The sequence below is a fragment of the Zalophus californianus genome, chromosome 2 (assembly GCF_009762305.2).
Source record: "Zalophus californianus isolate mZalCal1 chromosome 2, mZalCal1.pri.v2, whole genome shotgun sequence".
NCBI lineage: Eukaryota > Metazoa > Chordata > Mammalia > Carnivora > Otariidae > Zalophus > Zalophus californianus.
In genome coordinates, this window is record NC_045596.1 from 42,943,762 (window position 1) to 43,015,850 (window position 72,089).

Consider the following 72,089-nt stretch of genomic DNA (forward strand, 5'->3'; position numbering starts at 1 on the left):
TGGCTTATTTCACATAGTGAAATGTCCTCAGGGTTCATCCATGTTGCTCTAAAAAGTAGGATTTCCTTCTTTTCTATGGCTGAATAATAAATATATCATAAGTTGTTTCCATATTTTGACTATTGTGAATATTGCTGCAGTAAATATGGGGATGCAGATATCTCTTCCATATTCTGTTTTCATTTCTTCTGGATATATATACGGAAGTGGAATTGCTGGATCATATTGTAGTTCTATTTTTAATGTTTTGAGGAACCCCTATACTATTTTCCATAATGGCCACATCAATTTACATTCCCATCAATGGTATACAAGAGCTCCCTTTTCTTTACAACCCTAGCAAACACTTAGTATCTCTTATCTTTTTAACATTAGCTATCCTAACAGGTGTGAGGTTACTCATTGTCACTTTGATTTGCATTTCCCTGATGGCTAGTGATGTTGAACATCTTTTCATGTACCTGTTGGCCATTTGTCTCTCTTCTTTGGGATGTCTTTTCAAAGTCCAGTTTTTTATTGGGTTGTTTTGCGGCTATTGAGTTGTATGAGTTCCTTATATATTTTGAATATTAACTCCTTGTCATATATATGACTTGCAAATATTTTCTTCCATTTGGTAGGTTGCCTTTTCACTGTGTTGCTTGTTTCCTTTGCTGTGCAGAAGCTTGTGAGTTTGATGTAATCCCACTAATTTATTTTTCCTTTTGTTGCTTCTGCTTTTAGCATCATATCCAACATATCCTTGGCAAGACTGGTCAAGAAGCTTTTTACCCATGTTTTATTTCAGAAGTTTTATGGTTTCATGTCTTAACATTCTAGTCTTTAACCAATTTTTAGTTAATCTTTGTGAGTGGTTTAAGATAAGGGTCGAGGGGTGCCTGGGTGGCTCAGTCGTTAAGTCTCTGCCTTCGGCTCAGGTCATGATCCCAGGGTCCTGGGATCGAGCCCCACATCGGGCTCCCTGCTCTGCGGGAAGCCTGCTTCCTCCTCTCCCACTCCCCCTGCTTGTGTTCCCTCTTTGGTTGTGTCTCTCTCTGTCAAATAAATAAATAAAATATTTTAAAAAAAATAAAAAAAAAAGATAAGGGTCGATTTCATTCTTTCGTATGTGGATATCCAGTTTTCCCAACACCATTCATTGAGGAGATGGTCCTTTCCACATTGTGTATTCTTAGTGTCTTTGTTGAGGATCAGTTGACATATATGTGTGGCTTTATTTACGGGCTCTCTATTCTATTTTATTGATCTGTGTGTCTGTTTTTATTCTAGTACCATACTGTTTGATTTTTATAGCTTTTAATAGTTTGAAATCAGAAAGTGTGATGCCTCCAGCTTTGTTCTTTTTCAAGATTGCTTTGGCTATTCATGATCTTTTGTGGTTCCCTAGGAATTTTAGATTTTTTTTCTATTTCTTTGAAAAATGCCATTGGAATTTTGATAGGGATTGCATTGACTCTGATGATTGTTCTGAGGAATATGGCATTTTAATAATTCTAATTCTTCCAATCATGAACACAGGATATCTTTGCATTTATTTCTGTCTTCTTCAATTTCTTTCATCAATGTGTTATAGTTTTCAGTGTACAGGTCTTTTACCTCCTTGGTTAAATTTATTCCGGACCATTTTATTCTTTTTGATGCTGTTGTAAACAGGATTCTTTTCTTGTTTCTCTCTCTCTCTCTCTTTTGAGAGTTTGTTGTTAGTGTATAGAAATGCAACTGATTTTTGTATATTGATTTTGTATCTTGCAATCTTACTGAATTTATTAGTTCTAACAACTTTATAGTGTAGCTGTCAGGGTTTTTATTTATAAGATCATGTCATCACCTGCAAACAGAAACAATTTAACTTCTTCCTTTATAATTTGGATGATTTTGATTTTGATTTTTGATTTTTTTGCCTAATCACCCTGGCTCAGACTTCAGTATTATGTTGAATAGAAGTGGTGAATGGGCACTCTTCATCTCAGAAGAAAATCTTTCAACTTTTCACTGTTGAGTATGATGTGGCAGTGGGCTTATCATATATAGCCTCTATTATGTTGAAGTACATTTCTTCTATGTCCAATTGTTGACAGTTTTTCACATAAGAGGATGTTGAATTCTGTCAAATACTTTTTCTGCATCTATTGAGATCATATGATCTATGATCATATTATTTTTAGCCTTCATTCTGGTAATGTGATATATCGCATATTTTGATTTTGTATGTAAAAACCACCCTTGCATTCCAGTGATAAATCCCACTTGACCATGATGTATGAATTTTTCAATGCGCTGCTGAATATACTTTGCAAGTATTTTGTTGAGGACTTTTGTGTCTATGTTCATCAGGGATATCAACCTATAATTTCTTTTCTTGTATGGTCCTTATCTGGATTTGGCATAAGGGCAATGACTGGTCTTGTAAATGAATTTGGAAATGTTCCCTCTCATCAACTTTTTGGAAGAGTTTGAGAAGATCTGGCATTAATTCTTCATTTAATGTTTGGTAGAATTCACCTGTGAAGCCATCTGGTCCTGGAGTTTTCATTGTTGGGAAGCTTTTGATTATTGATTCAATCTCCTTACTCATTATTGGTCATTTTAGATTTTCCATTTCTTTGTGATTAAGTCTTAGTAGGCTAGGACTTTATTTCTTCTAGTTTTATTAGCAGATAATTTTTCGTAGGAGTCTCTTATGATCCTTTGTATTTCTGAGGTACAGATTATAATGTCTCCTCTTTCATTTCTGATTTTATTTATTTCAGTCTTCTCTCTTTTCTTCTTAGTGTGGGTAAAGGTTTGTCACTTTTATTTATCTTTTTAAAAAACCAACCCCTAGTTTCATTGATCTTTTCTATTGTCTTTCCAGTCTTTATTTCATTTATTTATCCTCTAATCTTCGTTATTTCCTTCTGCTAACTTTGGGCTTAGTTTGTTCCTTTTCTAGTTCCTTGAGGCATAAAGTTAGATTGTTTATTTAAGATATTAGTTTTTTTTTAATGTAGGCATTTATCACTATAAAAGTCCCTCTTAGAGCTGCTTTTCCTGCATCCCATTTCATCTTCTACTAGGCTACCTAATTTTTTCATACTAAATTTTAGCATGTTGTATTTTCATTTTTGTTTATCCCAAGATACTTTTTGATTTCCCGTATGGTTTCTTTTTCCATCTGTTGGTGGCTCAGGAGTGTGTTGTTTAATTTCCACATATTTGTGATTTTTACATTTTCCTTCTGAGGTGCCTGGGTGGCTCAGTCAGTTAAGCCTCTGCCTTTGGCTCAGGTCATGTTCTCCAGGTCCTGGCATCAAGCCCCATGTCAGGCTCCCTACTCAGCAGGGAGTCTGCCTCTCCCTCTTTCTCTACACCCCCCCCCCACCATGTGCTCTCTCTGTCTCAAATAAATAAAGAAAATCTTTAAAAAATTTTTTCTTTCTGTTACTGATTTTGAATTTTATACCATTGTGGTCAGAGAAGATACTTGGTATGATTTCAATCTTCTTAAATTTGTTAAGACTTATTTTGTGGCCCAACATATGATCTATCCTGAAGAATGTTCTGTGTGTGCTTGAGAAGAATGTGTACTCTGCTGCTGTTGGATGAAATGTTTTACATATGTCTGTTAGGTTCATTTGATCTATAGTGTTATTCAAGTCCAGTGTTTCCTTATTTATTTTTGCTGGATGATCTATCCATTATTGAAAGTAGGGTATTGAAGTCCCCTACTATTATTGTACTACTGTCCTTTTCTCCCTTTATCTGTTAGTATTTGCTTTATATATTTACATGCTCCAATATTGGATGCATATATATTTATAATTGTTATAGTCTCTTGATGAATCGAGTCATTTATCATTACATAATCACCTTCTTTGTCTCTTGTTACAGATTTTGGCTTAAAGTCTATTTTGTCTGACATATATACAGCCATGCTGTTCTCTCTTGGTTACCATTTGCATGGAAAATCTTTTTCAACCCTTTAATTCCAGCTTTATTATGTGTCCTTAAAGTTATAGTGAATATCTTAAAGGCAACATATTGTTGGATTGTAATTTTTTTCTTATCCATTTAACCACTCTGTATCTTTTGATTGGAAAATTTAATCCATTTACATTTAAAGTAATTACTGATGGGTAAAGACCTGCTATGGATATTTTGTTAATTGTTTTCTTACTGTTTTTTAATTCCTCTGTTCCTTTCTTTCTTTTTGCTGTCTTCCTTTGTGGCTTATTGATTTTGTTATTGTTGTCATTTGTGTCGTTTTTATTTAAATTCTAGTTAGTTAACATATTGTGTAATACTGGTTTCAGGAGTAGTTTAGTGATTCATCACTTACATATAACACCGGTGCTCATCACAAGTGCCCTCCTTAATCTGCATCACCCATTTAGCCCATCTCCCACCCACCACCCCTCCATCAACCCTCAGTTTGTTCTCCATCATTAAGAGCCTCTTATGGTTTGCCTCCCTCTCTTTTTTTCCCCCTTCCCCTATGTTTATCTGTTTTGTTTCTTAAATTCCACATATGAGTGAAATCATATGGTAGTTGTCTTTCTCTGACTGACTTATTTTGCGTAGCATAATATACTCCAGCTTTATCCATGTCATTGCAAATGGCAAGATTTCATTCTTTTTGATAGCTGAGTAATATCCCATTGTGTATATATGTGTATATATAAATACCACATCTTCTTTATCTATTCATCAGTTGATGGACATGGACATTTGGGCTCTTTCCATAATTTGGCTATTGTTGAAAATGCTGTTATAGTCATCAGGTGCATGTGCCCCTTTGTATCAGTATTTTCATATCATTTGGGTAAATACATACCTAGTAGTGCAATTGTTGAGTTGTAGGGTAGTTCTATTTTTAACTTTTTGAGGAAACTCCATACTGTATTCCAGAGTGGTTGCACCAGTTTGCATTCCTCCCAACAGTGTAAGAGGGTTCCCCTTTCTCCACATCCTTGCCAACATCGATTGTTTCCTTTGTTAATTTTAGCCATTCTAATAGGTGTGAGGTGGTATCTCATCATAGTTTTGATTTGTATTTCTCTGATGATGAGTGCTGCTGAACATTTTTTCATGTGTCTGTTAACCATTTGCATGTCTTTGGAAAAATGTCCATTCATGTCTTCTACCCATTTCTTAACTGAATTATTTGTTTTGGGGGTGTTGAGTTTGATAAGTTCTTTATAGATTTTGGATACTAACCCTTTATCAGATATGTCATTTGCAAATAACTTCTTCCATTCTGTATTGCCTTTTAGTTGTATTGATTCACTTTGTTGATTACCTTCATTGTGCAGAAGCTTTTTATCTTGAAGTCCGAATAGTTCATTTTTGCTTCTGTTTTCCTTGCCTCTGGAGATGTGTCTAGTAAGAAGTTGCTATGGCCAATGTCAAAGAGGTTGCTGACTGTGTTCTCCTCTAGGATTTTGATGGTTTGATGGTTTCCTGTCTCACATTAAGGTCTTTCATCCATTTTTGAATTTATTTTTGTGTATGGTGTAAGAAGGTGGTCCAGTTTCATTCTTCTGCGTGTTGCTGTACAGTTTTCCCAACACCATTTGTTGAAGAGACTTTTTTCCATCAGATATTCTTTCCTACTTTGTCAAAGATTAGTTGACTATATAGTTGTGGATCCATTTCTGGGTTTTTCCGACCACAGTGCTATGAAACTAGAAGTCAACCACAAGAAAAAATTTGGTAAGACCACAGATACATGGTTAAAGAACATCCTACTAAAGAATGAATGGGTTAACCAGGAAATTAAAGAAGAAATAAAAAAATACATGGAAGCAAATGAAAATGAAAACCCACTGGTCCAAAATCTTTGGGATGCAGCAAGAGGGAAGGAAATGTATAGTAATACGGGCCTACCTCAAGAAGCAAGAAAAGTCTCAAATACGCAGTCTAACCTGTCACCTAAAGGAGCTAGAAAAGGAACAGCAAATGAAGCTTATTGATTTTTTTGTAGTGGTATGCTTTAATTCCTTTCTCTTTATCTTTTTGTATATGCTAGAGGTTTCTTCTCTGTGGTTTCCATGAGGTTTATATAAAATATAGTTATAACAGTCTATTTTAAACTAATACAAACTTAACTTCAGTCTCCTACAATGTACACTTTTACTCCTCCCCCACCACATTTTATGTTATTGATGTCACTTTTAGCATCTTTTTATATTGTGTATCAGTTAAGAAGTTATTATAATTATTTTTAATACTTTGTCTTTTAACTTTTATACTAAACTTTAAAGTGATTTATATACCACCCTTACAGAGTTAAAGTATTCTAAATTTGACAGATCTAAACTTGATAAAATATACTTACATTTACCAGTGAGTTTTATACTTTCATGTTTTCATGTTGTTAAATAGTATCCTTTCATTTTGACCTGAAGAACTCCATCTAGAATTTCCTGTAGGGCATGTCTAGTGGTGATGAACTTTCTCAGCTTTTGTTTGTCTAGGAATGTCTTTATCTCTTATTCGTTTTTGAGAATAGTATTCTTGGTTGTCGGTATTCCTTTAGCTGACTAATTTCGAATGACCTGTCTTTGAGTTTGCGGATTTTTACTTCTGTGTGATCGAGTCTGCTTTTAAAGCGCTCTATTGAATTTTTCAGGCTGTCTTTAGCTCTAAGATTTTGGTTTTGTTCTTTTTTATAGTTTCTTTTTTTTTTTATTAAACTTCTCAGTTTGTTCATGCATTGTTTTCCTGATTTTGTTTAGTTATCTATCTGTGTTCTCTTGTGTCTCATTGAAATTCTTTAAGATGATATTTTGTATTCTTTGTCAGGCAATTCATAGATTTCCATTCCTTTGGGGGTCAATATTGTAGCTTTATTAGTTTCCTTTGATAATGTTAGTTTGCCAGATTCTTCATTACCCATGTAGCCTTGCATCAGTGTCTATGCATTTAAAGGGGCAAACACCTCTTTCGGTCTCTATAGACAGGTGAAGACCTTCTCCCATTGGATCCCTGGGCAGATGGAATCACCTCTGGGATTGCAATTGAACAGAGTTGGAGCTCGATCATATGGCTGCTGCTGGGTCTGCAGTTGGTGAGTCTGTTACCAGGGGCTCAGGCAGGCATGGATTCTGTCTGGCATCTGGGTGGATGGGATTGCCTCAAGGACCTTGGGCAATTGCTGGGACAAGAGTCAGCTTCAGGGTCCGCAGACAGCAGGCCTGTTACCAGGTGTGCAAATGGGTATGTTTCCTGCTGGGTCCCTGGGAAAGCTCCCAACAGGTCACTAGGCAGGTCCCTGGGCAGGCAAGATCGGTCCCAGACCACAGCTGAGGGTCTGGGACTGATCACAGGGCTGCTTCAGGGTCCACAGTTGAGACAGAGGTCTACAGTCCTACCTCCAGAGCTACAGACAGGTGTGCCTCTGCCAGGTCCCTAGGTGGACAGGACCACTCCCAGACCACGGATGAGAGGGGCTGGAGCCGGGTTAGAGGGCTGTTTCAAGGTCTGCAGCTGGACTGAAATTGGCGAGTGTGCCTCCAGGGGCATAGACAAGAATGACTCCCTCTGGGTCCCTGGTTGGGAAGGCTATCCCTGCCTACAAGTGAGAGGAGTTGGAGCTGAGTTACAGGGCCTTTTCAGGGTCTTCAGACAGACTGAGGTCAGAGGGCCTGCTACAGGGGCACATGTGGACATGTCACTGACTGGTCTTTGGGTGGGAAGGATTGTTGCCAACCTGTAGGTAGGAGGGGCTGCATCCAAGTTACAGGGCTGTTTCAGGATCTGCATTCTGACCTGGATCCCAAACTCCCACAAATTCACTTGTGTCAAGTGATTGTTGCTGAGGGGGGTATGAACAGGGGACCTCCTGTTCTTCTGTCTTGCTGATGTCCAGGATTACTGTAGATTGGACGTCTTGCTGATGTCCAGGGGAAGATTACTCAAGGTAGTGACAGTGGGCTAAGAATGAAAGCAAGAAGGGTCTAGCCAGATACATTGTATGTTGTCCACTGTAAAGGAAGCAGATGTGGGAAGGAGACAAATGTTCCTTTAGTATAATAATGTCATGGTTATTTTCTCTTAATAAGTAGGGTCAAAATCATACAAGTAAAAAGAATATTCTTGCCTTGTGTGAGATCTGACTGTGATTTGTTTATAACAGTTAATATGTGCCGTTAAGGAACTGGGGAGGATTCAGGCCCCAGCCTTTGCTGGTGCAGAGAGGAGTGGAATGAGATCACCCATATCTTATCCCCCGTCACGGCACTAGAATCTGCTGCTCCCCTGTGGGAGCCAGCAGAAGTGTGGGCAGCTGAAGACCTCCATTAACATCTGGCGGCAGGCAGAGGCTGCAGAATTTGCAAGATAGAAGGCCCAGGACAACTTGTTCCTGAGGGAAGGGGAGGGACATCCCAAAGGAAGGTGAGAGGGAACCAAGGGGAGGACAGCACTACCAAAAAGAGAAAATGTTGGGCAGGCTGTCTACTAAAAGGAACGACTTAAACCTCCTCAAAACCATTGTGCTTCCACCTGGAGAAGATGGGAAGAGGAGGGGAGGGAAGTCATGTTTGGAGACCTGAGTGAGCGGGAGCTGGAGGGGGGGTTTGATGGGCACAACCTTCTGCCTCTACCAACCGGTGGAGTGACCTACACACGAGGACAGGAGACCCAGAGGGAAGCAGTGCATCCCTTGACTCATGCGAGGGGACGGGGAGAGTCCCCTGCGCCATACATATGCCCTTGCTCCCTGCTGCCTGAGCAGTTCTGGCCAGGGCTCAGGGGTCTGTGGTGAGTCTGTCACTCGGGGTTCCACACAGCAGGAAGGGGGCTGAGGGTGCTCAGAACCCTGGCTGTGCTCGACATGGCAAACCCAAATGTTGTCAAGAGGCCATGGAGTCCATGGTCACCCTCTTGGATCCAGACCCCCACTCTGCCATTACTTAGCTCTTGGTCTTTTGTAAAGTACTTCCTGAGCCTCAGGTTCCTTCAGTGTCACTAGGATGATGACAGCCCCTGCCCCCAGGGGTGCTGGGGGGGATTAAACAAGAAGGGACCTGTGAGATACCTAGCATAGAGCAGGTGCTCAACAGATGTTGCCTACTACCGCCTTTAGGAAGAGGGAATTCTTGTCATCTCCAAAACATCGACTTCATTTTCATTGCATTGTCGCTGATATCAATAGAGCTCCTGAGATTAAAATTGATGGATTGAATACAGGATAGCCAGTTAAATTTGAATTTCAAGTAAATGACGAATACTTTTTTAGTTTAAGTGTGTGCTGAATATTGCACAGGACATACGCTAAAAAATTATTTATCAAAAATTCAAATTTAATTAGGCATCCTGTATTTTTAGTTGCTAAATCTGGCCACTCTACCTGTGACACAATTCATTTCAGACAGGCTCTGGAACATGGTCTCCCAGCTGGATTCACTAACATTATTCTTCTGTGCGGGGTCGGGGGTGGGAGGGACTGAGTCTAGCGCTGCCCAGATAATTGAGCAGATTATCAATGTCCCCAGAAACCAAGAGGGCTGGACATTCCGTTCAGGCTTTTCCTGGACACATACCTTCTTCTAACCAGAACCTTCTTCATCACTATTATGCTTGCCAGTGGGCGGCCCTTGTCATGCTCTTGTAAGCAGATATTTCCCAAGTTCACTCCTCTTCCATCTTTCATTCTTTCCATCCATCCTTCCTTCCTTAACTATCCCACAACTGATTTCTCTGTTGTCTTCTGAAGTCACCAGTTACCTAGTAGTTTTTTCTCTACATCTGAATAACACATTTAACACTTTGTACTCACATTTCACCCCCTTGCCTGGAGCACACATTGCGGTCACACTGCTCAGAACCCACCTATCTAAAGCACATTGCTCTTTAGTAGATAGACATGACTGATTCTTCTAAATATGCTGTGGTTTCCTGGCAATGGTTAGTTGTTACCCTCTGTTGAGTTCTAAGGCTCAGGAGCTTTTAAGCAATGGGCGCACATTATCTCACCGAAACCTCACTGACCCATGAGGTGGGTACTCTCATTAGTCCCTTCTTTGCAGAGGGGGAAAATCGGGCTCACATAAGTTAAGGAACTGGCCCAAGAGGACACAACTAGTAAGAACTGCAGGTGGGGTTCAAACCCAGGCATTCAGACTGCCAAAGCCACGCTGTAACCTGTAACATCTGGATTATTCCAACCAGGCTCTGTGAGAACAATGGAGGAGCCAATTCTCATATTCTTGGATTTTTGCACTGTGGTATTTCTTCTTTTTTTTTTTTTTCATCAAGCCCCACATCAAGTTTTATTTCTATTACTTTTGTTAGCATTCTCTCTCAAATTGCTTTCATCTCTAAATCCTTATTATTACATTCCTTCCTCTTACAACTTGGCTTTTCTAAATATGCCTAATATCATGCCACGATTAAGGTCCTAACCCTAGCTCACGTGCCCAAATCCTGAAAGCATCAAAGCAAATTTGCCAGAGGCAGAAAGACAAAGAAATGAAAACTCAGTATTAGAATTTCAGCAATATATTTGGAGCCCCCACAAAGAAGAAGATGCCATGTGGTGCCTACAAAGATGTCACCCTGTTCTCTAGATGGGGTCTGCTGATGACCCAGCTTTTAAAAAAGGATGTTGTGTTCTCATCGTGAATTTATCTAGTGATCACTGCTATGAGATTATTGCTCTTGCAGATTGTTCTTGCCTGTGCGCATCTGTGGTGGGGCTGTCAGGAGGCACTTTAAGCTCAGAGGGAAGGTAGGTTTTTCTCCACAATACTGTAGATTTTCTCCCCATGACAGCTCTAAGTGTCCCCAGGAAAAGGTCACTGGTTATCATGGCTTCAGCAGGCAAGTCTATAGGAAAGAATAAGCCTGAAGTTCTTTCCAAAGGTCACTTAGCTCTGGACCTGGCTGACCCCCCCCAACAGCCGCAGGGCTTGGGCCAAGGACTCACAGAGCACTGGAAGCCATCTGCACTGCTCTCGTTAAAGAACTGGGTCTTGGCTCTTGCAGGAGGCCGCAGGAGGCCACCAGAGGGGGGTTGGGGAGGAGGTAGTTCCATGGGCACGATGACCCATGTTCCCTTGGAATGTAATGCCCAAGGATGTTTGCTAGTCACTTCAAACTGCTCAGCTTTCTCCGTGTAGTAGAAGCACAATTGCATTTAGGCCTGTCACCACGTTCATTCATTGTTCCTTCCTACCTTCCAGTAATTAATTTCATGTAACAAATATTTAATGACTGCTTACTCTAAAAAAGTGCTGTGCTCGGAATGTGAGATACGCGTGATGAATATGGTACTGTGTTTCCAGACCAAGCTGAGGGAGAAAAACAATAAACAAGTAAACATCTCAGTTGCTCATTATAATTAGAAGCATATTTACTAGGAAGTTAATGAAACGTAAGCTTCGGGGCTAGCTTCAGGGTCTCTGGTTTGCATAGATAGGCCCCTTCCAACTTCCTGAGGGGCTGTGTGTCCTGGGTGGCTAGAAATTAATGCATAAGCTCATGTGTTTTTGTAAACGTTGCAGAAGTAATATATTTGGGAATTCTCTTTCTTAAAGAAGATGCCCCAAATGTATAACCTTCAGCCTGATTACCATGTAAAGGGCTGTACATAGATTACCATCTACCCACCGAAGCAAAAAAAACTGCATTCTGGTCTGTTGTGGAAAAATAAATGTGAGACATGTCTGCAGTTGTAAACAAACCTGTTCTCATTTGCCTATTTGCTTTCACAATTGCTTCAGGTTTTCTTATATGCAAATAAAAGTTGATAACACTCAGCCTGGGGTGGCAGAGAAACTTCTCCATCATTCCAAAGTAGAATTTAAACGTAACCAGGAAAGCAGCCCATTGTGAACTGAACATTTGCCTGTTGATGAACAGAGAGGGAAACAGGGGAGAAGAGGGGCCGGCTGATCTGAAAGCAGCATGGAGGTGATTCTGAGGCCAGATGAATTAGGACCAGGGAAGCTCTTAAGTTGAAGGGCAACTGCGGGTAAATGCAAAGAAAGCCACGAATCGGGGCCTGTGAGGAGGCAGGACTGACTTCAGGTAGCGCACCGGTGGGAAATCCTGGAAGGTGACAGCAGGGCCACCAGGCTGGCCAGCAGTGAGCATCATGGCAAAGATGGAGACATTCTCACCAACTCCCCAGCACGGAAACTAGCTGTGATCTGGAAATCTGCGGTGGGAAGTTATGAACCCATTTTACGTAAAGACGTCAGAGAGAACCGAGGTGAGCGGCGTAGAGGTGCTTCCATGGTGAATGAAGAGTTGCTTTCTACTAGTATGCCACCATTTCTATAAACGAAGAAAATGGGACCACAACAGGCAATGAGCAGCTTTCTGGGCTGAGTTTTGTGCCCCCCAAGTTTATGTTTTAAAGTCTTAACCCCCAGTACCTGAGAATGTTGCTTGGAGATAGGGTCTTCAAAGAGGGAATTAAGGTTAAATAAGGTCATTATGGTGGGTCTACATCCAATATGACTGGTGTTGTAAGAAGAGTAATTGGGACACAGATAGGTACAGAGGGAAGACTATGTGAAGACAGGGAGGAGACAGCCAACTACAAGCCCAAGAGAGGGGCTTCAGAAAAAAACCAACCTGCCAACACATTGATCTTGACTTCTATCCTACGGAAAAGACATTTCTGTTACTTAAGCCACCCAGTCTGTGGTGCTTGGTTATGGAGATCCATCCTAGCAGACTCATATAAGCAGATACTGGCTTCAACGTTCACTCTGTCCATCAGGTGACACTGGAGCATCAGCTAGGAGCAGCCCAAAGGAAAAGAACCCTGGATGAGTCCAGAAAAGAGGATTGTTCTCACCACCTCTCCTGGTACCTCTGCTCTGTGTGCACACTGGACATTACCATTTTACTTTAAAATGTCAAAACCTCATAATGTACCAATATGACTTTTGCGAGAGTGAAACCATTCAGAGACAATGCTTCATTCCAAAAATATAGATTTCCTAGCTATGAAAAGAGTAATTTGAGGACCAGGAGTACCAAAAATTTGATTGATGGATGGATAGACAGAAAGATATGATATAGATGTATTTTCCCATTTTATTAATAATATGATTGATTGTAGGAAATTTAGAACACACAGGAAAAATAGCAAGAGAAGCAAATCATGCACAGTTCACCAACCACATGTAACTATAGTTATAGTCTGGTGTGGGTCCTTTGAGGGGGGGTAGGGAAAAAGAACATTCTCAATAGTCCCAATATCAAAAGAAAGTAATTTTAGCATTTTGTTATATTTCCTCCCAGCTTTTTCTCCTTGTGTTTGTTGGAGAAGGTTGTGATCATACAAAATACACTGATGTGACAGCAGAGTTAATATTCTGAACATTGAGAAAATGAGCCAAGCATTTATACTCCTCTTCCTATATAAACTGTATTTTAAGGTAAATGAATAGGATGGTGCACAGATGGAGTACATTGGGGTGACTGACAAAGTTCGATTTCCTGTTCTAGTTGGCAATTATGAGGGTGTTCACCTTTTAATAATTCTTAGTCTCTACATTTGTTCTGTGTAGTTTTCTGTGTCTGTCTTTTATTTTATAATAAAAGTTGAAAACAAGAGTGGACACCAAGATTAGTTGGGAACAAAGATCATCCAGGCAAGAGATGAGGCTGGCGTGGACTAGAGTGGTGGTAGAAGATTGGGTGAGAAATGGGCTGATTCCTGTTATGTTTTCTGGATAAGAGGATGCAGGGGAGCTAGGGGCCAAAATATCTGCCTTAGGGGTCAGGGGAGCAGGGGAAAGTGCAGATGAACCAGATCTGTCCTGAGCTGGGCATGAAGGCTGGTGATGGGAACCTGAGCATTCATTATGCTAGTCTGCCTCCTTTTTATATGCTTGCGATCTTCCATGTTAAAAAATAAAATGAGGGCAAGTGAGAGTAAGAAACTAAAATAAAGTTGCTTTATCATTATTTTCTCTAAGCTATGCCTATTTAATATTTCAGTTGTCACTTCTTATTTCAGCCCGTTTTTTCCATGTACTTTTCTAGTCTGGTTTTGGAGAGTTTCTTTGCATCCTGTTGAAGATGTTCATCAAATTTCTAAAATGTTTCTCTGGTTCTTGTAACTTATCTTCAAGGTTTGCTATTCCTCTGAGTCTTTAGGTATTTAAAACTCTTTCTTCTCTGGTAATTTTTTTATAGGCCTTATGTACACCCCCTTCCCCTTAAGGCTTCATCTTCAAATGCAGGGACACCTATTCAGACCCAGTGTTTTCAGAAAGAACCAGGTGTGAGGATGGTCATTGGCTCCACTCTCTGTTCGCCTGGATATTGAATCTCCTTGTCAGAGCTCCAGCTCAAGGGCATGATTACGTGATTGATTCCTAGGCCAGTCCTTGGTGTCTGTTGTTTTGGCCTTAGACCAGCCAAACTTGTATTCCAGCTAATACACTTGAGTCATTACATGCTTCGTAGTTCTTATTTTTGCATTTTAGGCCTGTAATCTCTGATAATCTGCACAGTTGTCCCCTGATATGTACTTGGAGACCCCACACAAAGAAATCTTTTTTTTTTCCTCCCTGGTGGTTTGCACACAATTGGGATCCGCTTTTAGCTTGTTTATTAGGGGCTGTCCCATTTCATCATGTTGCTGCAGGATTCTTTTTTTTTTTTTTAACATTCTTAGTTTATTGATCCTCTCATGAAAAATCTGCACGACCACCACAAATAAAGCCACTGCAGCATCTTTACTCCTTCTGTTGTCCAATCTCCAGCTCACTTCTTTTTGCCAGCACCATCGTTGGCTTTTGCAGTCCCCCTGACTTTCTTCATTCTGTTCTTGCGTTCCTTTTGCTGTTTTCTTGATGTCTTTTTCTTCTCATACAGGCCATGTCTTGCAAGTCTGTGTTTGGGTTCATTTTTCTTTGCATAATCCAAGGAATCATAAATCATGCCAAAGCCGGTTGTCTTGCCACCACCAAAATTGGTTCTGAATCCAAACACAAATATGACATCTGGTGTGGTCTTGTACATTTTGGCTAGTTTTTCCCGAATTTCTGTCTTAGGTACCGTTGCCTTTCCAGGGTGAAGAACATCAATGACCATCTGTTTCCGCTGAAGTAGTCGGTTAGTCATGAACTTCCCGGTCCGGATAGTTACTGTGTCGTTCATGATGGCGGCGAGGCTTCAAGCAGCCGGGGAGGAAAAGTTGCTGCAGGATTCTTAGGCTGCCTTTCTATGTGGCCTAAAAAAATGCATCTAGGATTAGGTAGCTCTAATACTATGCCTCCAGCATCCCCCACCTGGGCACCAATCACCCCTCATCAGACACTTTAAAACTTGCTTATAGACATTCTATCTCCTGAGTGCTTGCTTTTCCAGGGGTCTGGAGCCATGAGAATTTCCCCAGTCTGTTAGAAGGAGTTACACTGGTCCCAACACTCTAAGGATAGCAGAGGAAGATCCTGTGTGAAACAGGGTCTGCATCTTGCACAACCACTGGAAGCACCATTCACATTGGGCCACGTGGCCAAACACAGCAACCATGTTGTGGAAAACGTACAAACAATCCCTACCTCACCCTTAGCTCCCCATTGTGCCCATTTCAGAAACATATGTCCTCAGAAACATTCATATCCTCAGCAGGAAACTCCGTGGCTATGTCTCTTTTACTGGGATGCTGCTTTTGAGGCAGCCAGACCACCATCTTCCCCCTCTCCCCGCAACCCTTTACACCTCCTCCCTCGTCAGGGACCGCAATTCTGTAAAATCGAATGAGCAGAAAGCAGGGCTTGGAGGAGGGAGTGGAGGAAATAGACTGTGACAATTTTGTCCTTGGACATGTAAATTAAATTTTTAAAAATTAATTTTATTTTAGTTTAAAATAAAATTCTGTATGGGGAGGAGAAAAACATGCCCTGAAGCATACTAGGCATTATAATTTTTCATCTACTGCATCTCTTAAATCTCTCAGGAGAGTTAGGTAGTGAAAGTGAGAGAAAATCTCATTTCAGCCTTCCAGAAGCTGAAGAAACGAGAGCAGAAGTGACATTAAAAATATTTAACAACTGGGGGCACCTTGGTGGCTCAGTCAGTTAAGTGTCTGACTCTTGATCTCAGCTCAGGTGTTGATCTCAGGGTCATGAGTTTGAGCCCCATGTTGGGCCCCACACTGGGTGTGGAGCCTACTTAAAATATTTAACAACGGGTATGGCATGGACATGGACCATGCACAAGATATGCCATTACCCAATGCCACTTTGTGAGTGAGTGCTGCTTCAGTATAGTTTGGGTGAGAGCTTCTTAGACACTCAGAAATGGTGTCAGAACAATCTTCTGGTCAGAGTTCACAGCACTCTGATTGATGGGACCTCATCCAACTCACGTGAGTGCCTGTATTTCAGTCCTTGTTCTAGCCTGTTCTTTAGCTTACGACTCGTCCCGGTGATTCTCTTCCTTGATGTAAGAGAGACGGCTTGTCATCACATGATCCATTCTCCCTTCCTTCTGTGGTTTAGAAGTAATGGAAGTTGAGAATCAAGTCACCCAACTAAGGATTGCATTTCCCATCCTCCTTTGCAGCTATGGCCAGGTGACTAGACCGTACCTAATGAGAGGTGAGCCAAAGTCATGACTTTCGAAGGAGTGGAACATCCCCTCCTCTCATTTGTCCTACCATCCCACTGCCTTGAATGTAGGTGTGGCCTTGAGGGCCGAGACCATCATCTTGTCCATGGAAAGGAACCCAGGGAAGGAAACGCAGAGCAACCATAGAAGAAACTTTGTTCTGGGAAGATGGGAGGGCTACCATATCCCTACCTAGTGGTTTCTTCTGCCACCCAATATGCTACCATTGCTCGACCCTCCTCAAGTGCAAGAGGGAATCTCAGCATATATAAACATGATACGAGGAAGACACACCACACTCTATGTGGCAAAGATGAACTTCCGTGTGCATATGAATCACCAAAGGGTCTTATTAAAATGCAGACCCTGTTTCCATAGGTCTGGGCTGGGACCTGAAATAGAGCATTTCTCACAAGCTGTGACACAGATGATGTGGGTCCCCTCCCGCTCAGAAGTGAGGATCCAGAGCACTGAACCTGGCTTCTAAGAGGTCCTCACCAACACTCCTCTTTCAGTGTGTAGGTCACTCCAGGTCCTTGAACCAAGCACATCTGCCCCTCGTCCCCTCCACCTGTCAAAGACCATGGTCCTTTCTGGTGTGGTTCCTGGTCTCCTTCTGTCTAGCTTCTGCATGACACTGATGACTCCATGTCTATCTTGGTCTAAGGCCAGGCTCTCAGGCAGAGCAAAAGGTGTGTCCAGATGTGTGGCTCCAGATAGTCCAAGAATTGAGCAGGTCGTATCAGAGAAGTTACCCCCAGGCTAGAATCTTTATCCAAACACCATCTTCTCAGAGAGACCTTTCCAGGCCATTTTCTCTAGGAATTTTTTTTTTTTTTTTTTTTTTTTTTTAGATTTTATTTATTTGACACACAGAGAGAGCGAGAGAGAGAGAGAGAGAGCACGAGCAGGGGGAGCGGCAGGCAGAGGGAGAAGCAGGCTTCCTGCATGAGGAGGGAGCCCGATGTGGGGCTCGATCCCAGGACCCTGGGACCATGGCCTGAGCTGAAGGCAGCGGTTTAACCAACTGAGCCACCCAGGCGCCCCCCAGGCCATTTTCTCTAAATTTCAACCCTGCTGTGCCATTTCCCTGCTTCATTCCCTCACCCCTCACCCCATAAAGAACTTAGTACCATTTAACTATGTGCATTTTACGGGCTTATTTCATTTATTGTCTGTCTCCTCCCACTGAAATGTAAGCTACCATTTGTATTTATTGAGAGGAGGACTGACAGGCAGGTGACGCTCAGCAAACACAGATACGGGGGCTCTATGGGGATGCCCGCAGGGACAGAAGATGGAAATGCCGTCCCTGCGGGGTACCAACCAGGTGACCAAGGCAGGTCCTCGGACACCTCAGATAACACAGGGATCTTGTATGTAAGACCAGATCTCAAAAATTCCTGCCATTATCCTCCTACCACTGCTGTTACCCCTCATTTGTGGAAATCTTACTCGTGACAGCCATGATCCTCTCCCAAACTCTGGAGGGTAGGTATTATTACCCCTGTTTGATAGACAAAGATACTGAAGCTCAGAGGACGTAAATATTTACGTCCAAGAAGCAGAGGTGGGATCTAAATCCCATTCTACTTAAGTGCAAGGACACAAAGGTTTTGATGCAGGAGTCTCAGAGTGGAGCTGGGGCTGTAGATGGAGGCCGACCAGCCCCGGTTTCCAGAAAAGCAAGGCTGCAGATCAGGCAATGTGTGTATCTTCCCCGGTTCTCCACCTCAGGGATCCTCTTCCTCTCATCTTTTCTCTGACCACTTGGCCTTATGCCTCTCCGCCAAGCAACGCCTCCAGCACAGGGCTGGTCGCTCTTCCCTATGTGAAGCAGATTGTTCTAGTGATACGACCCCCCCGCCCCGCCCCCGAATCCACCTTCAGCTCCGCACAACTGTCTCCTGGCAACGCCAGGCCGCAGGGCCCACCTTGGACAACCTGGCCAGGGAGTGCGAGCAAAGAAGCGCAGGCGCAGAGGGCTCACACCTCACCACCCCTCACACTTCCCAGGACGGTAGGCGACGCCCCTTCATCCCCAATCGTTTCACGTGCCAGTAAACACTCGACACAGGCAAAAGCTATGGCTCGTCTCGCGAAGATAATTTCGTTAATAAGTCACTTCCGTTCAGTTCCGCGAGCATCCCCGAATGCCGGCCAGAGGGCCTGTTCGGGATTCCCACCTCTGGGGCTCGGGAGATGGAGGAGGGAGTCCTTAAAGCCGAGAGAAGGGGGCGCCGGCGCCTGGGTGGCTCAGTTGGTTAAGCGACTGCCTTCGGCTCAGGTCATGATCCTGGAGTCCCGGGATCGAGTCCCGCATGGGGCTCCCTGCTCAGCGGGGGTCTGCTGCTCCCTCTGACCTGTCTCTCGTGCTGTCTCTCATTCTCGCTCTCTCAAATAAATAAATAAATAAATATTAAAAAAAAAAAAAGCCGAGAGAAGGATTTCCAGGCTTCGCTCCCTGCCCCCAGGCTGTTAGTAACGCTTGCGCAGGTCATCCCCCAGAACCAGCGCCAGCAACCCGCACCTCCCGACCGGTGAGCGCTCGGCCTCCATTATGAAAGCGTCTCAGCCATTACCGGGGCAGGGGAGAGAGCCTGAGAGACGCGCCCTGGGCTCCCGGGCAGCCGCGTTCTCCCTCCTCCTGTGAGTGACACGGAATCATGCCCTGTCGTTACAGAGCACCCTTCTCGGGGGAACTCGAGTGGCCTTCTCGACATCATCTCATTCATTCAATCTCCCAAAGGCCTTATGTGGCCGACCGGAAACAGGTATCCTTTGTCAGTCCCGCCCGCCACACTTCCAGGGAGAGAACTGAGACCCAAAGAAATGAAAGTCCACGGGAGTCCGTGAGGAAGCTAGTCAGAAAACCTGAGGGCTGACCTCCCCACCCCCGCCCCGGCCTCCGCCCGGCTCCAGGGAGCTGCCCGGTCTCCCCCCTCCCGACAGCCTGTGCCCCAGAGGGGACTGGTGCATTCCTACCGCGCAAGGACTCAGGAAAAGGCTAGCTGTGGGAATCTGTGCTTCCTCTCAGAGTAGAACCGGTCAGCCAGCCTAAGTAAAAAGACAGACGGAGAATTCGGAGCTCCAGCTACACGAGAAGCACGGAGAAGGCTGAGCGGGAGCAGAAGGTGGCGCAGGAGCGGCTCCAGAGCGCTGAGGAGCTCAGATCTCAGCAGACAGCAGAGGCGTGTGCTCTACACTGGCCGCGAGACACAGGGAGCGAGGGTCCGCCACTTGGATGCAAGGACTGATGCCTTGTTTCCTCTTCATGGTTCACGGGTTTTGAAAATATTCAGAACACAGGCAGATGGCTGCGGGCGATGGCTCTGCTTCCCCAGATAGGGCTGCTCCAATGCCCAGGTTGCTGATCAATCAGGAAAAGGGCATGGCATCCAGGGGAAGAATGCTAATGACGAGAGCTACCGTTTATTGGCAGTTCTGGGAATTGACAGGCTCAGCGTGGCGACCTGGCTGAGTGGTTGAGTGGCTGCTGCTGAGCACCCTTCTCCCAGAAAGGCCTGGACCATAAAGGTGTAGAGCTGCGTTCTTCCACTTCTTGAGAGGGGAGAGTCAGAGCACAGGGGACCACAGATGCACCCCGGGGGAGCAGGGAGCAGCCTATTTCTAGGTCGACATGCTTTACTCTCTCTGGATTTCAAGGGTTCTTTTTGCTGTGGGTAGTTCCTGCGCCTTGTGGGGGTCCCAGCCTCCTTATCAGAGTCCACTGTGGCAAATCTTGACAAAGTTATGGGAATTTTCTAGGGGTTCAAAACAAACTGAGGTGTCAAAAAATACACATTTCCTAGACAAAATGTTTTTCTATTCAGCCCCCAAACCATATGGCACCTTTGTGAGGACAAGAAAAACTGCTTCTTCTGGAGCAGAGCAGTAAGTGGAGGTAAAACAGGCAAGTGAAAGGACACAGCCAGATACAGAAGTTCTGGCTTGGTGAGCAGAGCAAGGCCTGGCTTTCAGCACCCATTGCACTATTCAGTTGGTGCCCCTTGTGCAGTGAACATTAGATACAACCATACCAGGTAACCAATCTTTTTTCCTCTTCCCTTTTTTTCCTAATCTATTGTTTATTGAATACCTCCTCTATGTTCCCTGCTCCCTAGTTCTTCTGTCTACAGCCTTCTCACTCTGTAGGTAATGAAAATCTAAAAATAAATAAGATATTGTCCCTGATTGGAGAGGCTTACAATCTAGGAGAGAAGGTAGCCGTGTGAACAAATAAACCTCAGATTTTGATACTTAGGACTAAATGGTTTATAAATGTCTAAAGTCAGGGAATTAGGTTGATCCATACCAGGAATAAGAACCTAGGAACTTACCTCCTCAAAGACCAATGCATAGTCATGGCAAGTCTTAGAAGCAAAACTAGAAAGTATCTGTTGTCTAGATTCCTGACTTCTCTCTAAGAGACATGGACAGAGTTAACAGAGAAGAGAATTTTGCTCCATGAGTGCCTTGATGGGTTTGCGACAGTACATTTGGGAGAAGGCTGAATTGCTCTGCTATTGAGAGAGGGAAATTTGAAACAGGTTGGGGATGCTAAGGGTTAGAGGAGGAGACAGAATGACAGAACTCTCTGTGGAAGAAAGGCCAGAGGAAAACCCCCCCGGAGAATGAATTTTTCAGTTATATCTGCTCTAAGGGATGCTATTAAAATCTTTATAGCATGCCTCCCCCTTCCCCCGAAAAAAAAGCATTACAGTCCACTCATAATCCTGGACTGCCTGGGGTGAGGGGAGGAGAACAAGGAAGAATCTAGATCCTTTAAAGTTGTCATGAGTCAAAACCATAGGCGCTGGAGGCAAAGCAGACCATGGGAATATTAATCTCTGAGCATTCACACAGTTACTGGGAGAGTCTTAGCTTTCTCAGGCTAGGGGATTGGGGATTTAAGGCAATTCCAGGCATCTCTTGAGGCTCAGGGAGGCCCCCGCTGATATGTAGGTTGGAGTAATATCTAATAATAAAGTTGTCTGTTGGACGTTCAACTCAGGGTCCTGTTCAAAAGCATACAGCAGCCAGGCAGGTAAAGGAGTAAAGCAGACTCGATATGAGACAACAGGGAGCGGTGGGGACTACAGCAGGCAAGCCACAGAGCACAGGTTCCCTCGGAAGGGGACAACTGCCACCCAGCTCTGGCTGCATATTGCCTTGCAAGGATGTAAGCCCCAAGGTGTCAGTCCACATTTTAAGAGAACCCAGAAATGTAAATGTTTGAGGAGATCCTCCATTAAAAAAACAAAATGTTAACTAATTCAGAAAATGATTTTAAACAACAGGGGTCCGACCAAAGATGCCTGATGTTGTGTGTGGTTTCTAATTTGGAAGACAAAGAAGAAACACAGAGACAAGATCCATTTTCAGAGCAAGTACTGAAGAGCATGGCATTCGTAAGGGAGAAGTGGTAGGAAAGGCTCAGACCCATTAGTCCTAAATTCAGGGCTCTAGGCTCTGCTTTGCTATTAATTGTTCTTGTGGCCCCCAGAGAAGTAATTTATGACTCTGGGCCTTAGTCTCTTTGTCTGCAGAATAAAGGCATTAAATCCGACATTCCTTTGGAGTTGAAGTTCCCATTATCGAGGGGGCAGAAAGGAAGTTTAAGCAGTGAAAAAAATAAGGCCTGGGTGTGTTTCAAAAAGTATTGAATTCGTTGACATTTATTGCGTGTCTGAGAGGTGCACTGCATTGATCATGGAATTCTTGCTTACTCTGAAAAAGTAAACATACACTCAGAACGCACCTTAATTATTTTGCCTGCCCGAGAACAATGCTTTCAAAGAAGTGGAAGAAGAGCCCCACGCCGGGAGCTGTGTTTCTGACACTATCAGCAGGTGAGGTACAGAGTCTGTCAGTGATGATAAGAGCATTGGCATATTTCCTGTTCAGACTGACACCGCTCTGAGACAGGATCCTAACTGATGTTTGTTCAATAATACCGAGATATGTCACCGAATCTGGGAGGGGGTGTCCGGTATCTTTTGTCAGCTTCGAGTAAAACCCTGGGGAAAATATGTAGCAGACTGTTGCAGATGTTCTGAGATTAAAGGATGTTTCCCTGAAAATGTATGAGGCACGGTCCACTAGTTTGCCTCTTGGCAAACCGCCTTCTGCTGCCTCAAGACCCCTCTGCCCCCTCCCCCCCCCAGGTCCCTTGGAAGAAGCAATGTGACATCTAGGTCTTGGAGCTTTAGGCTGGAGCCCAGGACAGCCCCACCGTCTTCAGGGATTGGAGGATGGAAGCAGTCTGGTCTAAGGATTCCAAAACAATGGGATAGGGGAGCGGTGGGGGTGGCTGGGGGGGATGAGAAGCAGGAGCAAAGAATAAGTGGCAAGAGGGGAGACTCAGAGCGCTGAGATTGAGTAATTTTCGGAGGCAGTACTGTTTATGGAACATTTCATTCTTGATAGCTACTGTCACATTCTAGTCATTAGACTGCATTTACTCATGGGTTGTAGAAATTACTTCCCATGGGAAACGAAAGCAATCCCTTTTTCAAAGGATGCTTTGTTTTCTAGGAGAAGAAAGTAAAACAAATGATGGTGCAGCTGACGATAGCCTGCATTCCCTGCTAAGTCAACCCTGGTTCAAGTTCGCTACTTAGCATGAGCATGTGAATTAAGTAACCTATAACGGTGTTAATAGTACCTACCACTTGTTGAGCACCTTCTCCCTGCTGGAGCCCTGAGCTGAATGTCTACATATGTATTTCAGTCAATCCCTAAAGATACCCTGGGCTCTCTCAGCAGCCCCATTTTATAGACAAGAAAAGTGAGGCTCAGAGAAGCTAAATATATTTACTCAAGATAACATAGCTAGGGACTCAAACCTGATCTGTCTGGCTCTGAAGCCCATTCCTGTAAGTACCAATCCCTGAACATAGTCCATTTGGGCCGAGCTGGTCCTTTGTCATTCCTGAAATAAAAACACTCCAGCAAATAGTGTGGGGATAAGGAGTGAATGAAACAAACAGGAGGGCACAAAACAGACAGTGGGGTTTCCGAAACTAGAGCAGTCACGTAGATTTCAGCTCTAATCCATTACACCCATTAGTAGGCACCTGCTTCCCTTCTGCTCTCCAGGTGTCGGCATCCAGAGCTTTGCACATCTGCAAATTAAAGTGAGACCATGCTGCTGTCCGAGGAAATGAGCTGCAGCTCTGGCTCTCCCGCCGCAGCCACCGAAATCCCATTCTTGCCTTGTTAGCATTTATATAAGACCTCTAGCTGTAGCACCAATATATTGTCCTTTGCTGCTCTGGGGATTCTCGTTTTGATTAGTTACAGGGAAGCGGGAAACACTGCCTTCACTTCTTCCCTTCACACCTGATAGAATCCCAGCAGCTCCCTGGGCCCTTCCTGTGGTCTAGCATCAAGCCAGGATCCATCCCACCTGAGCGGTGATGATTAATCAAATTCTTCCGTTCCTCGTAGCCATTTTCCAGTTTGTGAAGAGCTTTCCCACACGTGAACTTGTTTGCCGTGACATCGTTGGTTGATGGGAGAGCAGTAAAAAAAAGTCAAATGTGACCTGTGCATAGCACCCCGAGAGTCCCTCTTGTTTCTCTGGCGAGCAGGCCACATGGGCTGGACTCTGAAAGGGTTTGATTTAGGGCTATGGTGCTAGGAGGAGGGAAGAAACTCCTCCCCAACTCGTTTGCTGTGTTCTCTTCTTAATTCACCGCTCCGCCCCCCCCCCCCCCATCACAAAGAGTGTGACACACTGTTTAGGAAAGGGTATTAATGAGGCTTTCGAGAAGGCAGCAGAAGCCAGAGCTGAGTTTGGAGATGGGGGCGTCCGGGGCTGAATTGCTCTGCAGAATGATTCCTGAAAAATGTTCTTGTGCTGCTGAGAGCTGAGAAGAGGGAGGGGGCGGGAGGCATGATTATAGAGGGAGGCAGATGCCCAAGTTGGCAGAATGGCAAGGTGGTTTGCAGAGACGAAAGTCCAATATTTAACTTTGAGTTGTTTGCAGTGCTGTGATGGGGAGTCCTTGCTTTCCTGAAGTCAGTGAAGTTTGACTTATTAACATATGCATGAAGTGAGCGGGTTTTATGCAAAAATCAAGGAAACCAAGGAGTTTCACAACCAGAAGCAGAGAAGAACAATCCCAGGAGAGAGATGTAAGGGGGACAGAGTTTTAATGAAGCCAAAATTTTCATGAAAACATAGTCCAAAAGGAGTTGCAGTCCTCTCCCCGGCGTGGGGTGGGGATGGGGTGTGAGGTAGCAGAGCGATGGTGACACTTGGGGGCTACTCATCAGCCCTATGAGGAAAACAGGGCATGTAGCAGTGTACGCTCATTTGACAGATGAGAAAACCAAGATCCAGATAGGATGGACTTGCCCAGTGCCACACACCCAGGAAATAGGGAAGTGCAAATCAGAATGCAAAACTATGTTCTATTCCTAACCAATATTTGACAGGTACCAACAATTATTTGCCAGCTAAGAGGCAACCAGAAAAAAAAAAAATCAAAGGTAAACGAGCACCTTCTGTATACTTCTATAAGTCATCACACCACCAGCCTTCTTCTAATGGGGTCACTTGGCTATAAACGTCTCTATCCATGAGGCTTGGGGCAGAAGGGAGGGAAGGATCATTTTGAGGTGAGGAACAGAAAAACTAGGTAGGACAGCACAGCAGCAAACACTGGGTGGCTAGGCAAAGGGTGGGAAACATAACGAAGCAGTCGGGTCATTGGCCTCAACCAGGCTTGAGCTAAGCCCAGTGGGCTCGGGAGGCCTTACACATCCTGTGCTGTACATGTGTTCAGGAGATGGGCAGAGAGATCCCTACCCTCTGCACTTGCTTCCTCTGTAGAAAATCTCCTAGGACTCTCCTGGTTCAGCACAACACTCCGTCTGACAACCTGCCTGGGAAATGAAACCGTCCTTCTGCCTTGTGACCTACTCCTCCATTGACCATTTCCTCCACCGAGGACCCGTGATTGGGGCTTGTTTGCTTAATCGCTCACCACCAGTACCGTTTCCTGGGCTGAGTTGTTTGTGGGCACTTGCTTCCTGGGTAATTGCGGCTTGATTCACTGATGTTTTCACCATAAAACTTGTGATTCTCATATGATTCTGAACAGGAACCAGGAGGAACCCTAGCTGTCTGTCATTTGCAGGTGGCCTTGTGCATTTCTTCCATCTGTGTGCTCCAATAATTAAGTATGGTGCTATCTCCTGATGGCTTCTGTCCCTGGAACTGTTTCTGATGGCTGCTGTCCGCTAATGACTTCATTCTCTGAGGCTGCCCCTGATTGCTTCTGTCCCTCATGTTACTCCCAGAACTTGGCCTGATGCTGAGAAAGGGAAGAAGAGTCAAGCCATAGATGTATAGGCTAGAGAAGCAAAGGCCCTCAGAGCTGGAATAGGACTCAGTGGTTGGGTGATCAGATATCTCCCTTTATCTGGGATGCTCCCTTTATCTGGGATGCTCCCACTTAGGTCTGTTGCCCCAGTGTAATTATTACGAGCATCTCTTTTCCAATCTCAAAATGTCCTGATGTGGATGATTAAATTTTGTATGATCACCCGACTTTAGTGATCACCTACAGTAGTTTTCAAGCTTTCACTTAGCCTGGAAGACCTTTCCTTCAGACACTTACCCCCTCTTCCTGATGTGTAAAACGGATAAAAGGGAAGCTCTTCTGGCTGAAGGAAGTAGAAGGGGCCGAACCTCCCACCCCCCAACATCACCTCCTTCACGACTGTCCCCACCTCCTGCTGTGGCAGCCCTCCCCCGCAAGAGCACAGTGCATCACCTGTGACACCCACACTTACAGATGAGGGAACTGGGGCCCATGGAGAAGTAGACAGATTATGGAAGATCATAACACTTGTTAATGGAAGAGCCCACGCTAGAAATCCATAGTGAGATCTCCACCATGCCAGGTTCCCTTCCAATTTGCCCAATGGGCTTAAAACCAAGTGGCTATAGACCCAACTTTGTGCTAGCTTTACACCCTATCTATCTATCTGTCTGTCTATCTATCTATCTATCTATCTATCTATCTATCTATCTACCTATCTATCATCTATCTATCTATGGGTGTATCTCCTATAAAATTTATGTTCAATTTCCATCATGGGGAAAATGGTCATGAGTTAAAACTCATTCAGTTCATACCTGGAAAGTCCACAGAACACAATAGGAATTGCTCTGTGCTGAGGTAACGTGGTGTGAATTGTGTGTGTATTATGAAAGTAAACAGTGCTTGGGGACAAATGCCCTTTCTAGAGACTGTATCCTTGAAAATATTTGGATGGAGTTCATTAATCCCAACAAGCAGCCCTCAAAAAGTCAAACAGGAAGCAAACCTCATGCTGTTGTAGAAAATAAACCCTTGTCCTTCACGGGGCCTCCTGAGCACAGAGTTCTGCCTTTGTCTCTGCTCTTCACTGGGAACAACAGTTGGCAAATCTAAACTGAAACAAAGCCCTATCTTGGAAGCACAGAGCTTCTCTAAGCCCCTCGTCATTTAAATAGCTGTCCACCTTCCCCTCGCCTCCCTGCTCCCACCTGCCCTCACCCGGCACCCAGCCAGGCCATTTGAACTTGAACCCTGTGTGGGAAAAAGCAGGTACTAAATGCAAATCAGAAAACGTTGCCACCATTTTATGTCCTAAGAAAGGCCAACAGGAGGCAAAGTCATGTGGAAGGCTGCCTACATCTAGCAGGTTCCCGGGTGCTGGGCAGGATTTTGGCTTTCTCTTTTAGCCTCGTTTTTAGTTTGATCCAAGCACTGTGTTTCTCAGGGGAACCAGAGCCTCTAACTCTGGCCCACATAAACCAATTTGTCCACAATCAGAAAGCAATTATTTCCCTCTCCTTGTGTAGAAGAGAAACAGCCTGCAAGGTGGGGCTAAGCACAGACTTGCCCTTGCCCTTCTCACCTGTTGAGTCAGAGTATTTGCATAGCCGGGATTCTGAGGAAACACCCAAGTCCATCAGGGCAAAAGTTCTGGGTAATCTATGCAAAGTAGATTCTCCTGTTTTGAGGCAGAGAGAACCAAGGGCTTATGTTAGACACAATTACAGTAGAAATAAATCTAGCCTTGATGGAGCCCTGACTCTGGGCTTCTTTAATTCCAGCCTGACCAAAACACTTGTAGATTGAAAGTATGACTCCCATTTCAGGAATGAGGAAACAGGGCTTGATAATGATGGTATAACTTCCCCAGTCGCTCCACAAGGAAGCAGTGGAATGAGGGTTTGAAACCTTGTCGTCGTCAGCTCTAGAGCCTGCCGCTTAACGACCAAACCCAGGAAAGAGCCAGACCTAGGCTGAGGCTTCCCAGACTTCGCTGCGTGTTCGCAAATCAGCGGGTGCTCCTGTCAAAATGCATGGTCTGATGCAGGAGCTCTGGAATGCACCAGAGACCCTGTATTTCTGAGAAGCTTCCCGGCAATGTCAATGCCGTGAAGGTTCCAGGGCAGGCCTCCCCAACTTTTTCTGTAAAGGGCCAGTAGGAAATATTTTAGGCTTTGTGGTCCATGTACAGTATGTGTTGCATATTCTTCGTTTACTTTTTTTTTAATAAAGATTTTATTTATTTATTTGACAGAGAGAAAGAGAGAAGGAACGCAAGCAGGGGGAGTGGGAGAGGGAGAAGCAGGCTTCCCGCTGAGCAGAGAGCCCGATGCGGGGCCCGATCCCAGGACCCTGGGATCATGACTTGAGCCGAAGGCAGACGCTTAACGACTGAGCCACCCAGGCATCCCATGTTCCTCGTTTTCTTCTCCTCCTCCCTCCTCCTCCTCCTTCTCTACAACCTTTAGAGGGTAACGTCATCCTCAGCTTTGGACTCATGGGCTACATTCGACCCGAGCAGCAGCACCCTGTTCCCTGACCAGAGCACTGTGAGTAGAGAAGTTGCCATGCCAGGCAGCCCAGGTCAGATTATCTCCAGTCAGAGTGTATTAGCTGAGTCTGGCTGTTCAATTAGGTATGGTCCTCAGGACAGTAAGATCCCAGACAGGCCATCTCCACAGCGACCAGTTTGAGTGAGAGATCAGAGGGAGACTGACCTACACTGGAAGGAATCCGTTGGGATGGTGAAGGGCCCGGACTCCCAGGCATGCAAGAGAGGGGTCTGCAGGATTGGGGAATGGAGGTGAGTGGGGATTGCCACGCATGCTACTGAGCTCTCTGCCTCTGCTGGAGCAGGCAGAAGGCTATCAAAGGGGCTCCAAGGATGGGTGCGAGGTCAACCCCAAGACTCCATCCAACTCTGAGTTTAAGGTCCTGTGATGCTAACGTGCGGAGCTAATCTAATGCTGTCATGAGATAATCTGCACACACATGATCTCTTAGAGTTTATCAGCAGCCACATCTCAGAGTGGCTGCTGAGTTGGCCCCACTATCTCTTGGCCCAGCCAGGGGACAGGCGGCTGTTCACTCCAGGAGGGTGAGCTCCCACTGCCCTGGGGGACCAGGGAACGAGACCTGAGCTCCAGGCTCAGAGTGGTAGCTGAGGGTCCTTTGCTCATGGGCCTTCTCCAGCCCCTGGGGAACCCTGATGCTTTTCCATCTTTCTCATAAGTTAAGGATGAAGTGAAATCATCTTACTTCCAGGAACTCATTCTACAAAAATAATTATGAATATGAATAAAGCTTTTCCCCCTCCGGTGCAAAGGCCCGAGTAATTCATATGCCTTTGCACCCTAGTGGTCCTTTGAGGCTTCTCCCCGGGTTCATTTTCCTTTTCTTCTCTCTCCTTTCTACCATTCCCCTTCCTTTGACATTGACCAACAAGCTGCTGTATCTCAAGTGCAGCTTTTGGGGTTTTTTGTACTCTTGCAGAATGCCTATTGCCTTGTCTGCACATATATTTTAATCTACTTCACCATATTGTGTACATAACCTATTCACTTTCTCACTTCCTTACCCACCACTGTGTTGTTAAGATCCAGCCAGTAGCTCTGTGTAACATACGTTTCTTCTAAATGCTGCCTGAACTCCACCTTTCCATTCTCCAGTAGATGTGCACCCAGTTACCTCCAATTTCTCGTCATCAAATATAATGCTGTCGTGAAAACCTCACACATGTTCCTTTAAGGACATGGGTAAACAAGTCCTTGTGATATGTCTCCAGGGGTGAAATTGCTGGGCTGGAGAGTACGTGCACATTTAATTCGACTTGATCTTGCCAGAAGACTCTCAGGGGAAGCTGTACCCATCCCCACCCTCACCCACCGTAATGCAGGGTCTTATCCTTACATATCTCCCAACACTTGACACTCATCACCTTCTGATTTTTCCAGTCTAATACATGTGAAGGGATACCTTGTCACTGTCACAGGTTTTATTTCCCTGATGACTCATGAGTTTGAGCATTTCTTTACATGCCTATCAACTGTTTGGGTTTTCTTTTTTGTTAACTGCCTGTTGCTACATTTATCTATTTTCCCAGTGCTGTTGCTGATTTTTTTTTTGGATTGGCAGGAGTTTCTGGAATATTCTAGAATCTTGATATTAGTCATCTGTGAGTTTTAAGCATTGCCAATATCATCTCCTTGTTGATTTGTGCCTTGTTCATGGTATCTTTTGTTGAACAGAAATCCTTAAAATAGATATAATCAAATATATCAATTTTGGGGAGGCACCTGGGTGGCTCAGTCAACTAAACATCTGACTCTTGGTTTGGCTCAGGTCATGATCTCAGGGTTGTGAGATGGAGCCCCACATCTGGCTCCGTGCTCAGCAGGGAGTCTGCTTCTCTCTCTCTCCCTCCTTCTCCCTCTGCATCTCCCCACTCACGCACGTGCTCTCTCTCTCTAAAATGAATAAATACATCCTTTAAAAAAAGATATATATATATTTATATCAATTTTTTACCTCATGGTTAATATTCTTTCTAGTTTTGCACACAAAGTCCGTCTACAGTCTCAAGTACAAGATATTCTGCTACATTTTATCTCATTGTGTGATTTTACATGTCATATTTAGGCCACTACATTATCACCTGGAGTTTATTCTTGAGCGTAGTTATAGAGAGATTCTAGTATATTTTTTCCCATTTTCTCAGTGCCATCAACCTAACAAATCTGCCTTTCCTTATTGATTTGTGGTGCCAAGTTGTCGTATATGAAGTTCCCATATATGCATAAGTCTTGTTTCTGAGCTGGTAGCAAAAATTTAGTGTCAGCGATATTCATTGTAACATTATAACATTATTTTTAATAAAAATGAAAACAACCCTGATGGGCAACGGTTGAGAACTGATTAAATCAACCATAGAACATTTATACAAGTGGATTGCCACGCAGGGATTAAAACTGATATAATAGAAGGATGCACAGCATCATGGATAGTTGTGTTTTATTGCTAAGCAAAACTAGCAGATTCCAAAATAGCATATAGTGAATGATCTTAAGTTTGTAATAAACCATGGGTATATATGTATATAATTGGTAGAGGAAACACTCATATAGTATCGGCCGCTCTTTATGGACAATAGGATTCTAATCACTGTCGATCAAGGAGGGGCCTGGTGAGAGAACATTAGAAAAACCTGGCTTACCAGGGGAACCACATGCTCAGCCGCCATCCTATGATGGTCTACCGTCGTCAGTGATAGGGTAAGCAGGCAGCAGGGCAGGGAGACCAGAACTTCTCCAACTTCAATGTGCATACCAATTACCAGGCAATCTTGTCAAATTTCAGGATGGATTCAGTGGGTGGGGAGGGACCTGAGATACTGCATTTCCAACGAGCTCCCAAGGGACATGGATGCCCCTGGGGCAGGACCTCACTTTGGGTGGTAAGACCCTACCTAGCCGATCCAGCTCTGCTTTTGCTTACCTCACAGGAGGAGATGCTGAGAAAAGAAGCCAACAGCCTTTAAAGGTTACTTGGACCAGATGACCAAGTGTGTGTATTTTGCTATCTTGAGATTACAAAGGGGCAGAGCATGGAGGTGTGTCTATAAGAACTGGAATATCAGAAGTGAGTATGGACTAGCAGACATCTTCTTGCTTTCTTCCTGTTCTCCTCCCTGAAGTTAGATGTGGCCACCCAATCTCCTCCCAGCAGTAAGGCCTGAGGTTGAAATAGGAAAGAGGGTAACAGCCATCTGGCGTCAGGCATGCAGCTGGTTTCATGGACAGGACTCATTTGGGTGAGATGAGGGGCACCTGCAACACCCCTCAGGAACACGTTCCCTGTTGGCAAGTTTGACTCACACCAGCTTCAAGGTTAAGGTCCCCGTTGTTGCCGAGAAAGGCTCAGTGACCTATACCCACCCCAGATAGTTAGAAAGCCTCTCTCCCTTCATTTTGCACTGGCACCTGTCAGCTCTGACTCCATCCTGCTACCACCCTCCAGCCTTGATGCCCTGTTTTCAATAAAGACAACCACAATTATATCTCCCTTACCAAACTGCTCGAAAATGCTAGTACAAACAGATTCTTCTTAACAGGCCTGGAGATTTTAACTGGCATCATGGACAAAGGGAGCTCACACAAGTATCTGTTGGCTGAGGGTCAGCTCACTGTGCAGACCCTACAAAGCCCCCTACAACATTCCCATTGTGTTCTTAGTGTGGGCATTTAAAACCTGGTCACCAGCATATACAAACTCCTGTTATCACTACTATTTAACCACTATCTATTTCACATTTCATATGCGCCCGGGACTAGGCTAGGTACTTTTACATTTGTTATATCACTGCATCCCTAAAACAATCCTGGAAGCCAGATATTACGATGAAAATACCAAGGTTCAGAGAGGTTAAGTAACTTGTCCAAAGTAACACTGGCTGTAAGGGAGACATCGCCAATGAGGAGAAGGAAGAAAAGAAGGTGACAGGGGATCATGGGGTTATACTGGAGATTTTGTCTTGAGTGGAGGCTTGGCTCAGAGTGAAGGAAAAGCTCTAAGAAGTTATGTGTTTTTATATTCCTAACTAGAATAGACCTCCAGTGATGTTTCTTAAGCTGTGAGACAGTGTTGGTTTCCTAGGTTATGGAGGAACTGTTATTGCCCACCTACTCGGGTTTTATTCAAGTGGCAATGCATATTGCCCCAGGGGATGGGCAGCATTGATCTAAGCCAGTTGTGGCAATCTCCTTCCTTTTTACCAGTGTTTGACTTAATTGTGGGCATCTGACCAGATATGAGATGAAAAAGATCTATGGGGAGTTCTGGGAAAGCCTTCCTCACTAATAAGAAAGAGATCCATAGAGAGAAGTTCCTTTCCCACAACCAAACTTCCTGCCCGCCTGCCTAGGCGGATGTAATATGAAGATGTGGTACTTTGTACGTAGACAGCCATCTCACCATGAGGAAAAGTGTAGCCTAGCACAATGAGGATGGCAGAACTAGAGATGGAAAGAGCCTTGGGTCCTTGATAATCTTGTTGAACAACCCGATAGCCTTGGAACCTCTACCTCTATTCTTCTTAAAATGTGACATAATTAAGCATCTTTATAATTTAGCCTACTGTTGGCTGGACATTTTGTTGTTTGCGGGCAAAAGCACCATACTGATACAAGGAGGGTTCACTCAACTCTTCTCCTGGCAAGAGGCTAAGCATTCCCACACGAATCCCTCTATCTTAGATTGATATCTTGGTCTGGAATTGTTCTTCATCTGGTCTTCTCAGTATCTTCTTCCTTGGGCTTCTTTGTGTCCACAGTCGGCTCAGCCCACGAGTGGCTGCTCCATCTGGCTCCGAGTCAAGGAAGTCTAGCTTATTCTACAGTGGACAGTCTACTCTTCTACATTTTTTTCATCTTTGTAAACCTCAGCCCACCCCCTCATGAAAGCCCTCTCTGAACTGATAGGACTTAGCTGTGGTAGACAGCATAGTGGCCTTCCAGAGATGTCCAGATCCTGATCCCTAGAACCTGTGAAAGTGTGACCTTACCATGGTGAAAAGGATTTTGCAGATGTGATTAAAGTTAAAGACTGAGACAGAGGGAGCAAGCTGGGTTATCTAGGTGGGCCCAATCAAATCACATGGGCCTTAAAAGTGGAAAACCTTTCCATATGGTGTCATTCAAAGACAGAGATGTGACAAGAGAAGGCCAAAGACATGTGACATTCCTGGCTTTGAAGATGGAATGTGGGAAGGTTCTGAAGCCTGGAAAAGGCAAAGAAACAGATTCTCCCCCCAGAACCTCCAGAAAGGACCTAACGTCGTGATTTTGGCATACTGAGGTCTATGTTGGATTTCTAACATAAGAAGTATAAAATAATACATTTGCATTGCGTAAGCCACTAAATTTGTGGCAATTTGCCACGGCAGCGATAGAAAACTAGTAACACTGGCCATGAGCGCATCTAGCACTCCATTTTCCTCTATGTCAGCACTTACCACGCCATGGTAGATGGTGTAGTGGGAAGGGTCTGGGTAGTGGATTTAGAAAGACCTGTGTGCAAACCCTGGTTCCATTTTCAAGTGGTCTTGGACAGGTAATTCTTAAATTCTCCTAGTCTCAGATTATCACCTAGAAAACAGAGATTAAGAAAAGTGCCTCTCTTGGGGCACCTGGGTGGCTCAGTTGCTTAGGCGTCTGTCTCCTTTTGGCTCAGGTCATGATCTCGGGGTCCTGTGATCCAGCCCCATGTGGGGCTCCCTGCTCAGCGGAGAGTCTGCTTCTCCCTCTCCCTCTGTCTCCCCCACCCCACCGCACTTATGCTCTCTCTCTCAAATAAATACATAAAATCTTTTAAAAAATGTCTCTCTCTTACAGGTTTGTTGTGATTTTTAAATGAGGCTATGTGCACTTAGTACAAGGCTGAGCAGTAAATGGTAGCCATTATAATATTTATCGGAGAGGGATCAAGGGCCTGAGAAACTCCTCTGTGGTGAGGAATGCCTTTATTTTTTTCCAGCTTCATGGAGATATAAGTGACATATAAAATTGTGTAAGCTCAAAATGTACAATGTGATGATTTAATACACATAAATATTGCAAATGTTACTACAATAAGATTGTAGTACACATCCTTCGCCTCACAAATTATCATTTTGTTGTTACAGTGAGAACATTTAAAATTCTACTCTCTTAGCAACTTTCAAGTGTACAATACAGTATTGTTAACTATTGTCACCATGCTGTTCATTACATCCCCAGAACTTATTGCTCCCATAACCAGAAGTTTGTACCCATTTACCTTTTACCAACAACTTCACCTTTCACCCACCCATAAGCCCCTGGCCACCACCGTTCTATTCTCTGTTTCTACGAGTTTGGCTTTTTGAGAATCCACATATAAGTGAGATCATACAATATTTGTCTTTTTCTGTCTGAGAAAATTATTTCGCTTAGTTTAATGCCCTCAAAGTCCATCCATGTTGTCACAAAAGGCAGGATTTTTTTTTTTTTTAATGGCTGAAAAATCTTCCATTGTACCTATATACCACATTGTCTTTATCTGTTCATCCTTCGATGGACACTTAGGCTGTTTCCATATTTTGGTTATTGTGAATATGGGAGTTCATGCAATGAACATGGGAGTGCAAATACCTCTTGGAGATAGGGATTTCATTTCCTTTGGACATATGCCTAGAGATGGGACTGCTATTTCTAATTTTTTGCAGAAACTCCATACTGTTTTCTGCGGTGGCTGCAGTTTGCATTCCCACCAACAGTGCACGAGGGTTCCCTTTTCTCCGTACCCCTGCCAACATATGTTATCTCTTGTCTTTTTGATAATAGCCACCTAAACAGATTTGGAGTGACATCTCATTGTGTTTTGATTTGCATTTCCCTGATAATTAGTGATGTCAAACATCTTTTCATGTACTTCTTGACCATTATGACCATTATGTCTTCTTTGGAAAAATTCTACTCAGGTTCTTTGCCCAGTTTTATTTTATTTTATTTTTTTTAAAGACTTTATTTATTTATTTGAGAGAGAGAGAATGAGAGATAGAGAGCACGAGAGGGAAGAGGGCCAGAGGGAGAAGCAGACTCCCTGCTGAGCAGGGAGCCCGATGTGGGACTCGATCCCGGGACTCCAGGATCATGACCTGAGCCAAAGGCTGTCACTTAACCAACTGAGCCACCCAGGTGCCCTCTTTGCCCAGTTTTAAATCAGAATATTTTTTGGCTATTGAGTTGTGGGAGTTCTTTATATGTTTTAGGTATTAACCCTTTATCAGATAAATGAATTACAAATATTCTGTCCCATTCCACAGGTTGCATTTTCATTTTGTTGATTGTTTCTTTTGCTGCGTAGGATCGTTTTAGCTTGATACTGATTTTTGCTTTTGTTTCTTATGCTTTTAGTGTGCTATCTAAAAAATCCTTGCCAAGACCAAGATCAAGGAGTTTTCCTCTAGAAGTTTTATGGTTTCAGGTCTTATGTTTAAGCCTTTAATCCATTTGGAGTTAATTTTTATGAGTAGTGTAAGATAAGACCAATTTCATTCTTTTGCATGTGGAAACCCAGTTTTCCTAGCACCATTTATTGAAGAGACTATCCTTTCCCCATTGTATATTCTTGTCACCTCTCTTAAAGATTAGTTGACCATATACGTGTGGGGTTTTTTCTGGGCTCTCTATTCTGTTCTATTGACCTATGTGTCTGTTTTATGCCAAAAATATGGTGTAATTTCTACAGCTTTGTAATATAGTTTGAAATCAGGAAGTGTGATGCCTCTAGCTTTGTTCTTCTTAAGATTGCTTTCCCTATTCAAGATCTTTTCTGGTTCTACAGGAATTTTAGGATTGTTTTTTTCCAATTCTTTGAAAAAAAATGCCATGGGAATTTTGGCAGGGATTGCATGGAATCTATACATGGCTTTGGATAGTATGGAAATTTGATTAATCTCCTTACTCGTTATTGGTCTTTTCAGATTTTCTATTTCTTCATGATTTATTTAGTCTTGGTAGGTTTTTTTCTAGGAATTTATTAATTTCTCAAGGTTGTTTAATTTGTTGGTGTATAATTGTTTATAGTAGTCTCATAATCCTTTGTATTTCTGTGGTGTCAATTATAATGTCTCTTTCATTTATAATTTTATTTATTTGACTCTTCTCTTTTTTTTCCCCTTTGTAAGTCTTGCTAATTTTATCTTTTTAAAAAATGAAAAATTTCCTTTATTTTTTCCATTTTTTTTTTATTCTCTGTTTCACTTACTTTTGCTCTGATCTTTTCTGTTTCCTTCCTTCTGGTAACTTTGGGCTTAGCTTGTTTCTCTTTTTCTAGCCTTTTTTTTTTCTTTAAATGTAGATGTTTATTATCTTAAATTCCCCTCTTAGAATTGCTTTTGCTGTTTTTCACATAAGTTTTTGGTATGTGTGTTTCCATTTTCATTTGTTTCAAGATATCTTTTTTTTTATTTCCCTTGCAATTTCTTTTTTGATTCGTTGGTTGTTCAAAAGTGTGTAGTTTAATTTTCATATATTTATGAATTTACCAGTTCTCTTCCTGCTATTGATTGCTAGTTTCATACCAGAGTGGTCAGATAAGATATTTGATATGATTTCAGTCTTTTAAAATTTGCTAAGACTTGTTTGTGACCTAACTAATATATGATCTATCCTGGAAATGTTCTGTGGACTTGAGAAGAAAATGTATTCTTGCTGCTGTTAGAGGGAATGCTCTGTTTATGTTTGTTAGATCTATTTGGTCTAAAGGATAGTTCAAGTCCAATGTGTCCTTTTGATTTTCTGTTTAAATGATCTATCCATTGTTGAAAGTAGTAGTACCCCTACTACTATTGTATTGTTGTCTATTTCTTCCTTCAGATCCATTAGTATTTGCTTAATATATTTGTGTGCTCTGATGTTAGGTACATATGGATTTAAAATTCTTATATCCTTTTGAGGAATTGAATCCTTTATCATTATATAATGGCCTTAGTTGTCTTTTACTGGAGCTTTTAGCCTAAAGTCTATTTTGTCTGATACAAGTACAGCTATCCCTGCTGTCTTTTGGTTTCCATTTGCATGAAATACCCTTTTCCGTCCCTTCACTTTGAGCCTATCTATGTCTTTAAAGCTGAAGTCAGTCTTTTGTATGCAGCATAATGGGTCTTGTTTTTTAAATCCATTCAGCAACTCTATGATTTCTGATTAGAGAATTTAATCCATCTATGTTTAAAGTAATTATTGATAGGTGAAGACTCACTGATGCCATCTTGTTAATTGTTTTCAGATTGTTTTTGTAGCTTTATTGTTCCCCTTTTGCTGTCTATCTTTGTGAATTGGTGACTTTCTGTAGTAGTATACCTCGATTTGCTTCTCTTTGTCTTGTGTACATCTACTACAGGTTTTTGCTTTGTGGTTACCCTGATGCTAGCATGAAATATCTGATAGATACAATAGTCTGTTTTAAGCTGATAACAGCTAACTTTGATCACGTTCAAAAACTCCACCCTTTTAATCCCCCCTGCCACATTTTATGTTTTTGGTATCACAATTTATATTTTTATGATGTTTATCTATTAATAATTTATTGTAGCTATAGCTATTTTTAATGCTTCTGTTATTTAACCTTTGTACTAGAGTAAATTAGTAACACACTACCATATTATAATATTAGGGTATTCTAATTTGACTATGTACTTACCTTTATCAGTGTATCTTAGATTTTCATATATTTTCTTGTTATTAATTAGTGTCCTTGCATTTCAGCCTGAAAAGCTCCTTACAGTATGTCTCGTAAGGCAGGTCTAGTGGTAATGAACTCCCTTGGCTTTCGTTTGCGTGTGAGAGTCTTTGTCTTACCTTCATTTCTTTTTTTTAATTTTTTATTTTTTATTTAAATTCAATTTAATTAACATATAGTGTACTATTAGTTTCAGAGGTAAAATTTAGGGATTCATCAGTTACGTACAACACCCGGTGCTCATTCCATCAAGTGCCCTCCTTAACGCCCATCACCCAGTTACCCCATCCCCCCACCCACCTCCCCTCCAGCAAACCTCAGTTTGTTTCCTAGAGTTAAGAGTCTGAAGGACAACTTTGCCAGATAAAATATTCTTGGTTGGCAGTTTTTTCTTGCAGTACTTTGAATACATCATCCCCTAGTCTGCTGACCTATAAGGTTTCTTCTGAGAAATCCACCCATAGCCTTATACGGGTTCTCTTCTAGGTGACAAGCTTCTTTTGCCTTGCTGCTTACAAGATTCTCTTTTTGTCTTTGAGTTTTGGCAGTTTTACTCTAATGTGTATTGGACAGATCTCTTCAAGTTGAATTTGTTTGGAACCTGTGAGCTTCATGAACTTGGATATCCAAATGTCTCCCCAGTTTGGGGGAGTTCTCTGCCATCATTTATTTAAATGAGCTTCCTGCCCCTTTCTCCTTACTTTTTCCCTCTGGGACTCCAATAACACATAGATTGTGTCTTTTAATGGTGTTCCATAAGTCTACAACATTGACAACTGTGTGGTCCTTAGAGAGTGTGGCAGGGGTTCTTCAGTGCCTGCAAGGGCTCTTGGGGTCATCCATCTGGATGCTTCCAGGTTCAGTGGCTAGAGGCCAGTGCGGGGAGTGGTGGTAGCCAAAGCTGATGGTGTGTTACACACTCAGCTTCAGGAGCCAGCTTCAGGTAGTGGCAGGGGCTGGGTTCAGACATACACATAGTAGTGAGGGCCAGGGCTGATAGCAAGGGCTGGGGCCACCTGTGAGCCTCCCAACAGACACAAGTGTCCTGGCATTACTGGCTACATCCATGCAGTGTGCCCTTCTATGGTGCAGGATCTCACCTTGGCACATGCATGGCAGGAGAGGCCAGTGACAGAAGCTGGGCCAGCAGGATGCCAGTGTGGAACCACAGGGCCTTAGTTTTAGGGGAGCCCAGCCATGTGGGCCAGTGATAGGTGTTAGGGCCTGACCCAGGCCCACAGTGGCTACAGGGGCCCTGGCTATCGGTGTGCACTCCAGTGGCATTAGGTTCTCATCACGGGCATGTGCATGGCTGGTGGTGTGCAGGAGCACAACTGGAGGGACTAGCCCTGGATGTGCACACAGCAGTGGGGGACAAGCTGCAAGGGTCTGGGCTAGTGTCTTGCCCTCACATAGCCACAGAGGCCAAGGCCAGCTGCCAGCATGGGTCTGGGGCTCCAGTGGTGGGGAAGAGGAGGAGGTGGGGAGAGACTCAGGCTGCTGGTGTCTGAGAGTGGGAAAACCTGCAGTGGGAAAACCTCAGTAGCAGCATCTTCAAGGAGCCCACAGTGGCTGTGCTGGCCATTGGTTTCTTCAGTGGCAAAAGCTACTGGGGTCCTCTGCAGGGCAGGCCACTGGGAACTCCGGTCGCTCCCACTGCATGGCTGACACTCATGAGCCCTGGACTTCTTCCTGGTTCCCAGGCCTCTCTACACATCTCAACTTGGTGCTTCTGGGTGGGGTGAAACTGAGCTGCGTCCTTGTGCAGTGTCCCAGAAAGGTGGGCAGGTGGCCACTGACCCTGCCACCCCCTTCCCGGCCAGGGGAGCTCTTTCTGGCAAGGAAATTCATTCCTGATGCTGAGCAAAGCTGGCCTGAGGGATGGCAAGACACCAGAAGATGAAGCTGTCCTTCCTTCCCTTTCTGTGCAGTTCTTCTCAGATGTTGTGTTCCCCTGTGTTGCTGACATTCCTTAAGTGGACTCCTGAGCTCTCTCAAAGGTGTTTTTGTTCATGGATGCTATCTAATCATTGTTCTTCATTGGGGGACAGGGCTGGGGTCTCCTACTCCACCATTTAAATGGGTACACCTTGCATTCCATTTGAACTTGAGAGGCCATGTGATGTAGGGAGAAAGATCACAGACCCCAGGCCAGACTCTCTGGGTTTGAATCCAGGCAGTTATGTGACCTTGTACACATGATTCAGCATCTCGGTTTAGTTTTCCCCAGAAGCAGACCCTAAAATAGCCATGTGAGTGCAAGTAGTTTATTTAGAGGTAATTCCTGGAACCCGCATAGGGGAGGGGAAAGTGAGACAGGGAAAAGGGAAGGAGGCCAATTACTGTATGTGGGCAGCTAGAGCGTAAGCCCCCAGAGAAATTGGGGGACAGACGTAGAACATGTGCCTCTGAGTTATGACATGCAAGGGACGAGGGAGCTGGGGGAATTCTATACCAGTTTCCCTCAGTCATTGGCTGAGAGCTGCTTTCAGGGGACAGTAATTCCCTGGCATGCCTGGCCTGCCACATGTGGGCAGAGAAAGCTCTCCGCATAGACACGGGACAGCTGGAACTAGGGCTGGCGTGTACGAAAATGGTGAAGGCCAAAGGGATATGGGGAGGGTCCCACAGTGTCAGCTACATTTAGTGTTCTTATCTTTAAAATGGGATAAAGACAGTATCTACCTCACCAGAATTGTTGGGAGGTTTATGTAAGGTTAACAAAGTCAAGTGCATGGATCAGAGCCTGGCATAGAGTGAGCACCATTTAATTGCTGGTCGTTACCATTTGAAGTTGTTTGCTTTTCTGTCCCTTAGAAGCGTCTTTTTCCCTGCGATACCCCTCAACAAGGTCTGGGGAAGTAACTGAAGCTCACCCATGCTTTGGGGGAAGGGGGGCTCTGCGAAACAAGAGGAAGGGGCTAACATTCCTCTCTGGCCCGAGCTACTCCGACAGAGGCCGGCCCCTTGCGGACAGGAGTCACAGGGAGAGGGAGCCAAGGACTTAAATCCTCAGCTGGTGCTTTGTACACATTCTGGAAGGCTTCGGGCTTCAGTGGAGCATGGACTTGGGAAATTTGAACCTAGTTCTTCTAAATCTCAATGGACACCAAGCCTCGATGGCCCTCTGGGCTATGTGCTAGATTGTAAGCTTCCTTGATCAAGGCGGAAACCCTGCTCATTGCTGGACTCTCCCTGCATCTTTCCTGGCTCCAGGTAGACTCTTGATAATTGAGTGTTGAGTAGTTGAGCATGCAAAAGGAAAAGCGCTTGTTTTCATCTAAAATCTCAGGTGACTGACACCGTTCCCATAAACGGCCCCCGCCTCCGGTAGTGGGTCTCATGCCTCCCCGGCCTCCCAGCCACCCGGACCCAGGAAGTAACTTGCACCTGAACCCAGCTCCCCTGAGCTCTCTGCTCTCAGCAGTGTCATTTAGAATACAAAGCACAGGCTGTAAGTGTTTATACTGACACGTTCATTTTAAATGGGCCCTCACGTCTTCCTGAAAGGAATCCAAAAGCTCTGTTGGAACTGAAAACATTTCATATTTATGTACTGCCAATTATTGAGGGAAGGCAAAGTGCTCAGCAAATATGATCTCAGTCCTCATGACTACCCTGAGGGAAGAAGTTGGCAAGAATTCTTATCCTCCTTGGACAGGTAACAGTTTGGCGGCTCAGGAGGCTGGGTGACAGATGCCAGGGCCACTACGGGGTTCTCCAGGGAGCCAGGATAATGGAAAGGGAAGGGGCAGCTCCAGCCAGAAAGTACAAGGACTCCTGCCTGATACCATGGATCAACAGGTATCATAAAGGGATGGCCTCCATGCTCACCGCAGCGTTGCAGGGACAAGCAAAAACCTGGAAATGGCCCAGTGCCCCTGAGTATAGGACTGGAGAGATGTTTCATGGGACACACCAAGAAATACTATTCAGCTGTTTAAAAGAATCTGTGTGTTCTGACATGGAAAGATGTCGAAGACATTTAAATGGGAAAAATGCAAGTTGCAAAAGAATGTAAACAATATAATCTCTGACTACTATAAAATAGATGTTGTATACTATTAAGGAAAAAGCCCAAAAGACCGTGTACCAAGTTATATGTGAAATATAATTACAAAGACATTATGTGTCTTTGTGTGTTAGTATTTTCAAGGAAGGTCTAGAAGAATGTGCAACAGTGGCCATCACTAGAGGTTGGATTAAAGTTATTTTATTTTCTTAACCACACATTTGTTAAAGGTTGACATTTTCTGCGACGCACCTCTTGTTCTCTGGTAATCAGATTAAGATTTTCTAAAAACTGGGAAAAGGGAAACCCTTTATGTCACCTAGAAAGTATTAAAAATAGAAAATAAAACTATTAAAATTCGCTGGCATTGTTTTCTTTCATTAAAAAAGAACCTAGGAGTGTTTTCCTTATGAGAAGGATTTGGAAAAATTCCACTAGAGTTTCTATTTAGTTTCCACTGTGCAGTGAAATCTGGATCAGATGTTATATTTTGTAAACATATGGTCCTGGGTCTGCGAAACCAAAATACAGAATCAAATCTTTCTGCTTTTTCCTTGATGTTTTTAAACACAAGACAGACCTGACTGTTTCGCACGCTGGATAATAAACTTTAGAAGAGCAAATGACGTCACCCCAGTCGGGGTGGGGGAATCCAAACCATCAACAACTAGTTGTTTTCATGAATTGTTGGACAATAGACATAAATTGTTTTATGTCATTAAACTTTAAAAGCTCAGATCATTGTTTTCACGGCAATGTGAATGCACTCAACACTGCTGAATGGAACACTTAGAAATGACTAAGATGGTGAATTTTATGCTCTGTTTCTTACCAATAAGGAAGCAACCCCCATCACCTCCCCACCCCCAAGTACCCCAAAACTCAGATCTCTGAAGTCTAAGACATTATATAGTGTAAAGAAAGGAGAGGATGGTGTCAAGCAGAGCTGAGCTCAGGTATCAGGTCTTAAAATCTGACCCTACTGTGCCTGGGACAGGTGGCATTTGTCTCCATCTCTCTGGGTAGCTGTCCTGAGCCAGGCCCAGGGAAGGCACTGGGAAACGGTAGCCAGCAGGACAAGAGCAGTCCCTGCCCTGTGGCATGAGCTCACCTCTCTCAACCAGAAGTGCCCCCTTGAAAATAGAGAAGCATAAGGCATAGGCCACCCATGCTTCGTGAGAGGGTAGGAATGGACTTCTGAGGCCCAAACTTGTCTGTGGCTCAAAAAAAAAAAAAAAAAAAAAAAAAATCCGCTTCACCCCACGGGAGACAGACAAACGGAGCAATGTCTGAGTCCAGATCGCCTTCCTCCTCAGGACAGGGTCTGTCCACGGTCTCCTGCCCTTCGAGCTTCTCGGCCACGTGGAAAGGAACAAGAACAAGGAAGGAAAGGTTGAGTGTTCTCATTTTCCCTTACCAGCGGGGTTGGATGAGGTGCTGGTTTAGGATGAAAACAAGGAAGGTCACATGGAATCTTCTGGTGAATTCACAGGGGAGGGACACCGGGTAATTACAGCAGGAAGGAAGCCAGTGGGGGGGAGTTGCCATGTGTCAGGCACTGTGCCGAGCATGCTTATTATCTCCACAAATCTTCACGACTGCCCTTTGAGGCAGTGGGGATGATACTGATGAAGGTGATGGCCGATGGGGCACTGTTCTAAGGACTTTGTGTGTATTGACTCATTTAATGCTCACCAGGCTCCCATGAGGGAAATGCTTTCATGGGTCCCTTTTTATAAATGAGGAGACTGAAGTGCAGAGAGAATTAGGTAGCTAGTAGGTGGTAGAGTTGTGATTCAAAAGCAGGCAGTTAAAATATGGAGCCTAGGATCTTAACCACAATACCCTGTTATGCTTCCCTTTTCATGGATAAAGGACACTGCCCCTGAGTGAAGTTAAGTGCCCTGTGTAAGGACCCGTCGTAGAGAGTTTGGTTTGGCACGGGTCATTTCTAACCTCCAAGCCTGGACTCTGAAAAATATGACACTCTCCTACAATTCCCCGGGCAGTGAAAATCTCTGGGATAATGAGAGCCAAACCTCAGGCCTGTGACTGATGGGCAGAGCCACGGAACCAGCCCCACTCTGCTTCTGGCTCCCCTGGATACAGAGACTGGAGGGTAAAGCTTACTTGGCTCCCTGCCCACGGCAGATGGGGCTACTTCACCACCATCTGTGAGTGCCCTCACCCCCCTGGTCCCTGAGCCTTAGTTCTTATCTGGCTATTCAGTCATTCATTCATTCAACAAATATTTATTGAACTATTTGCCTGCCCCTGCTCTAGATACTGGGGATTCACTTGTGAGCCAAACCATCAGAAATGATTTTGTAATTGGGTCCCAGGGTCTGGGTTCTTGCCCTCTTCCTCTTTTCCCCTTCCTTCCTAGAAATGAGTCCCTTTTTGTTCTGCATGTCACTGACACCATCCTTCTGCAGAACTCTGCTGGCTTGTCAGGTATCTTCGTGCAAATTAGAGAAAGCTCCCCATCCCCGTTCCTCCCCAGGTGCGTGCACCCTCTGGGACTGCAGCAGGGAGAGTGGAGAATAGGCTGGAGGTCAGCCCCCCATGAGACCTGCAGGCCAGGCGCCTATTGGGCAGGGCACGGTCCACCTCAGGGCACGTAGCAGTCCACTCTCCTAGACCCTCCAAGAGATGAGATCTTGATGCTCAAACCCAATGCCTTCAAGTCCTTCCTACCCCCGCCCCTACCTGCTTAGCCTGGTCCCCCATCCACCCCAACCCCTGGAAGCTGGGCCCTGCAGGCCTCCAGCTCTTTATTCCTCGCCCACTGCTGGACCAGGCAGACTTGCCCTGTCACCTCCCTGGACCCCTTCCACCTCCTCCTCTGTCAGTCACCAGGATGCCCCCTCCCAGGGGGCTCTGCCCCATCCCAGGGCTAGGGTCCAGCCACACCCGATGCAGGTATCACACTCACATCCCAGAGCCCTTCTGACAATGGGGCCATTGTGAGGGTGTGACAACCCCTCACTGTTGTTAACAAAAAGACACCACAAACCTGTTCAATAGCAGGAGGGTAGAAACACGTAACTCTCAGGATGTCCTCATTCCTGACTCCATTCTGATATATTAGATGGAGACACCATTTAATCACCAGGAAGTGGTTTAGGGGTAGCATTCAAAATATAGAACAGATGTATTCCTTCTCAAAGATGAGAAGTTGTGGTTTAAAAAATATAGTTTTTACATTTATCTCATGACTGGGTAATTCACCTGCTCAGTGCTACTTATCCTCAGGTCACTTCTTCCAGGAAACTTCCTCGGATTATCTTGTCTCCAGCAGCCCTGCCCCCGGCTAGGTGCCCTCCTCCATGCACTTCCCAGAGCACTGGAACTTGCCTGTCACTGCACTCATCATATCGAATGATAATTCCTGGTTTGCTTCTGTGCCATCCCGAGTGCCCCGCACGTTCTGTGATATCAAGGACTAAGCCTTGCTCACCTCTATATCCTCAGCGCCTAACACAAAGCCCAGAAGGAACTCAGTAAATGTTTGTGAAGTAAATAAAAGGTTATTTATTTGTGTGGGGAACAAATTGGCTCCATACCAGGAGTTTCCCTCGATAATGGAAATCCTGCCTTCTGCTGGGAGTAAGGAAAACGAGAAGCCTTGGCTGCTCTCAGGTCCCCCAGACAAATCCCTATAAATCAGAAATTAGTACACCGTGTCACAGTTCCCTTCATTCCTTCACTCATTCATTCATTCACTCATTCATTCATTGTAGGCATTTATGGAGCACTTCTACGTGTCTAGTCACTGAGGATTCTACAGTAAAAAATTAATCCAAGTCTTGCCCTCCCGGAGCTTATCTTCTAGAGGAAGTGGGAGGGTTTAGGTTGGGGAAGAATGGGGAAGGGGGGAGGGCAGACAACCATACATTCCCTAATTGGTAACTTAAACTTCAGGGGCCCTGGTAACTTGAATGACTTGCATTTGCCCCAGCTACTTGTCTGAATAGTATAATGGTAACTTGTCAAGCAGCAGAGTTGGACACTGTGGAAGCAAGTTCTTAATCTATGACTTCATGCACCATGAAGTTACCTTTGGGCAACTGCCTGACCTCTCCAAGCCTGTTTCCTCACGGGGCGATGATAGGAACAGTACCTACTTCCCACTTCCTACACGTCTGGCTGAGAGGAAGGCCAGTAAAGGTTAGCAATAGCTATTTCTCACCACTGAAGTGGTTTGGGAGAGGGTTTCGTGTTCCCTGGGTGTCCATGCATATGCACCATACCAATAGGAAAGCACTATTTTAATTTCTTACATTGGCTCAAGCCGAGCTTTGCTAGGGGGTAACTGGCTTAATTTAGTCCTCTGGGTTGCACAATATTTGCATATGATCTTTGAGTCCAGGCTCAGTTCCCAGAGGCCCCTGAAGCAGCTAAAGATGCTGTCCATAAGCTTCAAGTAGAAACACAGAGAAGGCAGCAGTATGGAGCATGAAGGACTCTGCTTGGGTTCTGGCCATTAAAGTTATACTCCAAATGAGTATCGTGGAAGTCCTAGGGCTAATTTCCCCTTATTATTGAACTTGAAACAGCCAGGATAAATAAAGCAGATCTTAATCAAGTGCATTATAAACAAAAGGCACAGATGGCAGGGAAAGATTGACTGACAACAGCAAAGTGCCCTAGGCACTCTTGAACACCCCTGGGGCGGGGGTGCTAAAGACTGTGGCCCCCTGCTTTGTTGTACTTTTGCATTTCTCAATTCCAGGAACTCCTTTCCTTGAAATATATAGTTGCCATCAACAGGATATTAGTGGGTGAATGTTCTTTGAAGCCACAGAGGAAAAAACTCTCAATTAGGGTCTAAACAGGTCAAGGGGACAATTGGCTGTCCAAAGGGCATGCAGCAGCTCCTCATCCTGCCAGGAAGAAAGATCAGTGTTTAAATGAACATGGAGAATACAAGCGTCCTTGTTGCTGAGTCTAGAAAAAAGGAATAACTTAGGGGGCAATAGGAGAGAGTGACGAGGGAAGTTCAATAAATCTTTTACCAGGAGATTCCAGATTCTTCTCACTTCTTCTTATCCTGCTCTCATACAAAGCACACACTTCACACACATAACGCACCTGCCTTGTGACTTAAATTTCAAACAACTTGCACATACTCCTTACTGAATCACGATGCCATGTCACCCTAACACATTAGCCACTGCTGGGTGGTCCAGAGGGGGTCATCTGAAGGCGTCATCAAGACAAGGCCAATCATATTCCCAAATCTTGACCCTCATCTTTAACCAGAGTGGATTGGCCTAACTGAAAGGAATGAGGAGTTTGGAAGTAGAACTAAGAAAGCAAGTTATTTGTGCATTGCATGGCCTGAGTACATGAGGGCGTAAGTCGGGTATTGCAAAGTCGGGAAGGAGGACTTTGGTAGAAATGAGTTTGAGATGCAAAGAACTGAACGGAATATTAGGGTTTAAATAAATTGGATCCTCTGGGCTATCCAGAAATGGATGGATCCGCTGTAAAATCAAATGTTCCAAAGAGCTTATTTCCTGAAACTCACACAATTGTGCGTGTGTGCATGTGCGTGTGCATGTTAGAGAAAGGATGGTATACAGTAGAGCAGTGGTTCTCAAAGGCCACGGAACCCTGGGTGGGGGGTGCCAAGACCTTTGCAGGGGATTTAGAAAGTCAGAGCCATTTTCATAATAATATTAAAGTATTATTTGCCCTTTTCACTCTCAATTTCTTATGAGCATACAGTGGAATTTTCTAGAGGCTACATGACACGTGACATGTGATATCACAACAGACTGAACGAAAAAGCAAATATAAGAACTCGATTGTCTTCTATCAAGCCAAATATTAGAGATTTGCAAAAATGGTAGAGTGATGTGACTCTTCTTGCATTTTCTGGTTTTCAAAAATAGTTCTTTTTTTTTTTTTTTGTCGGAAACCAGCTCATGTTTAACTGTGACATTTTAAAATTGGACAAGTGTTTTGACATCTGCCTCCCCCATATTTAGTCTCTTTAAAATGACAGGAAAACACCAACCAACCACAGGGTTACTGGGTTTAATAAGTTTACCCCTTCAGTTCCTATTTGCAGCACCCAATATTCCTTTTGAAATATCAGACAGACCTGGCAATGGCCAGCAGTACACGCCAGACTTTCAGAGTTCAAGTTCAGGTTCTCTGAGCATTCGGCGCTGCTCTGGCATTTGTCCAGAACTGGCCCCTCCCTTTAGCTGGGGAACTTCATATGTACCAGTGAAAAGCTTTTTCCCCTTCAACGGGAGGAAAGAAAATCACTCCTCAAAACCCAGCAGATCTGGCTGTGAGGTCTTTCCTCCTGTCCATCTCCCCAGGCTTGTTTTTTTGCCGTGGAGTCAGAGACACCAAAATCTAACCTGAGGGGCGTCTGGGTGGCTCAGTCATTAAGCAACTGCCTTGGGCTCAGGTCGTGATCCCAGGGTCCTGGGATCGAGCCCCGCATCGGACTCCCTGCTCAGCGGGGAGTCTGCTTCTCCTTCTCCCACTCCCCCTGCTTGTGTTCCCTCTCTCGCTGTGTCTCTCTCTGTCAAATAAATAAAATCTTAAAAAAAAAAATCTAACCTGAGTTACAAGAAACACTAAACATTGATGACTATAAAAGGAGTGACCGGGAGCAAATGAGATACTGCTTTCCCTCCCACATCCAATATATGTGCTTCACAGAAAAACAACAAGTCCACAAAACACAACAGCTAGAATTACAAAATCCACTCATCCGAGGGTGGTGGAAGGCAGGACGGGGAGCTGAGAGGGTCGATGGCACAGGGACAAAAACAGTATTCCAATCAGTCCAGGCATGGGGGCTGGCAAGTGCCAGAAAAGAACTACAGAAAAACCTGTGGTCCATTCAGACTCACCGGTGTTAAAAATCCACACACGGGTGTCAGGAAGATTCTGCCTTAAGTGCACTAGAGACAAAAGTCCCAATTCCTCAGCGAGAAGGGAATACGCAGAGGGCCCTCGGCAGAGCGGGTCCTGCCTTCCCTGGCAGAGGCGGGGACAAGGGAAAGAGCTGCTATGGCCTCTTCCAATCCCAGCCATCCCCTCTGGATGGCAGGCGACTGAGTGGCCTGAGGCAGCCTTCAGTCTGGCAGCAGACCGATGCGGTGTGAAGGGAATTTCTCTGTGGAGGTTGAGCTAGTCAGCGCGGACTGCAGGTAGACCGTCCTGTGGAGAAGTCTGTTGCTTAAGAAAACCGCCAAGGAGAAGAGGGGCAGCTGGGAAAGGTAGGCTTTGCCAGGGGTCTTCGCTTCCTTGGCGCTGATAATGAATAGAAGACAGAGGATGGGGAAGAGGCAGCCACTGATAATGCATGAGGACTGCATCGCTGCGAGGAAGGCGGAGGGCAAGCCAAATCCAAAGTCGTAAGGCCAGTTCCTTTCTATGTTTGACCACCGCTGGTGCATTTCAATTCCTTTACTGAACCAACGATATTCAAAGCAGTCCAGCGAGTAGAGAAGGGCCATATGCAGAAGACTAACCAGCTGAGCAACAAGGTGGCTGGGAAAGAGACTCACAGACATGCCCTGGATGAGGCAAAGAGCCTGCAGCAAAAGGCTGAAGAGCATGTCAGCAATTATTTTGCTGACACCAGGGAATGGGTGAGGCTTCCTCCCCCATACCTCAAATGCCAGGTCAGCTATGTCTTGAAATCCACTGGCATTTACAGCTTTGCGAAGCACAAACAGAGGGAGCACCCAAAGAGCACTGAAAATGGACATAAGGAAGAATTCCAGCCACGACCAAACATCTCCATGTTGTGAGGGGTCGCCAATAATTTGGGCTGTCACTGACTGCAGTACAGGAAGAAACACTCAATAAAACGAGAGGCTTAACCAGAATATTCCACCGTTCCAAGCGTAACACTGGAAATCTCTACTAAGCATACGTGGCTCACTCTCTTGCTTCCTTTCTGTACTCTGCGCTCTCCTCTGTGCCAGCACGGGGCTTGCCCCTCTTCCACGCTGCTCCTCTCTCTTGTGCCGAATCCGAGCATCTAGCTCTGAGATGGTACAAATTCCCCACAGGGAGTCTTTGATGCCCCTGGCAAGGTCCTGGAGAAAGGTTTTGACGCTGCCAGCCATCTCTTCACCACCCAAACTACCAACTACACAGAGGAGAGAGAAGCGGCTCAAAATCTTTCATCACTAAGGACCCGACCCCTCGCCCACCGGGGGCCCACTCGTCTTGCCTTCGACCCTCCGCGCCCGCCCAGCAGCTCCCACCTGGATGCTCCCAGGGCCCGGGCCACTGCGCCCGCACTGCGCATGCCCGGACTGCCCGTTTTTGGGGGGGGTGGGGTGGGCGAAAACAATTCTTCTCATAAAATTGTATTTATGCTAACACACAGCATGTTTATTATCGTTATTCCTAAATAGATTCATGAAGTATTTTTAAATTTTTCATTTTAGGTTTCTAAAACAGCAAATACTCTTAGACATATCAACACAAATCAACAAAAGCTCTTTGGTGTCCCCTGTTGTTTTTAAGAGTGTGAAAGGGTCCCGAGACCAGAAAGTTTGAGAACCACTTCACTAAAGGATTTGAAAAATGTGGCAATGCTCCCCCCGCAGCATTAGAAACAATGTATAATAAACCTAAATACTCATCTTTAATCCGAATCAGACATGGCAAAGAAGGACATTTAAAAGGGAAGCAGAAAAAGACCACACAGAAAAGACCCGTATTTCAGAGCCATGATGCGAGCCCGGATCATATCACCTTCACTCAGGTAAAAGATGTGTTCTTGAATCATAAACAATGGTCTTGGGAAAAGCCTGATTTCGAATGGTTCTTGTGGAGTTGGGAATGACGCAACATCAGAAAGCAGGCTGATGGCCTCCTTCTGCCTGGTGTAGTCCTTCTGCTGGGCATCACTGGTAATCAGACCCAAACCCACTTGCTGTTTCAAAAATAAGTAATAATAATAATAGCTCTGTTTGCTGGGGAGCTCTCCCACCTGTGGAAAGGTACAACCCAGTTGACTCCCTAGGTCAAGTGGAAACCATGTGCCTCATCATACAGACACAGGCTGTGCTCCCAGCTGATACCTCAGGCCCTGGTCTGGGGCCAGCAGGGTGGCTCTGCCCTTTGCACAGAGGGATGGGGTCTGGACCTGCCAGAGCTCTCTGCTTTCATCTGGGTGGGTGGGTCAGAGGCTCTCAAACCTCTTTGGTCCTCTGCCCATGTGCCCTGGCCCTGGCCCTTCTGAGGCAAGCCTGTTAGAGAAATGAGACAGGTGTCCTACTGAGATCTCAGAAAACCCCTCAAGAGACGTAAAAGGGATCAACAACCTACATTTTACTGGGCTTTTTATATTTCACATATGGTAACAAATTATTCACATTGACGGTTCGGAAAAACAAAATGAAGGCATTTTTTAGGTGTTGTGCGCATCTGCTAGTGGATTAGCCAAACCAGGAAACGAATCACAGACTGGCAGACAGACACAGGATGAGTCATTTTGTTAGCAAAGTCATTAGTTGCTGTATTTATGTTTTACCTTCTCAAAGGAGTTTAAGTTAGCTTATAAAAATACACAACAAAATATTTGAAATAGAGGAAGTTAAGTGGATTACTTTTCAAATATCCCGAACTCTCAGACTGAATGAAAAGAAACGAAAAGGAAACCTGGGGGGTTTCCAATGGAGGAAGGCATTTAGCTCCAACAACAATCACCAGCACTTCTGTGGAATCATAAACTCGGAGCCAGAAACTTTTGTGAAAGTGGAAAAGAGAGTTAACCTACAATAAGGGAACATATACCCACGTGTGACTCTGTAGATTTCTGTTGGAATCTTAATTGTACAGTCTTGCAAAATACTTCCATATCCTTGCAACCTTAATTTTAAATGTAAAAAAATGGGGGGAGGACTTAATCTCAAATCTCAAATAAATGAATAGATGAAGCAATCCGACCAAAGGGTCAACAATGTCAGAAAATAAGAGAAAGTTGGGAGTAAGGTCGGTGTACAAACCATTTGTAGACAGAAGGCTACAGTTTTACCTTGAGCTCTCTAGCATCCAGCACAGGCAAATGGATGTGATAAACCACATATTTCTTGAGGTCCACCCTCAAGGCAAGGAGGCATGGGGGCAAGGAGGTTCAGCTGCTTAACGTGAAGACTTTTTTGCCTGAATTAATTGAAGAGGCTTTGCGAGGTGACTTTAACAACGTAGTAAATGTAGTAAAGTCCGAAAACAATGATCTAGCCAACTAGCGGTCATCAGATTTGAGTATATGATTTCCCCCTACTTTCTCCCTGGTAATATTAGTAATGTTAGTTGCCTACATCTAAATGGAATCTGGTGAAAATGAAAAGCCTCTGAGAAAAGGAAAACAAACTAGTCAAATGAAAGGCATTATTAGAACTAATATTGAAAACTTGAGAGCCAGGAAGATTTGAGTTAAAGTTTGGCACTAACTTGTTGGCTGTGCCATCCTTGGCATGTTACTGAACCTCTCTGAGTTTTTGCTTCATCATCTGTAAAATGGAAACTATAATAGTACCTACCTCATAGGGCTGCTTTGAGGATTAAATAAAATAATGCACATAAAACACTTAACAGAGTGCCTTGTCTATAATAAGCACTCAATAAACATCAGACTCCTGCTACACAGACTCATTAAATCCTCACCATAACCCTGTGGAGTAGGAGGGCATTTATTATTACCTTATTCTGTAGACTGAGACAGAGCTGTAGTTTGCCTAACACAGACAGAACCATTTGGTGAAAAGAAGGGTTTACCTACATGATCTAAATAAATGAGCTACTCTGGAGGCCCTCTGATTCTATCTATCATTAGAGATTTCTTCCTTTGCATTAATCTCTGGCTTTCAATATGAATAATAACCCGTGAGTGGTGGCACATTAAGAGTTTATGATTTTACGGAGGAGGGCAGATGTGGGATGCTCACCACATACAGAAGACATAACTAGAATGTAGTAATTTGTTTTGCTTTCATTGTACTCATTTTTATAGCTAACTTCTATTAATGACAAGGACACTGGTTGTTTATTTACAGTGATAATGTATAATTTCTTTTTTAAATAAAGATACTTGAGTTTTAGAGGTGGTTGACTTAAAGAAGAGCATTAAGTTTTGTATTTTTTTAAAGATTTTATTTATTTATTTGACAGAGAGAGAGACAGCCAGAGAGGGAACACAAGCAGGGGGAGTGGGAAAGGGAGAAGCAGGCTTCCCGCCAAGCAGGGAGCCCAATGCGGGGCTCGATCCCAGGACCCTGAGGTCATGACCTGAGCCGAAGGCAGTTGCTTAACCAACTGAGCCACCCAGGTGCCCAAGAAGAGCATTAAGTTTTAAAAATGCAGTTGGTGAATGGATATGGCAAAAGTCATGGTGGCCATTCCAAACATCTGCAGTTTGGAAATTGCTACTTGATAGGGTAAAATACATACTCGTGAACCCATCTCATGCAGCCTTCTCTGCTGTGGCCTCAGCTTGTGATTCCAGTGTCTTTCTTCAATATTCCTGATACTCTAGTCACATGGAGATTGATTGATTGGGGGGATTGATTGATTGATTGATTTATCACTTTGGGGGACTGATTGATTGATTGATTGATTGATCTATCTCTTTAGAAGCTAGTTCCCCTCATTGGAATTCTCTTCCCTTCCTCACCTCCTTGAAAACTAAATTTCTTCAAATCCACTCTAGAAAACCTTTCCAGATGCCAACTCTGACAGCACCCCTGAGCCATTCTCACCACGCTAAGCAGAGTGGAGCTTTCATCCATTCATGCTTCTCATTCAGAGGATGACCCTAGAGTATGATACCTTCCAGGATCCCTGCTCTGTGTGCTTCTAAATAAGGTATAGTCTTCATTTAAGTGTGGGTTTTTAAAATATTTATATCAAGCTTGTAATTGTGTTATTTAAGCTTTCTGTATCTTTTCCAAATTGTGTACTCTTAATCTACGAGTATATAAAAATCTTCAACTATTATGATGAATTTGTAAATTTCCCTTATAATTTAACATGTTTGCTTTCTATTTTTCCATAGCATGTTATTCAGTGCCTACAAGTTCACAACTATGGTATCTTTTTGGTTGGTTATGACTGTGTCCTGTATTCATCAGTAGCTAGATGTTGAATCAAGGGCAGAATTTGATAAAAAGTGGGTTATAAAAGAGGTCCAGAGAGGCTTGGGGTCACAGGAGAAAGAGAATACCCCGGTGGTGGCAGGGCTATATCCCCTTTTGAAGTTATAGGCTGGAGGCAAGGCCACCCAGCTTTCCAAGGGCCTATGGAGATGAGGAACCTGAAAAAAGAAAAAGTGTTGGCTCCCCAGTATATAAAGAAAAACTGTAAAACCAAAATTAATCAGTATTTATTATCTTCAATGACAGTAAAATTTAATACTCATAAATTTTATTATAGATTGAAAACAATCTTTAGATTAACTTTTCTTACCTTAGCAGAATTCCCAAGGATAAACAATGATTTGCCAAAAAATTATAACCAATTAATTATAAGTTAAAGAAGTTTTAAAAATTATAAATAATATGATACACAAAGTTATACTTTAAAATTTTACAGCAAAAATATTGTGCTTAAGGGGCATTTTAATATCTTTGATGGGAAGCGAGGTGGAAAAGTACATGGGACTAGGAGAGTCTTAAAATGACTCAAGTTAAGGGGATCTTAGAGATGTCTTGAAAGAGGCATTTAAGTGGGACCCTAAAGAATAAGGAAGTTTTTCACCAAAGCAGTGGCAGAGGTAGAGGACATTTCACATAGAGATAATAATGTAGTGGCCAAAATGCACACAAAGATTTGGAGGACAGAGAGGAACTAGGCTGGGGTAGAGGGGATGGGGGCTGAAACCCTCACACCCTGACTGTCCTTGAATGCCTTGAAATATGAGCCACAGAGGACAACTCCTGAGTTTGCAAATGCCTCCCAGGGTCATTACTCACTAGAAGCATGCTCTAAGGTTTCTCTTCCCAAAGTGAATTCGTTTTCATTTCAGTCTGGGCCATCTGGCTTCCGACAAGGGATACAGTAGTGAGAACTAAAGAGGCCAAGAGGCCAAAATATGCAACTGCTCCCTGCTCCCTTGCCTGCCCGGGCTGCCCCCTAACCCCTGTACATCCATCCATTAACACGCAATTAATCCCCTGGCTTTTTCAAAGCCTGGACCTCCCACCTCTCCCGCCCCTTGGCAATTAAATCCCTGCCAGTTAGGAAGCTAGAGAGAACAGGTGTGTTTCACACTCGGTTTCACTTTCCTGCAAGGTGCCAGACGGGCAGCCCCAAAGACCACAGACCTCTTTGTTCATTTAACAGTATCAGTTGGTAGCCAGACAGTCTCGGCCTGTTGGTAGCCTCAGGTGTGACCAGGAAGGGCAGGGAAGCCTCACTGATCCCGCTAATTCCTCTACTTCAAGGTTTGGCATATTGACAGGAGCCCCACCTGGATAGGTGGCATTGGGCAAGTTCTGCCCTAGGAATTAGGGCACTGCTCTGCCCTAGGAATCCATTCATTTGTTCATTCATTCATTCAATAACTCAGTCAGTCAACACCATTCACTGAGCCAGGACGAGCCAGCCGCTATGCCACTATGTGAGAGATTCACTGTGGTTAGTAAGAAATGGTCCTGCCACTTCGGAGATTACAGCCTAGTAAGGAGACACAGACACAGTTCAATGTAACACAGGAAGTGTAGCCATAAAGACACTTACTTGAAGCTTATTTATATATTGGTTGATACATAGATTACAAACTTGGGACATAAATGTATATAGTGCTTATTGTGCATCAAGTCCTGTTCTAAACCCTCAACAAACATTAGCTCATTTAATCCATGCAAAAACCCTAGTTGGTGACTAGGTATTACCGTTATCTTGATTTTACAAATGTGGAAACAGGTCTTCACAGTTTGGGGAACTTGCCCAAGTTTAGCCAACTTGTAGGTCAGGGTGCCAAGATTTGAAGCCAGACAATTCAGCTCCCAAGCCCACGATCCTGACCATACTTCTGCACTGCAGGGAGCCAGAAAAGTGATTCCGAGAGTGGAAATGGCATGTCGGTTGGCAATAACATAACAAGGCTAACAGCAGGGCTGTGTGCTAGGTGATTGACATAGGGTGTCTCACTTCGTTTTCGCAATTCTGTGAACTATTGTTTCAACCCGTTTTATAGCTCGGGAGAGTGAGGCTTGGGCAAGATCAGAAACCCGCCCCTGGCTCATAGCTACACAGTGACAGAACTGAGCTTTGGATCAGGCAACCGGACTCCAGTCTCCAAAGTCTTGACTGTCATGGGAGGCCTGCGAGAGACATATTTGGGGGCGGAGGCTGCTTGGCACCCCTTAAATGTCACCATTCAGGAGAGAGTGTGTCTCTGTTTTCTTGATGCATTGCACTCAAGGAGCTCTAGCCCCAGATCCCTGCTCTGTTCATTCTGCCAAGTGAAAGCACACACAGGTTCCAAGGATTTCTGGACCTTGAACAGAAAGGGGCTGATGGACATTAATTCTGTGGAGCCCAGACCTCAGGTAGCCCCCTTGTATCCCTTAGCCCAACCCCAAATGGTCACCATTCACCAAAAGTAAACCAAAGGCCCCAATCAAGGGTATCTTGGCTGCAGGAGTAAGTGGGGGCGAAGATCCAACCTGGCTCTGATTGAGGCTCAGTGGCATCAGCCTTTTAGCAACCTGTCCTTAAAGGGGCACAGTTTTCTAACCCATACAAAGACACCATGTGTGCCCACCACCGCGAGGGATGCAGACATGCCTTTGATTGTAAGACCAGGATATGACCAAAAGCTGCTCTAGGGAGTTGAGATAATAAGCCAGTGTTGCCTGACAACTTCTCTGGCCTTAGTTGACCTCCTCCCCCAAGCCAGCTAATCCCAGCTTCATTACGGGGTTTGGGTTTCATTGTTCAACTGGCAGAAGAGCAATGCCCAAACAAAGAGGAGTGGCTAAGCTCTGAGAAGAGAGGCTTTGTCAGGCGTCATCCTTGGTAGACATCTGAGGTGGCAGCACTGCACCCTTAGGAAGGATAGATTAGGGGCACCTAAATAAAGTGGGAAGGACTGCTTGGAAAAATGTATAGGGGACAAGGACCTAGGGTGTGGCCATCAAGTCTCCCTAAGGTTCTTTGAGGTTGTGAGCAGGGAAAAAAAAAAAAAAAACTGTAAAAGCTGCTGAGTATTGTAGAGGAATGACAGTTCTCAACCCTCTCAGAATCTGTCTCAGAATACCAGAGTTGGGAAGGGGGTGCTTATAACAATAATAACAATAGACATTTATTTCTCACAATCTGGAGGCTGGGCAGGCCAAGATCAAGGCACTGGCAGATTCAGTGTCTGCTGAGAGCCTGCTTCGTGGCTAATACAGAGCTGTCTTCTTTCTGTGTCCTCCCATGGCAGAAGGGAACAATAGAAATCTTTCTAGAACCTCTTTGATAAGGGCACTAATCCCACGCAAGAGGGCTTGACCTCATCACCTCATGACCTAATCACCTCCCAAGGGCCCCACCTCCTAATACCATCATGTTGGGGATTAGGCTTCAACATATGAATTTATGAGGAATAGGGGACAACATATTCAGTCTCTAGCAGACTCAAACTCTGTATTAATACAAATATCATAGAACTCCTCCTTTATTATCTTGAAATGAAATATATGGCTAATATAACCACCTGAACATGTACTTAAAATCAATATAATACTCTAATGGAAAAGAGAGAAATGAAAGGAAAGAAATTTATAATAAACTAGCGTGTATTTCGGTCCACAAATGCTTAGGCACAACACACCAAGATGTCATGAAATCAGCAGGTGCTTATATCTTTACACAGAAGCGCTATGGATGCAGGATCACAAATGCTGACAAATTCAGCTGAGTTGTGTTTTGGCAACTTGTATACCATGAAGGGTACATTAGTGACACGGTTTTTGAAAATGGTGAGCAATTCACGGTAAAGTTCCCAAACAATTAAAGTACGATTACCCCTCGCTTCACAGGATCGTTACATTCCTGAAACAACGAGCATATATTAAAGTGATGCCCAGGGGCGCCTCGGTGGCTCAGTTGGTTAAGTGACTGCCTTCGGCTCAGGTCATGATCCTGGAGTCCCGGGATCGAGTCCCGCATCGGGCTCCCTGCTCAGCAGGGAGATCTGCTTCTCCCTCTGACCCTCCCCTCTCTCATGCTCTCTCTCTCATTCACTCTCTCTCAGATAAATAAATAAAATCTTTAAAAATAAATAAATAAATAAATAAATAAATAAATAAATAAAGTGATGCCCAGAGTTCTCTGTGGTTCCAGGTACAACCAAAGTAGTTTGGGGATTCATAAGTAGAAAGAGGTTTTTCCACCCACCTGCATGTCTTGAGTGAGATTCTATGGGACCGTCCTATGTGCTGACTGTAGCCCTTCCTCCATTGTGATGACAACTAAAGATACGTCACATGTCTCCAAATCTTTCCTAGGGCTAGTTCCATCCTTGCACTGAAACAGGGCTGTAGAATTTACCGTGGAAACAAAATAAAACTTCCAAGAGAACAATTTCCACATACTCATTTACTCATTCAACATTTACAAAAGCTTGTTTTGACTAAAAGCTATCTATTTACCTAGCAAATATTTACTGAGGGTTCGCTAAGAGCTAGGGGTTATCTCAATATGTATAAGGCTTGTTCCTTCCTCTCAAGGGTCTTGTAGTCTAATATTCAAGAGAACTTCAAATATAACATTGATCCAAAGTAAGAAACATAATATTTGGTTTCTTTCCCTTCCTGGCGCCTAGTTCCTAAAACCCTTGGAATCTCCTCAGAGATAGTGTCTTTTTGTATGCTAATGAATGGCAGGCAGCTGGGGCATCCCAGACAAACTCCTGGTGGAGGCTGGTCAGTAGGAGAACAAACTTGGAACTTTCAGGCCTACCCCCAACCTCTGTGGAGAGGAAAAGAGCTGGAGATTGAGGTCAATCGCCAAGGGCCAATGATTTCATCAGTCATGTTTATGTAATGGAACCTCCATTCAAATCATAAACAATGGGACTCAGAGAGCTTCTGGGTTGGTGACCACGTGGAGGTGCTAGGGGTGGCGCCCCCAGAGAAGGCATGGAAACTCTGTGGCTCCTCCCCACACCTTGCCTCATGCCTCTCTTCCATCTGGTTGTTCCTGAGTCATCTTCTTTTATAACACACCTGTAATCAAGTAAGTGTTCTTCTTGAGTTCTGTGAGCCATTTTAGCAAATTATCAAACCTAAGGAGGAGGTCACAGGAACCCTGGCTTCAGTCAGTCAGGAGCACAGGTGACAACCTGGACTTGCAGTTGACATTTGAAGTCTTGTGGGACCGAGCCCTTGACCTGCGGGATCTGTGCCCTCCAGGCAGTTAGTGTCAGGTGACTTGTATGACATCGGTTCAGTGTCCTCCAAGAACTGGAGAATTGTTTGGTGTGAAAAACCTCACACATCAGGTATCTCAAGGGGTATGTGTAGAGAGGTGGAGAGGAAATAGTAGTTTAATTAAACATTAAAATAATAAATTACTGTAAAAATTAAGCAACGAAAACGCGCCAGATAAATCGACGAAGATGTGCTTGATTGATCCTTGCTATTGTGCATAAAAAAAAACAGAGGTCCTAGCTTCCGAACGCCAGGGTTCCCCCAGTCTCCCACCATGTCCCAAGGAAGGAGACTTCTGGTACTTTATTAGATACACAACACACGCATGCATATACTCACACATCTTTCCTACGCTTGAAGGCTTCCACAGCTCCGTGTCCGAGGAAGCCAAAACCAGAATCTCTCTGCTACAAAGCTGTGGCCTAGCTGCCCTGGAGGGGATAGGAAAGCAGAGGCTCAAGAGGAGGAAAATTATTCTGCCTTGCATCTTGGGAGGCTTGGGAGGGACAGGAGGAGTGTGGATTAATAGTGGAAGAAAAGCTTTGGTTCCCCTAAGAAGGCAGCCCAGGAACCTTGGCCACTCCCAGGTAGAGCGGACCACTCGTCCTTCTGTCACCCAGTTCCCAGAGCACTGCCTGAATACTTTGTTACGCTTCTTTTTTCATCTGTCTGGCTCCTCATACAAAATTATGAGACATTGGAGGCTCTGGGTTTTAGGGGTTTTTTTTTAGTTATTATTTTAACTGCAGAACCTGGTTGAAACTTGCAAGGCGTGCAGCAGGTATTCAACGGATTTTCATTGAATAAATGGAAGGAAGGAAGGGAGGGAGGGAGGGAGAGAAGAAGGCAGGAGGGAGCGAAGGAGACAGGTCGAGCACTTTTCTCTGTAGCCTCTGGGCCTCAGTCCCCCTAGATATCCTGACATGGCAAAAGGAGGGGTCCTACCAGCCGCAGTCTGAGAATGAGCTCAGAGGCAAGAGGAAGTGGGAGAGCACGATTGATGGATGATAGATGGTAGATAGATGGTAGATATAGCCATTCGCGAGCTCCCGTTGTTTGAGATCCTCTCAACATAATCTCTCATTCCGCAATTAGAAGTTTAAAATGCAAATTTCTGAATGAAAAAAACCACATTGACTTGACAGAGTTTTGGGCAAAGTATAAATGATGATAGTAGATTCTTACTTTAGAAGATTTATAGAACAGTCTGTTGTATTTGATAGGAGAGGATGCTTCTGGAAAGGCAAATATTCTCCAAAAGGAACCCAGCCCCGCCCCCCGCCCCCGCCTGAGCCAAACTGCGCCCTGCGTGTTTCCTCTTCATACACAGGTGCTGGCTCCCAGCATGGCCGGTGGTGCGGTGTCCCCCCAGGGGCCCCTGCACCATACCCATCCCTGCGGGCTTCTGCTCCCAGCAGATAATAAACTGTTCACAAGGCATTTTTAAGCAGTTGCTTAAAAAGACAGCGTTGCGTGACCCTGGGAAGGCTGCATAAACCCCAGCATGTAGGAATCTTGAGATAAGCTTTCCATTTTACTGAGCACTGCTCAAGCGCTTCCTAGAATATTATATTTGAGCCCTGTAATTAAAGGGGGAACAAGAGGCCGGGGAGAGGTTCCGAGAAGAATTGTGAGGATATTAACGGGTTGGAAACAATAAAGCTTATGACAAAAAAGTTTGAAAGAACTGGGATTATTCGGACTCAAGGGCAGAAGGTCAAGGAGCAGAATAACAATAATCCTCAAACACATGCATTCTGGTGTCAGGGAACAGGGCTAATTCCTCTCTGATAAAATAACCATTATGGCCTGGCTGCTCTCTCGGCAGGGACTTGTTAGCAAATGAGACAGAATTCAGCAAAATGAAAGAGCCAGGAGGTCAGGCTGCCACGATTGCCTGACTGGCCCCAGGGCGTGGTACTATCCCCACTGCTGGGCCAGAGGGACCCAGGGTCTGCATGAAGCCTGGGAGGGGGTACAATTCTTTCTAGACAGTCTGAACTCTCGGTCTTATCACTGAAAACCCTAGTGTGAGCCTAAGAAATATTCCCGCCAGGTTTATTTACCCATGAAAGAAAAGTTTATTATTTTTCCCTTTGTAAAAGTAATGCACACTCTTTAAGGAAACCAGTTGCTTCCTAAATAAAAGCAAATTCAGATCTTCAGAGTGGTCGGCGGATGAAGAACTCTTTGTGCAAGCGCGAGCGTGGGCGCGCGCGCGCGCGCGCACGTGGAGGAGGTGGGGACATCAGGGAGAGGCTGGGTAACTAGGACATTAAAATGAGGCTTTACCAAGATCTTGGGACAATCAGGAAACTTGACATCAACACAATCCAGGCATAGTTTCCTCTCTTCAGCTTGGGGACCCCTGCAGAGGGGTCCTCCCACCTGGATCCCACCGCAACTATCTGGAGTAAGGAAACCAGCGGGCTCCTGCAACTAAACATAGAGCCTCCATCCTACTGGGTGGCATCAAATGGAGAATCTCAGGATGGGCGTCAGCCAACCTCTTCACTAACATCCCCAACATTTCCCACCATAGAGACCCTGGAACCAGCTCTATCTGGGAAGTAGGCAAATGTCAAAACCACTGAGGAATAAGTATAAGAGGTGGGGAATCTTCCCGAGTCTACCATACAAAGCCATTCATAGCAGCATATTTCTTTATAGTATTTATTCTATATTTCTACTTTGTTTTACAATACTTAATCTGATACTATGCAACTTTTTTTTACCTGTTTTAGTGAAGTTAAACTAATTAAAATGGTACGTATGGTATGAAAACTCTTTTTATAACTATGCATATATATGCATACTTACATTAAAAAGACTAGGGGAGGGGCACCTGGGTGCCTCAGTTGGTTAAATGCCTGCCTTCAGCTCGGGTCATGATCCCAGGGTCCTGGGATCCTGGAATCGATCCCCATGTCGGGCTCCCTGCTCAGTGAGAAGCCTGCTTCTCCCTCTCCCTTTGCCCTCCCCTCCTGCTTGTGCGCATGCTCTCTCTCAAATAAATAAATAAAATCTTTAAAAAATAGGGCACCTGGGTGGCTCAGATGGTTAAGCGTCTGCCTTTGGCTCAGGTCATGATCCCAGCGTCCTGGGATTGAGTCCCGCATCAGGCTCTCTGCTCCTTGGGAGCCTGCTTCTCCCTCTGCCTCTCTCTCGCTCTCTCTGTCTCTCGTGAATAAATAAATGAAATCTTTAAAAAAAAAATTTTTTTTTTAAATAAAGACTAGGGAATTCAACCAAAATATAACTTTGGTCATCTATAGATGTGGGATTAATAAACTATATTATTTTTGATGTTATTATGGGTATTCTCCACAATATGTTTCACTTTTATAAAAAGAAGAAATACATTATGGCACAATTATAAGAAAAAAAATTCCCAATATTATTATGAATTCTGTGACCACACCATTTCTAATGGCTATTTGGTCCAGGGTGTGGTTGATATTTCATTTAATTATTCCTCCCCACGTTGCCGAAGTGAGGTTGTCTCAAATAAAAGGACATAATCTCAATAGCACCATTTCCTTAAGGTAGATTCCCAGAGGTGAAGCTCCCAGTTTAAACGGTATGAATGCAGCTAAACTCCTAGCAAGTTTTTGACAGCCCGCTCTCTCTGGTGACAGACAGGCTCTGGTTCTGATACGTCCGTCTTTAGCTCTCATATTTCTCTCTTGTTTTTTTTTTTATCTCCTGCTGGATTTCAGACTCACGTGCTTTCATTGTCCCCATCTTCCTGCAGTATTGATCACGATGGCCTTTCCTGTCCCATTTCTCTTCCTATTTCCCTTGCAGATGCCTTAAGGCACCCGGTGTTAGGATTTTTCCATGGGCATGTTTCCTTCCAGCGCCTGCCAGTGTGATGACACTATTATTAGCTTCCAGACCTCCATTTCCGTCTTCTTGAAATTTAGGACACAAGAAAGCAGTAACAAGCATGCTAAAGTGTCAGGACCATGGCATCTGCCCTGAGGGGTTGTCACAAACCGTAAATGCTTACTCTGCCAACACCATGAATAACCTTAAAAAAAATTAATAAACCTAAGGTCATTTACACACTTTTGATGATATTTCTTTGATGCCGTGAATATAGCATATTGTTTTCGTTGCCTATCCAGGCAGGCAGCCATGAAAGATGGTGGGCTATTTTTAAGTTTCTCCCTTGCATGTGATTTATGGACTCCTTACACACTATTATAGATGTAAAGACTCTACTTCTTGCCTTCACTTATCACCTGAAAACATTAGCCAGACTGTTCCAATATAAATGTAAGCATTAGGGCCCTGGCCGACACAGATTTCTCACTGCTGAAAGTTCGTGATCTGGGCCAGGGGGTCTCTGGCTTTTTTTAGAGTTGTGCTATTGTTCATTTCATGTAATAACACCCACACACTTCGCATTTCCCATCTTTATCTCACAACCTATGTGTGGCTTTATTACTTTCCTCACACTCATAGAATTTCAGAACGATAAAAGACTTTTTTAAAAATTGAGGTGAAATTCACATAGCATGAAATTAACCATCTTTAAAATGAACAATTCGGTGGCATTTAGTACATTCGCAAATCATGCGATCCCCACCCCAAAACATTTTCATCACACCAAAAGGAAACCACATACTTATTAATTAGTTATCCTGCCTTATCCCCTCCCCCAATCTCCTGGCGACTACACATCTGCTTTCTGTCTCTATGGATTTGCCTATTCTGGATACTTCATATAAATGGAATCACACAATGGGTGACCTTTTGCATCATGCTTCTTTCACTTAATAGAATGTTTTCAAGGTTCATCCACGTTGTAGTATTTATCAGTATTTCTTTCCTTTGCATTGTGTACATATACCATAATTTGTTTATCCATTGTATTCCACTGTATGCACATACCCTTATTTGTTTTTAGGGATGAATATCCCTTGATAGACATTTGGATTGCTTCCATCTTTTGGCTCTTGTGAATAATGCTTTATGAACATATATGTGAGTCCCTATTTTTTTTTTAAGATTTATTTATTTATTTTAGAGAAAGGGAAAGAGAGTACGAGTTGAGAGAGGGGCAGAGGGAGAGAATCTCAAGCAGACTCCCTATGGAGTGTGGAGCCTGACTTGGGGTTCAATCCCACGGCACCAAGATCATGACCTGAGCCGAAATCGAGTCAGACACTAACTGACTGAACCACCCAGGTGCCCCGTGAGTCCCTGTTTTCAATTCTTTTGGCTGAATACCCAGGAATGAAGTTGCTGGATCATATGATAAGTCTCTGTCTAACCTTCTGAAGGATTGCCAAACTGTTGTCCACTTTATATTCCTACCAGAAAATGTGCAAGGGTTCCAATTTCTCCACATTCTCACTAACTCTTGCTTTCCTTTTAAAAAATTATTATTGTTATAACCATCCTAGTAGGCATGAAGTGGTATCTCATTGTGGTTTTGATTTGCATTTCCTTAATGATCAATCATATTTAGCATCTTTTCGTGTGCTTATTGGCCAATTGTATATCTTCTTTAGAGAAATGGCTGTCCAAGTTTTTCACCCATTCTTGAATTGGATTGTTTGTTTATTTGTTGTTGAGTTCTAGTAGCTTTTTACATATTCTGGATATTAAACTTTTATCAAATGTGTGATTTGTAAACACTGTCTCCCAAACTGTGTCCTTCCACTTTCTTGATCATGTCCTTCGATGAATAAAAGTTATTAATTTTAATGAAGCCCAGTCTATTCTGTTGTTGCTTGTACTTTTGGTGACATACCTTAAAAACCATTGCAAATCCAAGGTCATAAACACTTACTCTTATGTTTTCTTCTAAGAGTTTTGTGGTTTTACCTCTTATATTTAGATGATTAATCCATTTTGAGTAAACTTCTAAAAAATTTTTTGTTTTTAAGTAATCTCTACACCCAATGCAGGGCTCGAACTCACAGCCCCAAGAACAAGAGTTGCATGCTCTGCCAACTGAGCCAGCCAGGCGCCCCATTTTGAGTAAATTTTTATATGCAGTGTCAGGTAGGGACCCCAACTTCATTCTTTTTCATATCAAGGATCTTTTAAGTCATTTGGTCCAAATCCTTCATTTTACAAATAAGAAAACAGGCTTGGGGAGGTGAAGGGACAAAGCAAGTTTGTGACAGAAACAAGACAAGGGCTCCCAAGGCCTGACTCCAGTCTTCCACACCACACTGACGCTTTTAGTGCTTTTACTCTTTTTACTGCTTTTACTGCCCTGAGCCAGAGGCCCTTGCCATGTTCACAGAACAAAGAGTAGTGACCATGGGATCTTTGGAGCAATTTCCCAAGTTGGATTTCCCGAGCATGAAAATGTGTAACAATTTTAAAGGTAATTTTATAAAGGGAATGTTCAGACAAGCCTATCAACCTTGTGGTACCTAAGTCTAAATATTATTTTTCAGAGGTGTCATATGTGAATCAACTTTTAATGTTGTGTATTCCTGAATCAAATGGTAAATAGTTTATCTTTTCTGTAATTAATCGTGAGCAAACGTGAGTTAAATTGTCCCTAAGGAAGTTCTCATGTAGATTTGGATACATGCAACTAAGTAAAAGCTATTGGAGAAAATACAGATTCTTTTTATTTTATTTATTTTTTTTTAAAGATTTTATTTATTTGAGAGAGAGAGAATGAGAGAGAGAGAAAGCACATGAGGGGGGGGAGGGTCAGAAGGAGAAGGAGACTCCCTGATGAGCAGGGAGCCCGACGCGGGACTTGATCCAGGGACTCCAGGATCATGACCTGAGCCGAAGGCAGTTGCTTAACCAACTGACCCACCCAGGCGCCCCGAAAATACAGATTCTTTTGACGAGGAAAGACTCCTAGAACCTTACACGGGACCTTTACAGCAGACACCTCTTGGGCCCCAGTTACAATCCCCTTGGCCCACTTTTCGTTCCAGCCATTGTTGAGGAAACCTGCTTCCCACAGGCGTGACCTGACAGCACTTTGCCTCAACTGTGCTAGGCACACCTGCTTTCTTTCCCAAGACATTGCTGATACTGGTAGAGGAGGCCTGCAGGCATCTATTTGGTATTCCAGATGCACAAATCTGGAAGTGCAAGAGAATTAAAACCCCAAGAGGCAACAACTGACCAAAGCAGTGTTGGGGAGTGAACAAATCTGAGGTGTACTCTATGTGGCTCTTCAGAGGGTCCCAGTGGAACTCAGGTTCAGCTGTCCACAGTATTGTCCAGCTCAATAACACATCTTCGTGTTGTCTTCCCTCTCACTGTGATTATTTCCAGTCCCCCACTCCTATTTCCTGAGGTCATTTCCCAAAACAATTTCTCTGCAGGAGAGCCCTTGTCTCAGCCTTTACTTTCTTTCTATTTTTTTTTTTAAAGGTTTTATTTATTTGAGAGAGAGAATGAGATAGAGAGAGAATGAGAGGGGAGAGCGTCAGAGGGAGAAGCAGACTCCCCACTGAGCAGGGAGCCCGATGTGGGACTCGATCCCGGGACTCCAGGATCATGACCTGAGCCGAAGGCAGTCGCCCAACCAACTGAGCCACCCAGGCGCCCTCTATTTTTTTTTTTTAAGAATTTATTTATTTGAGAGAGAGAGAGATAGCTAGAGAGAGCACAAGTGGGGAGGAGAGGGAGAAGCAGGCTCCCCGCAAGCAGGGAGCCCGATGCAGGACTCGATCCCAGGACCCCGGGATCATGACCTGAGCTGAAGGCAGATGCTTAACCGACTGAGCCACCCAGGCACCCCCAGGCTTTACTTTCTGAAGCAAATCCAGGATAAGACATACCTCAGGATAGGCACTGTCATTATCCCCATTTTACAGATGAGAAACAAGTTCAGAGAGTTTAGAAAACTTCTCTTGGGCACATTGCCGGTAAATGACAAAGTGAAGAATGATACCCATCCAATTTCAGAGCCCACATGACTAACACTACACTCTACTCTCTCCAGTCATGGTTGATGTATATGCCCCTCCCTTTGTCTCATTACCCCGGAGCCGAGTCTCTGCAAACTCATCTCAAGTTCAAAGCCTGGGCTTTGTGTCCAGCTCCCCCAGCCTCTTCTACCTTCTGCAGGAGATAATTCCCAACTTCAGAAGGATTAAACTCAAATGCCTCATGTGGCTGCCTGTAACATTATTAATGGCTGACATATGTCAAGCTCTTCCTATGGGCCAAGTACTTCCTACCTGCTAAGTCACTGTTCTAAGTATTTTACTCCTAACTTAATTCTCACTACAACTCTATGAAGTAGGCACTGCTGTTATCCCAGCTTACCAATGAGGAAGCTGAGACACATGGAAGGTAATTTTGCAAAGACACATACTTTAAAGAGATGGAGCCAGTCTTTTTTTTTTAAAAGATTTTATTTATTTATTTGAGAGAGAATGAGATAGAGAGAGAACATGAGAGGGGAGAGGGTCAGAAGGAGAAGCAGACTCCCCGCCGAGCAGGGAGCCCGATGCGGGACTCGATCCCGGGACTCCAGGATCATGACCCGAGCCGAAGGCAGTCGCTCAACCGACTGAGCCACCCAGGCGCCCGAGATGGAGCCAGTCTTACGACGTAGGTGGTCTGACTCTAGCGCTAGAACTCTTAGATATTGCCTCCAGGAAAATGCAGATGAATGAAGCCAGAAGAGGGGATGGTGGGCACTGTAGCAAATTGAGGAGCACCTACTACTGAGAATGGGGGTGGGGATAAGGGGACAGTAAGTAACTCAGCCACAGTTGATGGTTGCCTAGAGGCAATTCCTGTCTTCAGATTTTGCAAGGAATCCCCAAATTTAGATTTTATATAAAGTCTTCTAATTTAAGACTGTTGACTAATTCATATTTAAATTACTACTTTGTGTGGGGCCCCTGGGTGACTCAGTCACTTCTGCCTTCGGCTCAGGTCATGATCCCAGGGTCCTGGGATCGAGCCCCGCATCGGGCTCCCTGCTCGCTGGGGAGTCTGCTTCCCCCTCTCCCCTTCCCCCTGCTCGTGTTCCCTCTCTCGCTGTGTCTCTCTCTGTCAAATAAATAAAATCTTTTAAAAATTAAATAAATAAATAAAATCTTTTTAAAAATAATAAACAAATAAAATAAATTTCTCTGTGCAAGCCAAACCAAATAGGTATATTCATCAGACGGAGTGAACTCTGCTTAGCTATTTGGAATTTGGTACTTTGAGTTCCATCTTTTTACAAAATTGTCATTGTCAGTAACATTGTCACGAAGGACTGGCACTGGAGTCTCTAACTTTGGGAAAAGATAAGATTAGTCAAGAAGAGTGATCTAGTGGGATCACTTTAATTGTCATAAACCACCTGGAGCAATTGCTTCTAATATAAGCAGCCAACTGGATATTGCATTTTGATGGAATATTTAGTCACAGAGATTGATGCTAGCTTATGAACCTGTAAGTTCTTAGTAATAATGGAACAAAGATGAAATATTCTACAGTAGTCATAAATCTAGCCTTTACATTGTATAAGTGGACCAAACATTGTATATTTTATGATATGATATTTCATTCTGATTGAAAAGAGAAATACATAATGTTCATTTTAGAAAATGTGAAAAATACTGGGGGGCGCCTGGCTGGCTCAGTTGGTAGCACAGGCAACTCTTGATCTTGGGGGTTTGAGTTCAAGCCCCATGTTGGGTGTAGGCCTTACTTTGTAAAAGTAAATAAAGATATTAAAAAAAATAGCAAGAAAGAAAATGTGAAAAAAAAGTTAAGAACATAATAATCATTCATAATCCTCCTGCTCAGAGAGAATATCAACATTTGAATATGTTTTCTTCCAGTCTTTTTTTCTAGACATAGGATAGTATTTATAGATAGGTCTCAAAGGAATTTGAGGTTTTTAAAGAATTTGATTACAGTATGCTATAGATTCAAATTGAAGAAGTTCAATTCTTCCTGATTCAAAGCCGTTTAAAGGGATTTTCACGTGTTCCCATTAGTACAGCATAAGCATTTTCAGATGCTTGAAGCGGCATTTTCTCCCGTCTTTTCCCTTGCTTCCAGTTTTCTAACATTGCTTCTTAGGAGTAAATTAATTTCTTTATACATATTTTTAAATTAAAATAAATGTTGGGAGCTTCTTTTGAGATCTTCTTGACAACCGTAAGTTATACTTGTGGTTATGCAAAAGAAAAGTAATCCAGAAGGGATCCAAGGCTGAGAATCCCTCCCATGGGACACAATAAATGTGTCTGAGTGAAGACTTTTTTTTTTTTTTTTCCCAGCACATAAAAGCATTTCCAGAGAGTAAAGCATTTCTCAGAGCTCTGTTAATCCTCTCAGGCTACCTGAATATTCTAAGTATTGATGAGGCAATCACTGACTTACTAAACAAGACCTTAGCAGCCCAAAGTTCCACACAGCCCTGTAGTAAATGCTGATGTTATTATACTCCAAAGAGTTCCCTCTTTGTCCTTTCTAACAGGACCCTAATTTTTGATCAGATGTCTGTCTGATCCTATTTATTCTAAGCCAATCTCCTGTGGACTAGTATTGATCCAGGTGTGAGACATGGGGTGGCCCAATCACATGGAAGGGGAGATTTTTATTCCATGGCTAGGGAAGGCTTCTTTCACTTTCACTCTTACTGTACCCAAACAAGGGAACAAGCACTCCAGATTGTCACTAGCAAAGAAATTGCAACCAAGAGTGAAATTGCCTTAGGCTAAAGCTGAAGCAGAAGGCAGCAGAGTGAAAGCCTGTGGGGAGTCTGGGTCCTTGAGATTCCACTGAGCTTCAGAATATAATGCATCTGAGGCCTGTCCAACTATGGACTCCCCCAGTTCTGCAAGATAACTCCTTTTCTTATTGTTTTAGTCAGTTTTGCATCAGTGCTTTCTGTTACTTGCAGCCAAAAGCATCCTAACTGTACACACCCTACAAAGCTCAGCTTCTTTCCAAAGTTCAAGATGCTAAAACTAGTCCTAAATTATTCAGAATGTAAGTGGACTGAAACCCTTCTATACTTTTGCTGTTGGCATAAAAAAACAATTTATGATAAAGAGCATAGTAACAATTTTTAGTTCTAAGAAGTTCACCACCAACAGGGTAAATTTTACCTATGTAAATTGTAGCTCAATAAACCTGGCTTTAAAAAATTTTTAAATATCTCCACCAACAAAAAATGTCTGTGTCAGTTAGGGTTGTGTTTAACCACTCAATAATAGCATCAGGCTCTTTCTCTTTCACTTTTGCCATCCTTGATATGCTTGATTCTACTGGGGTCTATACTCTCAAAAGCAAGGGAAGTTGAGCAAACGAGGGGAGGGATGGCTTTTATGTAGGCAAGTGGGGGGATGTCTACCATAGTCAGTCTTGAGTTTATTGTGCATTCATTCTAATTTCTTAAATTTTCTGTGTGTATATCTCCAGTAACATTGAATGTACTATGTATGACTGCTATTGCCATCATACAAAAATCTCAAAACACATCTTAAGAGATTAAGATAGAAGGGGCTCAGTCAGTTAAGTGTCCGACTCTTGATTTTGGCTCGGGTCATGATTTCAGAGTTGTGAGATCAAACCCTGCATAGGGCTTGGAACAGGGTGTGGAGCCTGCTTAAGATTCTCTCTCTTCCTCTCCCTCTGCGCCAACCCACCCCCTCTCCCTTATATGGTTTATCATCATGGCTAGATTGTAAGTGACCTAGTCTTATACTTTTGGGGGGACCTACCCATTTCCTACAAACAGTAGGAAGCTAGATAAATATTCAATCATTAAAGTAAGTAAGTAATAGTGTGAAGGCTCTGTTTACCTTAATGACTAAGATTATCATTAATTATGACTTGAAATGATGGTAACCCCAAAGAGGTTCCAAACACTTGAGACTACTTTTCAGCTTTTGCTTTTATTATATAATATCCAAAATTTGTAAGTAAAATATGTGTAACTCAAATCCTATTTTAAGTGTTCCAGGGACTCATTATTTTAAAATGATGTACCTTACTGCTTTTTTTTAATAGCTATAATACTCCCATCAGTACGATTGCAATATTTTTGTGATATGAATAATGATAGTATAATTAACCTATTTCCTAAATTCAAAAGTCCAGGTCATATAGTTCCTAAAGCAAGCCTTAGCTGTGCTTGGATTAACACCAAAATGACTTTTTTCTGGGTCATACACTTAAACCCTACCTTACTCTCTCTTTTTATTTTTATTATTGGATGAGTGTGAATGCAATTATTAAAGGAGAAAGGAGACAGGATTATAAAAGACAAAGGCAAAATCCTAGAATATTGGAAAACTGGAGGCACAGGGGCTTTGTACAACAGTGAGGGAAAGAGCAAGCCTGTCCCTGGGAGGAAAGAAGTCACTTACCCAGAAAGCAGGAGCGTCAAGGGCACTGGGTGAGCTGGGCAGGGGAGGCAAGGAAAGAACAAAACGAAATAAGCTCTTGAATCTAAAACAGGTTGAAATCAGAGAAAACAGGGAGAAGATGTTTAAGAGTTGGGCCAGGTCAGGGGTGCCTGGGTGGCTCAGTCGGTTAAGCCTCTGACCC

General features: G+C 43.8%; 2 protein-coding genes across 2 annotated transcripts; both read right to left on the minus strand.

Annotated features, from left to right (window-relative positions):
• Positions 1-14,712: 14,712 nt before the first annotated feature.
• On the minus strand, positions 14,713-15,132 carry LOC118356735 (40S ribosomal protein S24-like). The gene has a single exon (XM_035726287.1). It carries the CDS (start codon positions 15,106-15,108, stop codon positions 14,713-14,715), a length of 396 nt encoding a protein of 131 aa, XP_035582180.1. The 5' UTR covers positions 15,109-15,132.
• A 33,771-nt stretch (positions 15,133-48,903) lies between these two features.
• LOC113925592 (etoposide-induced protein 2.4 homolog) lies at positions 48,904-50,312 on the minus strand. Its single transcript, XM_035726325.1, is given in 2 exon segments — positions 48,904-49,299; positions 49,302-50,312. Coding segments are annotated over 2 exon segments (1,371 nt in total). The 5' UTR covers positions 50,277-50,312.
• Positions 50,313-72,089: the final 21,777 nt, after the last annotated feature.

Coding starts and splice junctions, on each gene's coding strand:
- LOC118356735 (XM_035726287.1), bottom strand. CDS start 15,108: ATGAACGACACAGTAACTATCCGGACCGGGAAGTTCATGACTAACCGA.